Consider the following 68333-nt stretch of genomic DNA (forward strand, 5'->3'; position numbering starts at 1 on the left):
GAAGCATCAAATTGACCCTGGTGTTTGGACTTGGGTCTTCTGGGGCCGGCGAAGCCATTGCTGGTTTAGGAAGAAAAGCAGGTTTGACTGGAAGATAAGGTCAGGGCAAGTAGAACCTAGAGTGTCCATAAAGCCTTCAAGATAGGTGTCCAAAGATAATAAAGATGTGGCACTTTGGAGAGAGGCTTGGAGGGAACGGAACAAAACCCGGGAGGAATCTATGTGAGAATGAACTGTAAAGAACTGGAGAGGTCTCTTGGTTCTGGCTTTGCAGGGTGTGGTGATAAGGGAAGCTTGGGGAAGAGCCCCACGTGACGACCTACTGGCGCAGCGGCTGCACAAAAGCCACGGGTAACCCCAGGGGGTAGAGTGCAGGGTGGCCCCTCCCGGCCCCGCCCCTCTGCCTTCCTTTTGCCCTCCTCATCCATTGGGTAATCTCAATGTCCGTCAAGGGCCCGCCTCCAAGGATAAGCCAATCAGGAATGGCGGGAGGGATATTTCTTTTGGTGCTGGTTCCTCGACTGGGGGCCTCTCCAGGGAAGTAAAACCCAGTCGCAGCAACCGCGGAACTGTGCTCAGGACCAGAGTGAGCCGAGAGGATCCGCCGAGTGCCAGCGGCGCCAGCTGGGGAGGAGAGGACGAGGATACGAGGTAAGGAAGGGGACGATTCGGGGTGCGGACGCCTTCCCTAGCCTAGTTTACGGGTACCTCAGGTGATGGGGCGGAGAGGGGGATGAGGTGAGAGGGCGGGACGAGCTGGCCCCTGGTCATGGTCACCCCACTCGCGCGCACGCGCCACGTGGGCCCGCGCACTGGTGGAGGAGACGACTGCTTAGCCGGTTCTCTGCACCAGCTTCCTTAGTACTGGAGCACCGGTGAGCTGGACGTCGCAACTGGATTCTTACACCTTGGAAAGCCAAGGCTCAGCCACTAAACGGGGGCTGGGATTTCTTAGAGCCTTGCGGTCCAGCCAAGAAATCAAGAGACTTGGTTTCTTTAGGGGTGCTAAATTCTTTCTGTCCCATTGGAGGCGAATGGTTTTCATTGCGCACAGCTGCCTGTCCTTTCTGCAGGGTCAAGGGGCGTCTGAGGCCATCTGCCCCTGTCCGACCTCATCTGTCCCAAGTTCAGCGGGATGGGTATTGGCTTTGGGAAATCGGTTTGACAGTGCGTTTATACCCTTTGACCTACTGGTTTTGGAAATAAGTAAGGGAAAGGTGACTGCAAATGCCATGTAATTTGGTACCAGGTTAGTGGAAACAAGCTCCAAGTCACCAGTAGTTGTGAATGTTTATGCCAAAAACCATAAATAGTACTATCACTGAAAACATTGCCTTTAATAGGAAATCATGTTCACAGTAGTTGGCCCAATGATATAAAAATCTGTACAGAATGTATCCCAAGGACAAAAATAGTGGCTCCCTCCTTTTGTTGATTTTTGAGACAGTTTCTCTGTGTACCTGGTCTCAAATTCTGCCTGCCTTTTCCTTCTAAGTGCTGGGATTAAAGGCGTGCACCCACACTCCCAGTTTCAACCCCCCCCCCCCATTCCCATGGGCTTACTTTGTCAAGCAAAGTAACAGTCTGCAATGTAGATCAGGCTGGCTTTGAACTCACAGATCAGCTTGCCTCTTCACCTTTGCTTCCGGAATTCTGGAATTAAAGGCGTGATAGCACTGTGACGGCTCAGAAGTGTCGTATTTTATTAAGTCTTTACAGAACGTTGTGAAATCTTGACATGGTGCACACACTTTTAATCTCATGAGGTATTGAGAACGTCAGAGCAGGCAGATCTCTGATTTTGAGGACAGCTTGACCTACACAGTGAATTTCATGCTGGCCAGGGTGACAAAGTAAGACCTTGTCTCAAAACAAAACAACAATGACCAATACAAATTACACAGGAATTCTGTGAGACCAGCAACTGATGGCTAATTCTAGCTACCCTGGAATCTGAGGCAGGAGGATCTAAAGTTCAAGGCTAAGTGTGAAAGAGGGCTGGGGATGTAGCTCAGTGGTAGATCAAATAGAAGAGACCTTGTGTTCAGTCCCCAGTGATGAATAAAACAACAATAATAAAACAAAACCTAACCACGTATTGCCGGTGAGACACAGTATGCTAAGTAGCTAGAGTCAGTGGGGCTTCAAAAACACCATATCGAGATAATATTGATGATATTTATATATAATATATTAATGTAATATATATAATGTATACCAGGTACAGGCCTGGACTCAGGACAGCCGCTAGTCAGCAGCTACATGACTGGAATTCATGGGGTAGGTAGATTCCTTGGGGGAACAGATACAAAAGGGAAAACTTAAATACTGCAAGGGAGACTGAACAAAGGACGTAGATAGTAGGCTCTGGCCTGAGGAACGGTTTAGAAAGGAAAAGGAGGCACAAGTTGGCTGGCAGGAAGGCCGGAAGCTCTCTATAAAATCAGAGAGCGCATTAGCAAAAGTGATGTTCTAGCAGTTTAGTATTTTTAATAACTTGAACTTTGAAGCTTTTATAAACTCTTGAAATTTCAGGCTGAAAAAACACTCCACCTCCACCTGCCACTTGTTTCAGAATGTCAAGTACTGTGTCCTACTGGATCTTCAATTCTGCAAGGAATCGTATTGCTCTTTTACGAGGTGGGAGACGCCTATACTCAAGGGCTGCCACGAGTAGGAACCTGCTGAAGTGGAGGCCCTTTTCTCCGGCATTGGCATCATCAGCCCTCAAGTGTGGTTCTCCACCTGGTGGCTTTGCCCTGCGGAAAGCCTACAGACACACATCAACCGAGGAAGAGGATTTCCACCTACAGCTCAGCCCCGAACAGGTCAGTGACCTGCTCCGAGCTGGCGAGTCATCCCACAAGGTCCTTGATTTCAACAACGGAGTACCAAATTCAGTGTTAAGGTTCGAGAGCAACCAGCTGGCTGCCAATTCCCCTGTGGAGGACCGGCAAGGTGTGGCTACCTGCGTCCAAACGAATGGGATGATGTTCGGTATTTTTGATGGACACGGGGGCCACGCGTGTGCGCAAGCGGTGAGTGAGAGGCTTTTCTACTACATGGCGGTGTCCCTGATGTCCCATCAGACCTTGGAGCAGATGGAGGAAGCAACGGAAAACATGAAGCCTTTGCTGCCCATCCTGCGTTGGCTCAAGCACCCCGGAGATAGTATTTATAAGGACGTCACGTCCGTGCATCTGGACCACCTCCGTGTCTATTGGCAGGAGCTCCTTGACCTGCATATGGAAATGGGGCTGAGCATTGAAGAAGCATTGATGTACTCCTTCCAGAGACTGGATTCTGACATCTCGCTAGAAATCCAGGCTCCTCTGGAAGATGAGGTAACGAGAAACTTATCCCTCCAGGTTGCTTTCTCTGGGGCAACAGCCTGCATGGCCCACGTCAATGGAGTTCACCTGCATGTAGCAAATGCTGGTGACTGCCGGGCTATCCTCGGTGTCCAGGAAGAAAACGGTGCCTGGTCATGTTTACCTCTTACCTGTGACCACAACGCCTGGAATGAGGCTGAGCTGTCCCGGCTTAAGAGGGAACACCCCGAGTCCGAGGACAGGACACTCATCATAGACGACAGGCTTCTGGGTGTCCTCATGCCCTGCAGGGCCTTCGGGGATGTCCAGCTAAAGTGGAGCAAAGAGCTGCAGCGGAATGTCCTCGCAAGGGGCTTTGATACGGAGGCCCTCAACATCTACCAGTTTACCCCGCCCCACTACTACACTCCACCCTACCTGACTGCCAAACCTGAGGTTACCTACCACAGGCTAAGGCGCCAGGATAAGTTCCTGGTGCTGGCCTCAGATGGCCTGTGGGACATGCTGGGGAATGAGGACGTGGTGAGGCTGGTGGTGGGGCACCTGTCCAAGGTGGGTCGCCATAAGCCGGACCTGGACCAAAGACCAGCCAACCTAGGCCTCATGCAGAGCCTGCTGCTGCAGAGGAAAGCCAGTGGACTCCATGCGGCTGACCAGAACACAGCCACGCATCTGATCAGACACGCCATCGGGAGCAACGAGTACGGGGAGATGGAGCCGGAGCGGCTGGCTGCCATGCTGACACTGCCAGAGGATGTGGCCAGGATGTACCGGGATGATATCACTGTCATGGTGGTGTTTTTTAACTCTGATTCAATTGATACCTACTGTAAAGAGGGTTAAGAGTCTCCCTCTGGTGCCAAGGCTAACAGGAATGCCCTTTAGACACTTCACTCCTTAGTGAGCAATCCAAACCTTAGTAAAGAATAGGCAGACATAGGTTGCTGAGTAATTAACAAAGGAAGAGAGGGAAAACCAGCCTTAGTGGTGGTGATGGTGGGGGAGACGACTACGAAGACAACGATGATGACAGGACAAAGACATTAGGAGTGATTTTTTTTTTTTTTTTTTTTTTTTTTTTGTCCTGTGTGTGCTGGTCAGCTCTTCTGTGTAGCAGGCAGAATAAAGACTAAAATTGGCTTAGGCTCACGTAGCCCATGTCCTTTATAAGACTGTTAAATTGTGTCATCCCGTGCTTTTAAAGGATAAATTTAATCATGAGTCTAAGAATAAAGAACTTCAGGATCTCCTGAGACCCAGTTGCAGATTTTACAGATGCGATTATTCAGAACTCTGTTATGCCCAAAGTCTAGGCGCTAGTGTCTTGTTTTTTGTTGTTGTTGTTGTTGTTTTTTAGTTAGGGAAGCCTAGGTTTACAAAGCAATCTTCAGAATCTTCAGGGCACTTTTCTATATGTGTGTGTGTGTGTGTGTGTGTGTGTGTGTGTGTGTGTGTGTGTGTCGGAAATGACCTTGACAACATTTTGTACTGTTTGCGTTTTTTAACGCTGGTTAAGTTTATTTTAAAACTGAACCCTCCAGCTCTCAAGGAGGACTGCCAGAAGCACGTTTGGGACCTGGGTGAGGAAGAGAGGAGCTAGGCCCTGGGCCAGCTGAATTTAATTGTGCAGCTATTGTTCGCCTCCGTTGAGCCTCACCTCTGAACCTTCGAGGCATCCGTCCTGGGAGGTGATTTCTGTCTAATCCCTAACTCCTGACACTTTTGCTGAGTAAGCCGTTCCCCCCTCCCCCACCTCCCCCAGGCTTAGCCACAGGCTACTCATAATTTTAGGTTCCTTTTGATTATAGCCCCAACTCTTGTTTCCCCGTGACACAACCCTACCTCTGCTATTCTGTCTGCCTAGCCTCATCCCGACGTTACTGGAAAATCTTCCCCGTTCTATCATCCAGAGGTTGGAAGAAAGAAGGTGATATGGTTGGGTGGCAGTTGACGACATGTAGGCAGGACTTCTTCAGTGGTTTGTGGAGTTCAGCCTAGATCTAGAGAAGTGAAAGTAAGGCTTTCTCTCTGCATCTTGGAAGGGAGGAGGGAGGCTTATCAGATGGGCCACGCGCCCCTGCCTGTTGAATTGCCGTCACTCCGCCTCGGGGACCATATTTAGTGTGAGAGGTAAAAGCTAAAAATCATCTGGCCATAGTCTTCATGGGTCACTGGTGTTTGAAAACGAATCCGCACGAATCCGGTTTAGAGGATAAGTTTTCTCCTCTGTCAGGTGGCTGTGGCATTGAACTTCAGGAAATGTGTCCCTAAACACATGTGGTTCTTTTTGGGCAGTTTTAATTTCCTGCCCTTGTCAGCACTTCAGCCATCGTCGGCAAGGCTCTTGTTTCCACTGTATCATCCACACACTAGGTTTGGCCCCCTTGGCTTTGCAGGTAGACATTTTGTTGAGTTTAGATGGGGCTAGCAAAATGACTCAGTGGGTAAAGGCTGCCAGTCTCAAAACCCTGAGTTCCATCCAGGGGACCCCCGTGATGAAAGGCTTGAGTTGAAAGTTGACCTCCGACCTTCATGTGTGCACCGTGGCATGTGAACTCACACAAAATAAATAAGAAAAAAAAAAAAAAAATCAGAGCCGGGCAGTGTTGGTGCTTGCCTTTAGTGCCAGCATTCGGGAAGCTGAGGCAGGTAGATCTCTGAGTTCGAGACCAGCCTGGTCTAGAGAGTTCCAGGACAGCTGGGACTACACAGAGAAACCCTGTCTTGACCCCCACCCCCACCAAAAACAAAATCAGGATTGCTTTTGTATATTTCCTAGTGTATCTGTTTAGTGATTTTTTTTTTTAAACAAAAAGACAAGAAACAGAACTCTTGGGTCCTTTTGTTCTGAACCTGATCTCTTAGATTTTTACTCAAAAGTAAAATGTAGGCAGTCCCCCTGAGGAGCAGCCCCTCTGCCCCCACACTTGGGTGGGTTTACTCTCTGTGGCTCCTTTCTGAGAGGACCACGCTTATGCTCTCAGGTGTGGCCTACCTTCTGAGTGCCTCTTTTTCTTAACCTTCATCTTTACGCCTATCCTACATAATAACCCCCAACTCTGCCGCCTCAAAATAAAGTAGAAAATGAAAATTTTGGGTGTGGTGGCGCAGGCTTTAATTGTAGCACTTGCGTGACCGAGGGAAGAACACCAGAAGTTCAAAGAGATACGTGAGACCCTTGTACAAAAAAATAGTGTGTCCCCAGCTAGGCACTAAGGCTACACAGAGAGACCTTGCCTCAGGAAACAAAACAAAACAAAAAAACCCATAACCCCTAAACATGAGTCATTATTAGTCTAGATTTATGGCTTGTTATTTGAATGGAAGACACTATTGAACATTTTTTTTTCTTTGCTCTTTGCTTTCGGTACTAGCTAAAGCCAGGAGTATCCTTGGAGCCTTAACTGGTGTTCGGTGTCTGAGCTCTGTTTTGGAGGCTGGCACGGGTCATAAAAGGTTCTGAATCCAGTAACTAATCCTGGAGTTGATAGGACACAGACCTCCCTTCTGTGTCTCCTCACTGTCTAATAGATGTCCCTGCTCTCCAGCTGAAATATTGAGAGAGCAGAAAGGGCAATTTATAGTCTCTCTTTCTCTCTCCCTCTGAACTCAGCCCCTCTGTGCCTGCTCCAGTGCGTGTTGTCTTCTGGTCCCTTGCCAGTGTCTTGCTGGCTACGGGTCTTGGCAGCGGCTCCCTTGAAGCAAGTGAGCCTAAGCTTTGGGCCACTGAAATTAGGAAGGAGATCCATGGTCCCTGTCACTTCTTCCAAAGCGCTTCTCCTCCCTCTCATATCGAGATTCCAGTTATTAGACTTTTACATTTTAAATAATGAGACTGACCGTTTAGTATTGCAGATGTAATTTTTGAAAGAAGTATGTCTTGGTGCTTAAAGTGACGCTTATGATTTGGGGTAAGAGACAGATGGCAATGATATCATTTAGATCTTTGTTTTATGTGTAAACAGTGCCGTGCTGTTGATTTCCAAAGTTAATAAAGCTGTAGGAAAGACTAGTTTTGAATGTATATTAGATCATGTTAATAAGATTCAGTCTTCTGAGATGTTATTTGTAACATTAAAGCTAAGTTATTGTAATGTTAACTGAGATGCTGTAATATATGGACGTTTTCCCCAGAAGTACATTTGGCTTAATAAAAGCTAAAAAGCTTTTTAGGCACAAAACTTGATTGGGACACAATCAAGTTGACAACTTTTAAACACAGATGGCTTGACCTTCAGATAAAGAAGGGTATAATTATGTCGAACAGCAACATTCAAAGGGAGGCTGGTTCTGTCCTTTTGACCGTCAGTTTCTGTTCTTCCTTGGACAGTGGTAACCTCCCAGGTTAAACCAGAATATTCTGGAATGGAGCCATTGCAGTGCCGAGTCTTTGAAGTGCTGCAGCTGCTGTGGAAGCACCCTGTTAACTGAGGATCAAAGCTAGTGGTGCAGTTCATGCTGCAAATGGTCATGTGTGTAGCCTGGTGGGGGAGGCACGTTTAGGCTGCTGTGTAACTGTTTCCTGAGCCGCTGAGGTCCCCTGCTTTCTTCCTTTGGTTCCCGGTGTCTAACTTGCCTCCTGGAAAATATTTCTTACTAAGCATTTTCTTGGAACAATCATTAACCATGATCTTTAATAATTACTGGCATTTGTATTTCAAACTGTGTACCGGTGTCCCTATCTGACACTGATTTTCTAAACTTTGAAGATATTTAAGTAGAACTTTTAAATAAAAGATGCAAAATGAAATTTGGCTTCCTTTAGTTCGAACGTTCATTTTTCAAGCCCATAGGGTGTCGGGCCAACTTTTGGGTTCAGCATTTTTATCTGACCAAGGAAGAGTTTGGGCTATTTAAGAGTCTTCTCCAAAGATGAGCTTGGTGCATAAAACTTATAGTTGCTGCTAACACACATTGAGTTCTTGTTTATTTTTATTTAATATTTTATTTTTAACTAAGTGTGAGCATGTGTCTCTATGTGGGTATGTCACGTGACTGCAGATGGCCAGGGAGGGAAGATGAGGGCGTTGGCTCTCTTGGAGTTGGAGTTACAGGTAGTGTTGTGAGCTGCCCAGTATGTATTAGGAACCAAACTCAGGTCCTCTTTAGGCGCACATAACACTGAGCCATCTTTCCAGCCTCAGGAGCATTCTTTTATGCTAGCTGTGTGAGCGGAGAACTGAGAAGAAAACAGACTGAGGCCCACCGTGCACTCCAGGCCTTGGCCCTCCGGGATTTCATCCTTACTGAGAATCTACTTGTAAAAACAGTTTTTGTGTTGACAGCAGCATAAAGCCAGTCCCAGGGGAAAGTCTAGGCTGCTGTCTCCAGGGAACGCAAGACCCCCCACTCCAAGATGGCACCATGCCTCAATACACCCAAAATCATATTGTTCAGTGGGTCCTTATTAAAAACTGTAGGTGGAGTGGCTGGAGAGATGGCTTTGCAATTAATAGCACAAGTGTACCACCGTGCCTGGCAGCATCGGGAATCTGAAGTCAGGTTCAATTCCTATCACCCACATGGAGATTCACAATCATCCAAAACGTACAGTTCAAGGGGGATCGTAGGCCCTCTTCTGACCGTGGGCACTGTGTACACACCGTGTACATATATGCACCCAGGCAAAACACTCGTACATAAAATAAAACTAATTTTTTTTAGTGCATACACAGAAGTCTTAGGCTTCCCCCCCCTTCATTATTGCTAATAATAAAAAGTTCTGCTAACTCTTGATATTGTTTTGGGTATTAGGAATCAGCCTACATTGCCTCAATTTACACACTCCAATGTCCTATTTTTTTTTTTTTTAAAGATTTATTTATTTATTATATGTAAGTACACTGTAGCTGTCTTCAGACACTCCAGAAGAGGGCGTCAGATCTTGTTACAGATGGTTGTGAGCCATCATGTGGTTGCTGGGATTTGAACTCTGGACCTTCGGAAGAGCAGTCGGGTGCTCTTACCCACTGAGCCATCTCACCAGCCCCCCTTTTTTTTTTTTTTTTAGAACATAAAACTAGGACAGAGGCTGAAGAAAGCTCAGTCTGCCCAGGCATGAAGACCTGGGTTAGATCCTGCACAAGCAAACATGCCAGCAAGCACATCTAATCCCAGTGTTGGAGACAGACTGGCAAGTCCTTGGCTCAGTGGTTAAGAGCACTGACTGCTCTTCCGAAGGTTCTGAGTTCAAATCCCAGCAACCACATGGTGGCTCACAGCCATCCATAATGAGATCTGATGCGCTCTTCTGGGGTGTCTGAAGACAGCTACAGTGTACTTACATATAATAATAAATAAATTAAAAAAAAAAAGTCCTTGGGGCTCAATGGCCACCTAGCCTAATGAGTTGAATTGGCAAGCCCTAGGTCAACCAAGAGACAACTTGTCTTAAAAAACAAGGTGTGTTACTTCTGAGGAATGACATCTGGCCTTCACACAGGTGCCTGCATCCACACCCATATAAACATTATCTGCATGGGTGCACATGCATGGGTGCAGCTGTATGAGCACACCTGCATGAATGTACCTGCATGCACATGCATGCACACACACACTAGAAGACAGAGAAAAATTTAAAAAAAAACTATAAAAATGACCAGAAAGGAAAAAAAAAACCCACAAAGATAACAAACAAACAAACAAACAAAACCCTTGGCTGTTGTTTTTGAGACAGGACCTTACTATGTAGCCCTGGCTGGCCTGAAACTTGCTATGCAAACCAGGCTAGCCCCAAACTCATAGAGATCCACTTGCCTTTAAATCCCAGAAGTTGGGATTAAAAGCCATCACACCTGGCCCCTCAATCTCTCCACCCCGCAGTTTTCTCTTTGAAACAGAGATTCGCTGACAGGTCTGAACCCTAGATCCTCCAAACCATTAGGACCACCACCACCCAGTTGGAAAAATTAACTGAATAGATTTAGCCTTTCATATCTAGAATTTTTATTCTATTACTTGATGTTACTAAATACCCCTAAGTAGTCCCTAACCTTGGTGGCCCTCTGAATTGTCCGTGGTCAGATTCCCAAGTCACTGGCTCCATCTGGGACTGGTGAATTTCTATTGACTGTTTATTGGAGTGTCTTGGTCCCATTGGCCTCTGACCTTTTCTGCTCTCTGCATACATAACTTAGTCTGAGCAATGGCTTGGACGGGGCATCGGAGCATAGCAAGGATGTCAGGATTCCTCTCCTGACTTTCACTGCCAGGGGAATAAGCGGGTTGGGATCCAGGAAAGCAGTCTGTGGAGGAGCCCCCTGGAGCCCGCTGTATCTTTGCCCACAACTCTGCCTGCCTTTCCCAGACTTTATAAAGCCCTCATCTACCCCCAGCTCCCTGCGGTAGAGAAACAGGATGTTTTCCTAGGGCTGTGGTTCTGTCCACAGTGCACAAGCCTTGGGTGTCCCGGAGCTGGTCATTTAGGCTAGCTAAGGGCTAAGAAACTCATCACGGGGCAGGGAAGGGACATCCAGGGACAGGAGAACAAAAATTAAAGCCTGGAATCTGCTCCAGTCTGTTGTGTCTGGCCAGTAGATCACAACCTGGGTTCTAGCCTGGAAAGGCATTTTGGAAACCTGGAAGAGAAGAGGGGCTAGGCGGCGAGAGAAAGAAATGCAGCTAAGACAGACATTCTGATCAAAGCTCAATTTTACTGTTCCGCACGCAGTTATGAAGCAGGGGAAGGGGCCCGATTCCCGCCAATTAATCTTGGAATCCAATAGCTGGGTGACCTCGTGCACGGCTCCGAACAGCAAAGCGGCAGATTCCAGCAGTGGGCGTGGCAGAACGATTGAGCGGGAAGCTCCACCCCTGAGCAAGCAGGTTTCAGGCTGAGGGAGGGGGGACTACACCAGTCGACTCTGGAGACCAGGCTTCTGAGGCAGTGACAGTGGGATAGTCCTAGGGATGTGGAGACAGGCTTCCTAAATGTGAACATCTGGGCAAGTGACCTGTCAGGACAGAAAAGGATTGTGCAGGATAATCTGGGCATGGTGTTGTGGAGACTCAAGGATTAAGAGTTCAAGGTCATGCTCAGATGCCCGATAAGTACCTCCTGCCCCTCCCATACACTCACTCCTGTTCCACCCCAGGGATGTGAAAACTGGTTGTGAAATGAGTTAGGAAAGATGGCTGAATAGACACCCAGGAAAAGAGAAGGATCCGCAAAAAGAGGAGGTTGGAGAATAGGAGGAAAACAGCCAGCTGTGGTGGGGAAGCAAAAAAGAAGAGAGTAGTTTGTCCGTGAGGATCTGGTATCAGAACTCAGATACGGATGGACGGAAGTAGCCAATTAGCTACAAGAAGCTCCACAGCAGAAGAGGCAAGGGTTGAATTATAATCTCGCATGGGTCTAGATGGTGAGACAGGAGCAGACTTTGGTCCCGTGAGAAGAGGGCTTTCTGAAACAAAGCAACGTGGCGGGTGGGCGAGGTGGTGGGGCCGCCACCCTCACCCAGAGAAGAGGATGCAAAGTTTACTTAGGATTTTGCTGCCCCCAAATAGGGCTGGAGCATGGAAGAATGGGAGAATGGGGTGTCTTGAGCCCCACCTGGTGGCTGGATCACTAATTGATGCGGGTACTGGGATAGGAAGGGTCCTGGGGTAGGGAGCCATCAGCTTTGGTTATGAGGCGATAGCAGACACAGACACTGCCTCTAGATGTCGCCATTCAGCTGCGCTGGTGCCTGCAGAAGCTGGATTGAGGAAGGTTGTCCTGAGCTGATGAGATTCTGAGTCCTGAAACTCCAATTAGAGCGGAGTTTCCCTGGAGTGCAGCCTGGTATACCTTCAGGAAGACTCACGGGACTCTGGGCACCTTTGGGGCTGAGGTTAAGTGGGGACTAAGGTAAAGGCTCTGTCTTGTGCCGAGGCCGTCCAGGCTTGCCAGAGCAGGAGGTGGTAGGCCGTGTAAAGTGGCTGCCACTTCGGCGAGTTGTCTTCAGCGTTCTTGTTTTCCTCTGTGAACTCCGCAGTAAATCTAACAAACTCCTTTTTTATTCTGCCCTTTATGGCCAGTGCCACAGACTGCCGGCCTCTCTGCAATTTCTGCACTCCTCTTGTCCCAGCTTTAAGAATAGTACAAATCACTTCTGTGCCCCAAATGGAAGCTGCCCCTGCAGTCAGATGCAACTACCATACAGGTCAAATCTGACCTGTTGCTCCTCTGTCCCCTTCATGAGCCTTTGGTTGAGAGCTCAGAATCCTCTTTCGTAGTCGGGCCTCCCTCTCTGCCACAGTCATGAGGAGTGTTGTTAGAATGTTATAAAGGCTGTGGGCTTCTGTTCTCCCTGACTGAGACACCTGGCACTCTCTACCTTCTCTTGGCTTACCCAGATCTCTCAGCCTGATCCTGCTAGATTTACAGCTTATCTGGAAGACTCCCTGACTTTCTAGGCCTCTCTCCCAAGCAACCCCTTCTATTTTTAGCTCTGAATGGTCCTATTTCATCTCTCCAAGTGTCTCCCATCTCATCTGTCTGTCTACTTTCTTTGCAGCATCAGGATTCTGGTCTGGCTTTACCCTGGGTAACCGTGGGGTCAGCCCGGCATCTGGCATGATGTATACTGTTGTGGGGGAGGCTGGGGATGTAGCTGAGTGGTAGGGCACTTGCCTAACACTTATGAGGCCATGGGTACAATCCCCAGCATCTGTCTACCTATTATAGATAGGTAGATAGATAGGTAGATAGATAGATGAGATTGATAGCAGATAGGTGATAAATAGATAATAGATAGATGGTAGACAAGTAGATAGGTAGATAAGCAAAATGGTAGGATGAAAGAATTGAAAAAAAGAGGAAGATTTTGACCTTTCTCAATAAGATAAAATCACATTTCCTCAAAAATTGTGCTGTTCTTCTGGCCACTCTGGGGATAGAGACTAGAGTCTTCTGCCTTTTGCTTCTTATTGTGATTTATATGATAATCTCAACTTCTTTCCCATCCCCTTGTCCATTGCTGGGGTCTAATTAACCTTTTCCTCTTTTTGTTTGAGACAGGTTTTGCTATATAGCTCAGGATGGCTGTAAACTTTCCATCGTCTTTCTTTAGCCCTCCCAGTTGCTGGGCTTAGGGGTTGGCTCCATTACTGGAATTCCCCTTCTCTTGATTCTTAGGGACCATAGGGACTTACTTTGTGTGTTTTGTTGTTCTTTAAATATGTAAGTACACTGTAGCTGTTTTTTTGTTTTTTTTGTTTTTGTTTGAGACAGGGTTTCTCTGTGTAGCCCTGGCTGTCCTGGAACTTACTTTGTAGACCAGGCTGGCCTCGAACTCAGAAATCTGCCTGCCTCTGCCTCCCGATTGCTGGGATTACAAAGCCTACAAAGCATTCTCCCGTGGAGATACATTCATCAGGTCTTTTATTTTAATGCTGTTTTCTTTGTTGTTGTTGCTGCTTTGAAATAGAATCTTATGTCGCCCAAGCTGGCCCTCAAGCTTGCTATGTAGCTGAAGTTGACCTCCAACTTCTGATTCTCCTATCTATCTCAAAAGCTGAGATTAGAGCAGCATCACAGCCCCACTCGTCTGGAAATTCCTTTTATTAACAATGAAAAAGCCCTCAGAGGTATCTACCACTCTTTCCTGATTCTAAGTGAGGAAAACATCTCAGTCCCTTCCTGACCTGTGGGGCTAAGCGCAATCTGACTCCACTCACCCTTCACATCTCCTACTGCTTCAGCTGCTCTGATCTGTTTTCATTCAGGGAAGGACTATCACAGGGGCTCAATTTATGACCATTTAAAATAATAAACCTGGCTACATTTCTGTATGTTCTGATTAGATGCTGTGTGGAACACTTTACACATATAATCTTCTTTAAGCTAGGTGTGCCTCCATCCTCATCCACCTCAGCTTGTACTTGGGAGGTTGAAGCAAGAGGTTTGTGGTTTGTGAGTTCCAGGCTAGCCTGGGATATGTATTGAAACTCTCAAAAGCAAGCAAGCAAACAAACAAATAAACAAAAACAAAAAGCAATCACGGCACAGATCTATAATGCCAACACTTGGGAGACAGAAGCAGGAGGATCAGGAGTTCAAAGCCATCCTAAGCTATATATTGAGTTTGAGGCCAGCATAAGCTATCCTGAGACCCTCTCTCAAAACCAACACAGAACAACCCCCAAACTATGTGGTATCTTATTTAACCCTCACACAACCCCTGGAAGGAATGTTGCTATCCCATTTTATACTCAGAAAAACTGAAGCTGGATAGATGAATGCAGTGGCCAAGCTCACAGATGCAGTAAGGTAGAGCTGAGCTTCAAATCCTGGTGCTTGGCTCTGCAAGTTTCTTCCTCATATCCATGCAGCTGTACTGAATGCATATTCTTCTAATAGGAATGGGCCTTACCAGCTGCCCAAATGATCCACGGGAAGGTGTGAGGTGTGAGTCCACAGAAGCAACAGAAGTAAAAACTTTAAGGTAGCAAGGTGTGAACTGGAAGGAAAAGGAGAGATCTGCCTCAAGGCGAGAACCTCTGTCTGTATGTGGAGCAGGAGCTATAGAGATACAACTCTAGGCAATGGTCAGGGATCCTGTGGATGGATTTTCTCTGTATCCCCAGCCAGCTGGGCCTTTCAGTCTAGGAGAGCATGTGCAAGCCAGGGACTGTGTGCCTCCAGCAAGCAAGAGGGGCCAGGAGACCTGGGTCTGCCTCTCTTTACTGATCCCATGGTATTGCCTGGTCTCTGATTCAGTCCCCTCATCTTGTCCCTGGGTCTGGCATCTCTGACTTGGAGATGAGTCCAGAACCCCTTAGGCACACAGTGAGGCTTGCTCTTCTACCCAACACCTGTGAACATTTATTCAGAGGGAGGGAGGAAGGGAGGGATAGAGGGAGGGACAGGCAAGGGATTTGAACAAAAATGGTCATGGCATTGGTGTTTGTAAGAGAGGAACAGTGTTGACGTGGCTTCACCCAGCACAAGACACAGACCCTGAAACAGCCGTTTCAGCAGGCTTTAAATGTGACTGTGAAAAGCAACCATGACGACTGCTGAACTTTATGGAAGATATTATAAATAAGTAGCTCGATGGGAGATCAACAGAATATTCAGTGCGACCCCAAGTTGAAATCCTCCAGTCCCTCCTGCTTTCTCCTCCACCAGCTCCCTCGTGGCTTACCCCATTGGCCAGGCTAGCAGTGGGGGAGGGGAGTGAGACTATCTTGGGAAGGGGATGAGATCATTCTAAGGCTGGCTGATTTAGACCCGGGTAACTTTTTCCACCCATATGGCTCTCAGAGACTTCTGCACTGGCTCATAAACCTTGGCGCCGGCCTCAGGGATTGGCCGTGAGGCCCCTCCTCACTGTGGAGATGATGGCCAAAGCTGGAAGGGGCTGAGGCTTAAGTTGAAACAGAGTGGCAGAGGCAGGTGGAGGCATGGTCCAATGGGGACCCAGCAAGAACTTTGCAGCTATTGGAGCTAGGTGTCCTGAAGCTCTTTAGGAGCCTATGTAGGTAGATAGTGAATTTTGTGGGTGAAAAGTCACCTTGCTAAGAGCAGAGCTACAGCCCTGGCAGTTCCTCTAACACCTGTATTTGGGGATTCCACTTGTCCAGCCTGGTTCTCCCCTAAAGGATCTCTGTTTGGGCTCTAATCCTGCAAGGGGTAGATGGGGAGGGAAGAGGTCTGGGCTTGGGAGAGATCAAGGTTCAAGTCTGAGTCAGTGTATAATTAGGTTCAGTTCACTCTCTCCTGAGCCTCTCTAGCCAGGCCACCGAAGACCCAAGTTACAGCCTTGAGGAAATCGTAGTCTTAGTCTTTGAGCTTCTCTGAGACATTTCCTAGCTTGTTCACCTACCCTTCCCCCTTGCTAAGATTTGTTTATTTATTTTATGTAAGTACACTGTAGCCGTTTTCAGACACACTAGACGAGAGCATCCAATCCCATTACAGAAGGTTGTGAGCCACCATGTGGTTGCTGGGAATTGAACTCAGAACCTCTGGAAGAGCAATCAGTGCTCTTAATTGCTGAGACATCTCTCCAGCCCTCTAGTTACCTTTCTCAATACTCCAATCCTGAGCCAAGTCAAGTACCAGCTGTTCCCAAGTCTGCATCCAGCATGCCAGTTTATCAATGCTCACCCGAAGCCAGGGCTTGCATCTAGGAACAGTTCTAATACATGTTGAATGAAGGAAAAAAGGGAAGGCTGTGATGTTATAGGTTTCAGGAGAAGACCAACTGTGTGTGCTCAGTGTTGCTCTGTGCCATGCTCAGTCCTAATCTGTGCCAGGTCCTTCAGGGGCAGCCAGCAGTTTTGAGCCTCTTAGGCCCCAGCATACAAAGCTAGAGAATATGGCATGAGGCACCTTAACCTGGGCTTAGTAGACAAGGAACTGAAGCTTGTCAGAACCAGAATGGGCTGGAGGGTTTCCTTAGCCTGGGTTTAGGGCAGCAGGGTTGGGAACAGAATTCTCTGGTTGGATGGAGTTGTTCCTGGAAAATCCCCACATGCATTTTTAGTAGTGTGCTTTGTGCCTGGTTCCCACTCCTTCAGAAGTGGAGGAGTGGAGCCCTTTCTGTTGCTGGGCCACTCAGGCAAGCCCCTTGCCCTCTCTGTCTCTGAGCACTGGGCTCTGGACTGACACATCTATAGAGCGCTATCTATTGACCTCACCGATTCTTTCAGCCATTCTAAAAGCAGGGATTGGAGCTTCATATTGTTTGAGAAGGAGGTGGGAACTCTAAGATACCATATGGCTTGGCTGAAGCCATGTCTCTGCACCAGGGTTAGAGTCCCTACCTACTGATGGCACATGGCACCACTCTCCCATTCCTACTTAGAAGTCCCCAAAGGGCAGTGTGCCCACAAGCTGAGGATGCCACTTCCAGCCCAGTGCCTCTTGACCAAGGTCCTAGCCTGGCCCAGTGCCTGTCACCAAAATAGCCCTGGTGGTTCTGGGCATGGATTGCAGGCCATCACCTGGGACCTATTTTTATCCTTCGGGTAACAAGGAAGTCTCACCTTGTGCAGTAACCACTTGGGACATACTGGATCATGTGGCCTTAGCCCCAAGTGATCTTGCTGCCCTACTGGGAAATGACCCCGACTAGAAGAGAAAGGCCTGGCTCAGCCACACTCCTTTTCTTTCCCTGCCCTAGCCCCTTCCCAGAATCCTTACAGCCTATTACCCCAACACACTCTATACCTCTATGTCCAAGCACACCACGGCCAGAGATCTTAGGACATCTTATTCGTCCTTGATGTCCAATGTCTTATGCACTTGAACAGTTAGAAATTCTTCTGTGTAGCTCCCCCCCTTTAATCTAGTTATAAGATTCTGTAATCCAGAGGCCATTTGGAGAGTTAGCACTTAGAATTTGACTTTCAGAATTTAGGGTGTTGGGATGCTTTGGGGACAGTGTCTAATGGTATTAGAGGAGGCGACAGAGATTGCGAGCACACTCAAATGAACTTCTAGAGGGCAAGTGCTTCATAACCAATGAGTTATGGACCCCAGAAGTATTTATAGAGGACGGGCAGTTCATAGACATGCAGGGCACCCCATGGGTCCCCTTACTACTAATAGATGTGTACATTTCTACAGAGAAGGAAGTTATGTCCCGAGTCCCTCAAGGAAAGGTGCTCAGACAGAAAGACCAGAAGGAAGCTGGGCATGATGATAAATGGCTGGAATGATGGAATCACATCGCTGGGAGACTAAGGTGGACCAGTTAAGAGTTCAAAACCCCAGAGAAAGCAAGTCTCTCTTATCTCAAAAACAAAAACAAACAAAACACTGGAAGAAAACTTGACTCTTAGAAAGTTACCGTAACAAAAACTAGAGTGGCTGTAGCTATAGTAACAACAATATTAGTAGCTGCCCACCAGCACCTCATTTAAAGCCAACTAGGTGTCTACCCTTTTGTACCATCTCAGCGAGCATCACAGGTGTTCTCCTCTGGATGGAGAATGGGCGTGGTCCTTGGGATGAGCTCCGTAAATGTGATTGGGTTTTGCAATATCTGCAGCTTTCTGGAGGTGGATGCTGAGCCCTCTGCCCGCAAACATCTTGCTGTAGGGCAGGGTATCAACAAGCCAGGCTGGCCTCCTGGGGATACTGTCAGAAAGCCAGCCAGGGAGTGAGCCTCAGTCCACTTGGCCCTACTCCCCTAGGCGTTGGGGCTGGAAATAGCAGCTGCTCAAGAGCTGACAACCAAAGGGCGGCTAAAAAAAGCCCCCTCAGTCTGGGCACTGTCGCCCTCGGCTTGCAGGGCCTATTTTGGGGGAGAGGGTGCGGACGTGCCAATGGAAAATCCATGGGTGGGAGTTTCCAAAGGTGGGGGCCCATAGACTTCCTCTCTCCATCCCAGTCCACACACATGAGCACATATGCATGTATACACACACACACACACACACACACACACACACACACACACACACACGCACACCTATACAAGTTGCACATCTAACTTTCTTTCCCAACTGTTTGATGCTGCCATCCACATAGCAACCCAGGAAAGGGATGAGGAAGCTGAAACTCAGACTCAAAGAGAGGTATCACTCTGTTGGTGAGTGTTTGCCTGCTGTACAGAGAGTCCTGGGTTCCATCCCCAGCAGTGAATAACCTGGGCATGGTAACACAGACCTGTAATCCCACCTGTTAGAAGACAGAGGAAGGAAAATTAGAAATTTAAGGTCGTCATTCTCTGCTTCGTTGAGAATGTGAGACCAGCCCGGAATAAATGAGACCTTGTCTCAACAAATAAACAAACAACGCCCGCTCCAACCCCAAACTCAAATGCCTTTCCTAAGAAAGGTCTCACAGCTAGGAAGCAGGCAAGACCATGGCACCCAGGCCAGAGCTGTTCTCTGGAGGCAATCCCCTCACTGAGCTAGCAAACCTGTCCTCCGAAGAGGCAAAGTCTCTGTGATGGGGACCAAGGAGGCTAGCTCTGGGTAGGATGGGTATGGAACGAAGATTACATAGAAACAAATCCCATTGGAAAGTCCCAGTCAGTTCTGAGAGACTTTGCTTTGCTGTAGGAGAGGCAGCTGCTGCAGAGAACCCAGCCCCCATCCATCATGTGTGACCACCTGCTCCCCCTCCGCCTGGGCCTCCCAAGCCGGGCTGCCCCTGCCAAGTTTCCAGGGAACGTGTCAGATAAGGGACCTGTGCTCATGACTCTCTCCCACTGGTCACTATCTCTGTCCTTGCTGCCATCACCAAGTGACCAAGAATAGCATAGCTTGGTGAGGGGACACACAGGGCATCTCCTCAGTCCCTTCATCACCAGCACCAACTGCACCCAGCTGCCTGTTGCCCCATGCCCAAAGTCTCCACATGTGGTAAAGTGCCGCCAGCTTCGGTCTCAGCTCCCACGGCTCTAGAGGAGGATCAGGCAGCTGAAGCCACACTGTGTGCCTCAGCCTCCACAGGGGAGCTGTGTGCCCTAGCGCTGCATGCTGCCTCTCTCGGGACAAAGTGGCACAGCATTCGATAAGGTCGGAGTGACCGCTAGCTGGGTCATCTCCTTGGGCTAGGGTCCCTTTTAATGAAAACTCGGTTTAGCTTCTGAACGTGTTTGACAACACCCACTCTAGCCTGTGGGGATTCAGATAGTCTAGGATCCCTGTGTCTCACATGGAGGAGTTCCTCATTTATGACCACAGGGTAAAGATGTACATCACGTTTTTACCTCTGCATGAGTCTCCTGTAACACTCCTGCAAGAATGTAAGGACCACATGGCTCTGAGGGAAGAGTCTGTAGTCATGGAACACATGGTCACTATAGTTGGGACATGGAAATGGGGGAGATCCAGGAAGCCTTGTTCCCTCATTTCTGAGTTGCTGTGACACCTGATCATAATTAAGACATCCAAGTCCCTAAGTCCTCTCATCAGTAGTCTCTATAACTCTCTCAGCACAGACCAGCAACCTGTCCTACTCCACATCTCTTCCCCAGTCTCTTGCTGTGTCATCGTCTCATCCTCAGATGACCCTTCCCCCTTGACCCTCAGGCCTGCCTTCTGTCCTTCAAGTTATCCACCAACCCCCAGGGTTCCAGGGAGGCAGCTGGGGATGCTAAGGGAAGAGAAGGGATAAGATATGGGTTCCTTGCATATTTTGACACATTCTCGGACCACACCTAAAAGACCATGCCCACACTTACACACTCACAGGCTCACACGTGCCATGGGCCTTGATAGAGTGGCAGGGCCATCAAAGGCTCCCAAGCTTAGTCTCCCCTCTGAGGTTCCCACAGTACAAACTAGAAAGGTCTTCCCACAGCAGCAAGATGGTCTGGAAGTGAGACTGTGTGAAGAACTTTCTTCCCCGAGGCCCAAGCTAGAGCTCTGGGGTACGTGCAGATGTGTATGGGTCTCTGGGGTCCTAAGATTATTTCATTCTTTGGGGGTGAGATCTGGATTGACCTTGGGGCCTCTAGCTTCAAGAGCTCTATCACTGAGGCTGGAAAAAGTTTAAAAATATCTCAGTGTTTACATTCTTTTCAAGCCGGACTCCTGGGCCTCAGTGCTGGCTCCCTTTGATCTGGCCCTACACTTCTGAAAGGGGCCTGGGAGAGCTGGTAGCTTAGCCCCCTACTGCATAGACCCTCCCCTCTCCAGCTTAGTCAGACCTCTGTGACACCCCTTACATCACAGAACCAGCGATAGCTTACTCCAGTGACCCCACAACGCCAATGGGTGCTGGATCTGGTCCTCTCTCCGTACTTCTCCAAAGCTTGGGCCTCAAGTGCCTCTATAGACAGTGACTGTGGGACTGCAGACATTCATGTAGATCTGGGGAAAGCCATACATATTCCTACAGCATGCCTGGCTCTGCCAAACGTATTTTGAAATTACGTAATGTAGTTCTCTCTGAAACCTCATTTTATAAACTGGTAAACTGAGGCTCAGAGGGAGGAAGCGATGTGTCTGGAGATACACAAGCAAGGGTGAGCCAGGCATGGTGGGGTGTTCTTCAACTCATACTGATCACACAGCCCACCCCCCTCTCTCTCTCTCTCACACACACACACACACAGGAGCACAGGAGCACAGGAGCACACCTTGTCTTACTATAGTGCATCATGGACTCTGCCTGCTGTGTGATGTCACTCATAGGAATCCTTTTAGGCACTCACCGACTCTCTCCCTACATGTTTTTCTCCTGTGAGTAAGGCATGCTGTGACCCTACAGGATCCTCCCTTCTTGTCTAGAGTCAAGCTATGCATAACAGAAAAGTTTTGTGTCTACAGATGCCCAGAGAGTTTGAATCTGTTGAGACTATAGTGGTCACCCTCTACCTGATCCAGGAAGTTCTATGAAGGAGTTGTCCAGTTGGGACAGATGTCACCATTGGCTCTGAGTTCCCATCACTCATCCTTTCCTTTGTTGGTTTCCCATCTATCTACTCACCAACCCACCATCCATCTATCCAGCGATCCATTCAACTACTCATTCCTGCCTTCCCATCTTTACGCTTATCCACCCAGCTGCTCAGATCCATCCATAACAAGAAGCCAGCGAACAGGAAGATTCCAGCCTGCATGCTGCATGAACCCTCCTCTTTTCAGTCTGCCTTCCCAGTTTTACCAGAAGGATCTAGTTGAGTGATCTCTAAGGTACTGCTGGGGGATCTTGAGGAAGGACGAGGACACTTCTCAGGGGCAGCATAGGCCTCAGCCACAAAGGTGTGTCTTGCACTCTGGTTCTACCAGTTATCTGGTTCCTTAACCTCTCCGATCTTTGAGATCATTTACCTGAAGAATATGGGGACAAAAATCCAGTCCTAGCAGGCTGATAGAGAGATGAGGAGATGTTACTTCCAAAAGGACCTTTTGCATGTTGAAGACTGCTGGACAGGTGTAACTTAAGCAGAGAATGGAGCTGGGTGGGGAAGGTTCTCCTTGGGATGGCCAATGGGATCTCCAGTGCAGGTGTGAGGTGTTGGTTTCTGAGTCCATCTGCAGTCTCTCCTCCAGGCCAGCCAGGATGCCCGCCCTGTCTTCTTGCCTGGGCTTGGCTCCTATCTCATAGCAACTGCCAGCACCAGAGAGATTATATCCTAAAAATAGGGCTGGGCCCCACCGGTGCTGTTTTCCCTCCTCCCCATGATTTATCACCATCAACCCTTGGTTCCTGGGACAGCAAGTCTCTCCCTAACTCCCCAGGGATCATTAGGAAGAGGTTTGTGGACTACCTCGGATCAGTCTAGAAACGGATGTCATAGATCAGTCTGGAGGTGTTGGTTAGGCCACTGGGGACATCCCTTAATCCTGCACCTGGGGCTGAGGCAGCTCTGGGGTAAACCATTGCAGCCTCCTGCTTCACCCCAAAAGTGTCTGTGTGAGTGATACCCTCCTTCAAATTTCCATACATGTGCCCACGTGCTCCTGTGGGTGAGACCCAGAGTGGGGTGGAGCCTGCACTGGGACAGAAGGAACCATTGCCAGCTTTAGCTCTCCTGTCCCTGCCTCAAGAGGCCCTCAGCATTCTCCCTGAGGCTGAGAGACCTCTGCACATCCTGAATGTAGGTGGCTCATGCACAGAGTCTGAGTGTGTGCACCCATGAATGGAGGTCTGAGTGAGTGCACACATGAATGGAGGATACACATTCACAAGACAGTGTGCTCTCATGGCACAGAGATGTCCTGAACACACAGAATGCCTCCTGAAAAGACAGTCCCTTATCTTACCTTTGTAGTTACCCTAGGGTTTGTGGCTGGTAGCCTCTTGGAGACCCACATTACATTGACCCCAAGTTCTTACCAACACCCCAGATGTTGTGTCCTTTCTCACAAGGGAGCCTACCCATCCTGCCGATCTATTTTGTATGTCAGTAGACGGGGCAGATGTGCTCACATATGTACATGTGGATGTGAAGACACAGTCTAGACATTCTTTACAGGGTCCAGTCTAGCTCTCTGAGCCTTTATTGGACAAAGAGCTGCCATTTGGAGTGTTCCCATGGTCATCCCATAAAGTAGGTGCTCAGGCTTTGGGGACATGCCTGTGATAATGTCTTCACTCCAACAAGGTGAAGGGCTTTTACTCTGTCTTGGTCCCCAGTGCATCTTGGGTACTGGGTCCTTTCTCAGTGAGTTCAGAGGGAGCTGGGGCCAACCTCCCAGCTGGGGCTGCTTGGATCATTCACACCGCTGCCTTCAGAGGCACGCTGTCTGCTGGCTGATCCAGGTCCTTCCTTGCCAGGGCCAGGTGCGTGAACACAAGAATGAGAATGAAGCCTGAGTGTGAGAAGAGTGGGTAAGCCCTTAGAGAGGATGAGCAGAAGGGCACCTCACTAAACCTCTAGACCGTGTTGTTGGCTCTATATGACATTTTCTAGACAATGTCTCCAAGCTGTGCTGAGAACGAATCTTAGTGTCTGATAAATCTGTTCTGCTTTGACCTTACCGAGATCAAAGGATATCCCAGCCTCCCAAGTCCTCTTAAGTCCCCTTTCTCAGAAAGCTGAGGCAGAAAGATGCTAAACTCAAGGCCTGACTAGGCTACAGTGAATTTTGGGTCAGCTGGGGGCAACTTACTGATACGCTGTTAAAAAAATATGTATATACATATACATATAAAAATAACTATGTAATATGTATCATATATAATATGTATTATATTACATTATATATATATATAATATGTACATATTATATACATATTTAAAGGTCTGGTCAAAGAGGTTAAGGCCAATTGTCTCACACTCCTCTCTCCTCTCCCTCACGCACATTTTCTCTGAGGTCAGATTGGGGAGTTCATAGGAGAGCCAGTGAGTTGTTGCATGGACCCCCAAGGGAAAGACACTTTACAGCCTTAAACTAGAACCAGCAAAGAAAATAATCACCAAAGAGCAAATCTGCCAGAATAAAGACATAAAACCTCCATTACCTATCGCTGCCAGGGTGCCCAAGAGGACACCCACCGCTGACAGTTTCGTGGGCATTCCCTTCATGCGACCCACCTTGCGCATACATTGGCCTTCCACGTTGCAGCGACACACAATCACTGGGGTGGTGAAAGAAGATAAAGGTATAAGGGAAGGCTCCCAGCAGCTCGGGGCCTCCCATTTGGAAAACTGGCTGATACATATTGTAGTGGCTGGTTTTGTGTGTCAACTTGACACAAGCTGGAGTTATCACAGAGAAAGGAGCCTCCTTTAAGGAAATGCCTCCATGAGATCCAGCTGTAAGGCATTTTCTCAATTAGTGATCAAGGGGGCAGGGGGGAGGACCCCTTGTGAGTGGTGCCATCCCTGGGCTGGTAATCCTTCTTGGGTTCTATAAGAGAGCAGGCTGAGCAAGCCAGGAGAAGCAAGCCAGTAAGTAACATCCCTCCATGGCCTCTGCATCAGCTCCTGCTTGAGTTCCAGTCCTGACTTCCTTTGGTGATCAACATCAATGTGGAAATTGTAAGCTGAATAAACCCTTTCCTCCCCAACTTGCTTCTTGGTCATGATGTTTGTGCAGGGATAGAAACCCCGACTAAGACACATGTTTCTGTGCACATCTATGTAGGTGTGTGTGTGTGTGTGTGTGTGTGTGTGTGTGTGTGTGTGTATGTGAAGGTGATTACTCTGTGTGTGTGTGTGTGGCAGGATAGTTGTTCAGCCCAGGTCAGCAGGTCAGCCCAGAGGAACAAATGTGCATAGGTGTTTGCTGTCTACATGAGAGTGCATTGTCTATACCCAGGCTCTTTTCCCCATATCCCTATGGCTCCCGTAGAAATTAAAGATGCCAACTTTGGCAACACCCAAGCCCCAACCTCACCTTTGACCTGGAGTTGCCACATATGGGTATCATGGTGGACAACCACAGGTACCATGTATTCACCAGGCTCTACCCAATGCAATGCCAAGGTGAGGTAGGCGTGGGAATCTGTTGGGTTGCAGAAGATGATTAGGGTCACTAGCCTGAACAGGCTCCACCCAAGCCGCTCCCCTACTTCCAACCCTACCCCATCTCACATCCAAGTGAACTCACCCCACCCTTCACAGCCTCATTTCCACCCCCTGCCACGTACCGTTGAGAGGCTGGAGGCGCCAATCCCGCTGCACAGTGGGATTGGGACCGAGAGCAAAGCTGTAGGGACCATTCCTGTTGGCTAGGTCAGGGTCCTCACTGACCCCACTCACAACTACACCGTAGTCTTGGCGGGGTGTACAGAGGTGTCGGCTGGGCCCAGCAGACAGAGTCAATGCTGGGACAGGAGAGGCCTTCAGGAAGTGGATCACAACAGTGGCAGAAGTGCTCAGTCCTGGCTTATCTGTATTATGGGAGGTGAGGGTAAGCCTCAGAGAACCTGGGCTGGTCTCCACACGCCCTACACAGCCCATCTGTCTTACTCTACTGCTTCCCCTCATACTCCTGCACCCTGATGTACCCTTCCTCACTTGCCTTCCCAGGGCTAGCTGTTTATCCTATTGAGGTGCCCACGGTCCCCCTCACCTGGCTCCGGTGTTCCACTTGGCCCATCTCTTAGCATTCCTGCCTCAGACACAGCTCCTGGCTCTTCTTCTGCTTTACTAATCTAATGCCCATTGTCTTGTCTGTCTCTGCAGTTGATAGCCCGAGAAGCCCAAGGGACAGAGTTGGGGAATTGTGAGTGTCAACTTGAAGGATGGTTTTCATGTAAAGGTTTGCAGTGAAGTTGCCGTCCCCCGAGAAGACTCCATTGCTGTGTGATCATACCTGTGTCTTGGGCCTCCACAAGCACTGTGTATGTGTCTCCAGGCTGGGCACCCTGCAGGGACTGGGCTGTGTGTACCTCCCCAGACACCTCCTTGATACAGAGCCAGCCCTCTGAGTCATTGACCAGGGAGAACCTGAGGCCCAAAGATGAAGGTGTGTTTGGGGAGGCACTGGAACAATATACAGGGTGCTGCTCAGAAACCCCCAGGATGGTGCAGCTGATACTCAAGTCCTGTATCCTTTCTGTGACTCAGGGACAACACCAGTGCTGGTGAGCCCAGCCACCCAGTTTTAGAATTTGTTGGTGATATGGTGTTTGAACTGTAGGAGGGGGGAGGGTTATCAGAACCTATGGATGGAGGGTGGCAACTGGTTCAACTTCACTAGTTCCAGAGCATCCAGCCAAGAAGTCTGGAGGGCAAAGACTCAGGTACAGTTTCAGTCTGGATGGTGGTGCTCCCTTAAGGAGGACTAAGTAGAGCTCCTGTGGGCTCTAGACACACCTCCTCCATGTCTGCCTAGTCCATTCAGTGCTGGCCCTCCAGGAGTCAGAACCCTGACATTAGTAATCATTTGAGGAATACTTTTGGCCACATACGAAATGAGTTTCTCTGTGGGGTGTGGGGTGTGGAAGTCATCCTTGGGAATCATGGGAAGTCCAGGCTAGGCAAGTGGCAGGGCTTTTGGCTCACCTGAGGGTTCTGCTCATGGGGTCTGAGGGCTGGATGGTCAGCAGGAGGGAGCCAGCTGGGGTGCTGACTGGGATGCTGGTCTCATAGCTCTCCTGGTCCAACTTGAGGGGAGCAACCACCCTCTCCACTAGTATAGTCACTGTGGCTGTGGCTGCAGGGCCTGGGCCTGGGCCCACCAGTTCTTCTATGTTACTCACGACCACCACCACCTTGTGATCAGGAGCTGCCTCATAGCTGAGGTTCTGAAACCAGTGAGTTCGGGGTCACTGTGTGGGTCACGGTATACTTGTGACCCTTCCCCACCTATTCACATCCTAACCTTCCGGAGTCTGAGCTGGACATGGTCGGAGTCTGGCTCCCAGGACAGGTCAAAGATCCCTTCTGGGTCTCCTTCTTCAATGGCAAAGTCCATAAGGCGGAAGGCAGGTTCAAGGTCAGCATCAGTGGCCATGAGTGTTGCCACCAGAGCCCCAGGTTTTACATCCTCAGGAAGAGTTACAGGCCCAATCTGGAAAGATGGAGATGCTTGGTAAACACCACCAGCATCTTTCCCATGATCTCTGTACCTCGGTGTCAGCTTACCTGGGAATTGATGAACTCAGGGGCATGGTTGTTGACGTCTGTCACCATGACTGTCACCTCACATGTGCTGCTGAGGCCTGTTAGAGGGGAGGGATTGTTAGTGAGGTCTCAGTAGGAGCAGAGGGGCAAGGGCCAAGGTCACCCACTATCAGGGTACTTACCACTCTCTGATCCTGCTAGGTCAACAGCCAGCACCTGAAGCAGGATACTCTGGCCAGCATGGAGTGGGGCAGTTCCCAGTGTTACACTGCCTGAGGTCGGATCTAACTCGAAGGCTTTGTTTTCAGCCCCCTCCTCAGGCTCAGGGCTCAACAACTGATATACAATGTGGGAATTGGGTGACCCAGGGGCATCCAAATCCTCTGCTGAGAGCCTGGCTATTTCAGTTCCTGTAAGACAACATTGCCACCCATTTCCTGGTATGTGTGTGCACATATGGTATGTGTGTATGTGTGTGTATTTGTGTGTGTGTTTGGTGTGTGGTGTGGTGTGGTGTGTGTGTATGTGAATGTGTTTGTGTGTGTTTGGTGTGTGGTGTGTGTGTGTGTGTGTGTGTGTGTGTGTGTGTGTGTGTGTGTGTGTGGTATTTGGCTTTGGCATAGAATTCGGAAGCTAGACCTATCCCAAAGAATCAAGATGGGTGGTTTCTAGCAGCTCTGCCTTTCCCGGCTCCTGACAAGACCCATAACCCACCTGGGGGGCTGAGCTCAGGGATGTTGACTGTTGGGTCATGTGGGGAGCAGACAGGTGCATTGTCGTTTTCATCCATCACCACCACCTGCAACTCCAGGGGTTCTGCGTAGTCCTCACCATGGGAATTCTGAGCTCGGACTTGGAGCTGGTACTGTAGTGGGCAGTAGGGAGCTTCACATTAGGGCCAAGGGTGACTCCAGCCTGGAGAGCATTCAAGTCCCTTCTGGTGGCCAGCCCTATCTCTTCTGGGATGTCTTCCGTGTTTCCGCATCTGTGGGACATGTGTCAGAGCACCCTCCAGTCTGCCCTGGGTTTCCCTCTCACCTCACCTCAGCCTGGGCCTCCCGGTCCAGCTCCATGGTAACATGGAGCATCCCCTCTGTATCCACATCGAAGGGTCCTGGAGGCTGGCTCTCCAGCTGGTAGTGCACGTCTCCTCCACTCCAGTGCACCTGGGGAGGAGGTAAATTGATAGCCCTTTAGGCTGAGAGGCAGGAAGGATCTATGCCAGCCCTTATTCCCCAACAGCTTCCCAGGAAAGAAACCTGGAACCTAAGAGCATGTGGTTTGCGACTTATGACAACCTTACTCTGGTCCAAGCCTGGACCTTGCCAAAGTGCCTAAGTGACCAAGTTATTTTATTTTCTGCTTTCTGGGACTGACCCCAAGGCATTGCTAGAAAAGGCCAGAGACATTTCTGGCTTTGGTGACAATCCCCAATGGCAGTGAAAGTTGGCAGCTGTTTCCCCCGAGGAAGCCTTAGGCAAGCTGGGGATGTTAGAGCACAAACTCACACTAGCAGAGGATAGCAGGTGATGGACTGTATGCTTGCTCCCCAAGGCCTTACTGCCCACTTTGTAGTGGGACATGAAGAAAGGAATAGGGGTCAAGTTGAGTCCTGGACATTCCTCCCAAGTGTCTGTTGTGACTCAGGTCCAGCTGTACAAGCTGCAGGTTACTTCAGTTACTTCTCACCTGGGCAATGCTGTGTGGGTACACAACTTTGAGATTCTCTGCCAGGTGAACAGGCTCTAGGGGTGCCCAGCTGTTCTCTACTATGGAGATCTCTACAGTTGCAATAGCCTGGTGGCCTGAAGGCTGGTCACCCATGTCCTTGACCTGTACCAATAGCTGGTAAGTCTCTTCAAGGGCATGGTCTAGGCTGGTGCTTCCTAGAAGGGATAGAAGGTCAGTTGAGCATAGATCCAGGGAGCAAGGCCCAAAGCCTCTTCAGCCAGTACCAGACAGAAAGCCAAGCATATTACAGGTGTTTAAAAGACTTTGAGGGAAGAGAACTGGAGAGATGTTTCAGTGGCTATGAGCATTGACTGCTCTTCCAGGGGACCCACGTTATATTCTCAGCACCACATGGCAGCTAACACCTGTCTGTACAGTTCCAAGGGACCTGATGCCCTCTACTGGCATCAGGCATGCATGTGACTCCACACACACACACACACACACACACACACACACCACACACACACACACCACACACACACACAGACAAAATACACATATAATATATATCTACATATCTACATGCTCCTCTCTTTCTATCTCTCTCTATAGATATATACACAATATTTTTAAAAGACTTGCCCCCCTAAAAAACCTAAAGAGAAAAAAAAACCTCAAAAAGAAACCAGGCAGTGGAGGTGCATGCCTTTGATCCCAGCACTTGAGAGGCAGTGGCCTCTATGACTTTGAGGCCAGCCTAGTCTACAGAGCTAGTTCCAGGAGAGCCAGGGTTACAAGAATATTTGTCTGGAAAAACAACAGCAGCAGCAAAAAGACTCGAAAAGATAAAAAGAAAGAAAAATACTAAGGGATGAGATAGAATTGTTTTTTTTTTAAAGCTATATTCTATTATTTATTTATGTGTCTGTGTGTGTCTGTGTAAGTACAAGGGCCAGCAAGGGCCAGCAGAGGACATCCAATTCCCAGGGACTGGATTACAGACGGATTATGAAATGGCATGTGGGTGTTGAGAATCAAACTCAGAGTCCCCTGTAAGAGCAGCCAGTGCTCTTAACCACAGAGCTGTCTCTCTTATCACCATTGGAGCACCCGACCAGTACTTGATTGCAATTTCCCTTCCTTAGTGATTGACTGGTGAGCTAGCTGGATGACTAGGGTTGGGAGGAGGGTAGATAGGTAGGTGTTGGGCTGAGGGACTTGCTGATTGACTAGGTGGGGCGTCTATAGGATAGGATAGTATACGGATGAGCAAGTGTTGGACACATGGGCTGTGCAGACCGTTTAGGGGCTAGAGGAGTGTAAAGGTGGCTGGTTGGGTTGAGGTATGAGTCACTTTTTCTTCTATCCCTAACTTGTACCTCTGATCAAACTCCCAGAAGTAGATCTAACTTGATACCATGCCTGAGGCATCTTAACTACAGATCCTTCATCCGTTCCCATCTGGTCCCTATCCATCCCATCCCTAAGCTTGCCACGTATAACCCAGCCTCGGCCTCTGCCTAGAACTTCCTCTTCTCTTCTATCTCAGCTCCAGCCCACCCATCCCTTATAGCTCAGAGGCCCCTTTCCCAGCATTCCCTGACCCTCCCTCCTTCAAACCGAGTTCATGCTTACCACTGGGACTAAGAGCCAGAGCCCCTAGGTGAGGGTCCAGCTGGAACATGTCTGGTAAAGGCTGAGGTGGGGACTGGCTCAGAATGTGGAAGCGAAGGTCGGAGTTAGCTGTGCCTGGTGCATCCCCATCAGAAGCCTCAAGGAAGAGGAAGGGGACCCCTGGGGTGGGGATACATTGTAAGGGATGGTGGGGACAGAAGGTCTTCTGTATCTACCTCTCTCTTCTCAGAGCTTCTTCTGTGCTCATTACTGTATCAGGGTTCAGGAAGGGAGCCTGTTTTTCATCCCAATTCACAAATGAGACCCAAAGTTGACAGAACCATTAACGGAGTTGGAGGGTACAGAATGGGACAAACTCGGGGGACAGCTAGAATCTTGCAGATTTGTCATCGGCAACTGTCTCTTTACTGTCTGATGTCTTATCAATGTTTGCCTGTATTCACCACACTTCGGTTGCCTATGTCACTTACCAGGCCTGGTGCCCTGGCTCAGCTGAGCTCTGTAGATGGCCTGGGAGAATTGGGGTACCTGGTCATTCTCATCTTTCACATGCACAGTCACAAGCTGTGGACCCCACAAGATACGTCCATCCTCAGACTCCAAGGTGACCTGGTAGGAAAGGGTAATTGGTTCCCAACTCTGTCTTGCCTGCTTGCCTTGTGCCTCACTCTGTCATACCTGTAGTTGGTATTCTGCTTTCTCTTCCCGGTCCAGGGTCCTTGTCGCCACTAGAAAGCCAGAGTCTGTGTCCACAGCAAAGGTGTTTTGATCTGCCGTGTTTGAGTCTCCTGATAGGACAATGTGGCCTTCATCTCTCCCCAGGGGTAGTGGTAGCTGGTGGGAGAAAACAGACAAAAGAACTAGGAGCCAGGGTTAGACTCAGTGGTTTCTCAACCTGTGGGTTGTGACCCCCAACAGGGTTCATATCAATATCCTGCATGTCATCTATTTACCTTATGATCCCTAACAGTGGCCAAATTACAGTTATGAAGTAGCAAAATCATTTTATGGTTGGGGGAGGGTCACCACAACATGGAACTGTATGAAAGGGTTGCAGCCTTAGGAAGGTTAAGAACCACTGGGCTAGGGGATACCACTTTTAACTACAGACTCCATTTTAAATATGGGGAAACTGAGTCTCAGAAGGAGCTGGCACCTGCATTTGATCTCAAATCTGGTAGGTCTTCAAAGGAGGAAATTTCCCTCTAATACCTGACATCCCCCATGCTCCCTGACACCCTCCTTCCAAAACTGGAACATAGTGGAACAAGGTCTCACGATGTGGCCTAGGCTGGCATCAAACTCTTCATCCTCTCCAGTGCTAGGATGAGCGGCACCTGCTGCCACACCCAGTACCACCCGTTTCTGTTCTTTAACTCAAAGCTCAGCTCTTCTCTGGGACTAAAATCTTGTTAGTTGCTTACACTAATCCATGCACTGTCTAGGAAGCAAGACTCATAGGAGATTCAAATCAGGGAAGAGAACTGGACCAATTGGCAGGAGAAGCATGGTATTGGGGGGGGGATGGGAAGCCACCCCACATTCCGGCTTACCTTGAGTATGTAAAAAGGGAAATTTCCACCATAGTTTTCAGGGACTTCTGTGTGCAGGCTTTCTGCAGGCTGGGCCTCAGTGGTGAAAGCCTGTGGGGGAAGTTCTTACCGTGTTCCTTAGACACAGACTCCTTCTCCCTGACCCACCAGATCTTAGTCTGTCCGCCCCCTGGTCTTAGGCTTCCTGCTTCCATAGCAGGCCCATAGTTATGACTTTGAACTCACAACTCCCATACTACTCTTATGGCCAGTGTCAGGAGTCTAGTGGGACTGGGGACATGGGTGCTAACCCCTAAGTTTGAGATCTGAAGAAAGAGACAGGGCCCAACTCACCTGAATAACAGAGAGGTAAAGTAGCCACGGCCGGGCAGAGATCATGGTCAAGGCAGACCTGAGGGACATGGGAATGAGAATTTAGGTCAGAAGGTCAAGAAGAAGGGTTCTACCCTGTATATACAGGCAGAGGGACCTCAGTATGGACTAGTCTCCTCCCTGCATGTTGCAAATGTTCAGCTTCTCAGTCAGTCCAAGTAAGGCCCAACAATCCTGCTTCTTCGATCTTGCTCTTATAAACAGCACCATAGAGGTTTTCACTTCCAAACCCCTTTCTCCTTCTTGCCATCTCCCCCCACCCCTCATTAGCACCCAGATTCCCAAAGTGACAATTATTCAGCAGGCCACCAATCACAGAAATTAGCAACTGGACAGACAGCTATCATTTCTGAGGACAGAGTTCCGTGCTTCATGTAAGGCCTGAATGGCAGGGCCTGACCAAGGTCACAGAGGATTCCACACAAGACGATTCCTTCAGCAACAGAAGACTTGTAGCTCAGGCCTTGGGGCCTATTGAGTTTCTCAGTGCCACCCTCCAGATACCAGACTGCCCCTAATGCAGAAACTTTTGCAGATCTCAGCAGGAAGTTAAGAATGTGCAATGTTAACACACACACACACACACACACACACACACACACACACACACACACACACACGACTGCAAGATGGATCCCTGAATATTCTTACCCAGATATCTGAAGGATAGGGCAGTGCCCCTACTCCCAACCTCAGTCCTACCCACCCAAGAGCTCTCAGGCACTCACCTTCAGATGCCCAAAGCCTCTCCCTTGGTCCAGTTTCCAGGAGAAAGGAATCCTTCTTCAGGGAGCTCTGGCAAATTTGGCTTAGGTGGGGCGAGGCAAGGTGGACACTTGAGCAGGTAGGCGGTCTGGCCGTGCTTGCTCAGGAGTGGAAAATGCCACCGGGGCCCACAGGAGCAGGCCTGGCCCCGCCTAGTCCCCCCAAGTTACTTATTGACTTTGGAGAGCCAGATCTGCTCAGCATCCGTGACTGCCAGCCCTAGGAGGTGGGCAGCTCTTGGTCTGTCACTGCCCCCTTGACACAGCCCAATGAGCACTTGCTGGCCCTCTGGGCTTAGACATAACTTCTGTGTGTGTGTGTGTGTGTGTGTGTGTGTGTGTTCAGACTTGGCTCCCACTTCTCCTCTGTGCAGTGGCATCTGTAGCCAGATCTCTCCAGATATTGTTCCTTGTGCCTGGAATGCTCTTCCCACCTTTCTACAGGACAGTAAGTACCTGCTTACGCTTTAGCAACAAGCACTAATAACCCCTTCTTCAGGAAAGCCCTTACATTCACAGGCTGGATTAGGCTCCCCCACTCCATACCATGAACTGCCTCTACGGATGCCCAGAAGACACCAGCTTGTTTCTCACGTATTAGCTTCGGAGTTCCTCTGAGTAGGCTATGACCTTGTCCTGCCCCAAGTGGCCCGTGGAGCTAAGGAAAGGACTGGGAGTGTAACCCAAAGGGCAGCTGACCCCAAGTGTGTGTTCGGAGCTCTAGAACATTCATCAGTGAGACCAGTGGGTGGGACAGAAGCCTAGAGGTCCCCCTGAAGCTCTCCTAGCCTCACATGGTCTCCTGAACACAGATAAGGGTGAGGCTCTGACCTGTCTCATGTCTCTAAGCAGAAAAGAGAAGACCGAGCCAGCTCAGGTGACTTTGAGGGAGTTACAGGGCTGACCAGGGCCTCCTCACCTCCCCCTGTAAGGCCTGAAAGGCAGACCCAGCAGAAACCTTGTTTTCTGGGAATCTCAGATGAGGGTACAGAGTATGAAGACCCTGGTCTCCCTCCTCTCACTTTCCTTCCATGTTTTGGGGTCTCCCCCGAGGACTGCTCATGGTATATCTGGTCAGCATTCCAGATGGAAGCGGGACTGGGACAAGCTGAGTGTCTGTTTTAGGATCACTGAGGCACTGAGCCTAGGTTAGTGCTATATGTGGGGTTGTTGAAGGAGGTCTCACACATACTGAGTGCCTACTAACCAGCACCCAGAACTTCTGTGAGCACATATCGCTGCTATCCCACCCACTCATTCTGAAGAGGGAACTGTCCCCTTGTCATACCCCTCTGGGGTACAGAGAGGCTAAGCCGTTTGCCCAAGGCGCCTGGGTTTCTTTTTCAGGTTTGGGGACCTTCCCATGGCAGAGCAAGCTTTCCTCATCTCTCTCTCTCTCCCTCTCTCCCTCTCCCTCTCCCTCTCCCTCTCCCTCTCCCTCTCCCTCTCCCTCTCCCTCTCCCTCTCCCTCTCCCTCTCCCTCTCTCTCTCTCTCTCTCTCTCTCTCTCTCTCTCTCTCTCTCTGTGTGTGTGTGTGCGCACACACACACACAGTAGAAGCTTTGAGCAGTTACTTCCTGGGGGAGGATGTGGGGGGGTCTCCGAGGTTCCCTTGAACACACATTGAGGAACTACGATCTTCAAACATCTTTTTGATATTGAGTGAGGTGTAACAGGGTTCTAACTAGGTCTCAAGGGCTCCCAAGAGTTTGTGGAATGAAGAAACACGTGGGCCCTTGCCTCAGGCTACCTCTTGGCTTTGGAAATGAACAGACCTATATATATCAGTCCCCACTCTGCCACTTCCTCTCATCAGCAAGTGGCCATGTTAGCTTCTGAAAACATGTTCAGGAGCCTTCCTTATTCATGGAGAATACACTCTAAGACCCCCAGTGGAGGGATAATACTAAACTGTCTATATATGCTATTTCTTCCAATATATGCCTTTTCACTTAAATGAAGCCCTTTATAGCCTCTCTTTGGCATATATAAATTACCCATGCCACTACCCTGTAAAGGTTGTCAGATGACTAGCACTGCGATACTACAGAGCTGATCTGATAGCTGAGATGTCTTCTAGGTGACTAACAGGTGGGTAGCATATACACCGTGGACACTCTTGACAAGGGCTGATTCATATCCTGGGTGAGACAGAACTGGATGGCTCAGGATTAAATCATGTTACTCAGATCATCATCCGATTTAAAAGTTAGGAATTCTTGATTCCTGGCATTTTCCTTTTCAAATTTTCAGACTGTGATCAATCAAGGGTAACTAAAACCACACACACACACACACACACACACACACACACACACACACACACACACACAGGTAAACTCCTTTGCTGTCATCCATGTCAAGAAAGATGAAGGGGGCGTGAGGAGATGACTCAGTAAAGATTAAGGACCTGGGTTCAGATTCCCATGTAAAAGTCAGGTAAAGTTCTTGGAATCCCAGCCCCGGGGAAGTGGAGCTAGGAGGATCCAGGATAGCTGGTTAGCCAGTTTATCCAATTGCTAAGCTACAGATTCGATGAGAGGCCCTGTTTCAAAGAATACTGTGGGAAGTGATTGGGGAAGATGCCTGGCAGCCACCTTTAGTCTCCAAATACACACCAGTCTGTGTTCATGCAAACACAGCTGTAGCACACACAGAGAAACAGATACAGAGCAAAGGAAGGAAAGAGGGAGAGAGAAAGAGTCTCAAAGGAGAGCTGGCCTGGTGGGAAGGCCTATAATCTCAGCTACCCAGGAGGCCAAGATTTGAGGATTGCAAGTTCTAGGCCAACCTGGGCAATTTAGAGAGAGCCTATCTTAAAACAAATTGGCAAGCCGGGCGTGGTGGCGCACTCCTTTAATCCCAGCACTCGGGAGGCAGAGGCAGGTGGATTTCTGAGCTCGAGGCCAGCCTGGTCTACAAAGTGAGCTCCAGGACAGCCAGGGCTATACAGAGAAACCCTGTATCGAAAAACCAAAAAAAAAAAAAAAAAAAAAAAAAAAAAAAAAAAAAAAAATAAATAAATAAATAAATAAAAAAAAAAAAAAACGAATTGGCTGTGGCTGAGGATGTAGCTAAGTGTTAATGAGCTTGTCTACAATGGGTGAGGCTCCAGTTTCTGTTTTTTTTTTTTTTTTAAAGTAATACAGGGCAAGTCATATACTCAATTTCTAGGAGGGCCTGGGTGGGTGGGGAGGCAGTGATGGCACACAGGGACATAGTCTTACACAAGTGTGAAACAACCATTCCAAACAGGGAGAGCTGTAGAGAGCTGTCCTTGCCAAAGACAAACTAGTCAATGTGTTAGCATAGGCACTCACAGAGGCTGTAACATCATATCAGCCAGAGGGTGGAGAAGCCACCAGTGGCTGAGAGGGCCTCCCTAGCACCTACTCTTAAACACTAGTCACCTTCTCTCTGGAGGCTTCCCCTCCAGGCCCCTAACTTTGGCTGATTTCTGCCTGCCTGTTAGGAAGGGCAGGGCAGAAATACATGCTGCAGAGCTGGAGCCCACAATTTTGTCACGCTGTGGGAGCCAAAGCAAAATGTGCTTCCTTGGGCAGCCTCAGTTTCCCTTTATGTGTGTGGAGAGGCAATAGAATCTTCAGTGAGCTAGAAAATGCCAGGCAGAAGGACCTAGATAATAGCCTGGGATTGTATTTTGTCTCCCGTTTCTTGAACACTCCTCCTACCTCTCATAGGCTTCCTGTCTGTTCTGTCCATTGCACTGGGTATGTCCAGGCCAACCACCAGGGCCATAGAGACCACACACTAGGTCACGTGAGCAGGAGGGACCTTATCTCTCAATTTCAGAATCTTATTTTTATTTTTTATTTTTTTCTGATCTTGAAGCCACCATGAAAGAAACATACTCAACAGTCCTGGCTTGTCAGGAAATAGTCTTTATTACAAAAAAAAAATCTGCATGTAAACAAACAGCAACCATATTGAACAGCCTCCCTCCAGGGCACAGACACCCGCATAGAGAAAGGCAGAGTCCTGTCCACAAGCTGGGTTCAGGCTGCTTGGTATGCATGTGGGCCTGCACAATGCATCTCCATGGGCCTAGGCCTCTCTGGCCATTTGGAGTTGCCTCCCTGGTCAGCACTATCTTTCTGTCCATGACCATGAGACAAGGGTGTGTGCTGCATAGTTGACAGTTCTGAGAAACACAGAGGATGAACCAACTCTGAGACATCTAGAACAGTTGCCTGGGCCAGTCCCTCCAGCCATTTACTGGCCCATTAAGCAAGGGGGCCATTGGGCCTTAGAGAACAGAGAGGTCATGGCAGGACTTGGACTTGGCGCGGAAGGCCATCTTGCGGCTGTTGCGAGCCACGATGCGGCCCAGAAAGCGTTTGGCCTTCTTGCCAAGGCTCTCCCGTCGCCGAGTGCCAGCTTGCCGCCGGGCGTTATCTTCTTTGCTGTCCCTGCGCAGGCGTATCTGGCGCACAACCCCCTCGAATAGTGCCTGGACATTGTGATGCAGTGCTGCTGATGTCTCGATGAACTTGCAGTCGAAGACCACTGCGCAGGCCCGGCCCTCTATGTGGTGGGGACAGACATGTGTCAGTCAAGGATGGGAGAATGCAAACTCAAACCCTGGCCATATCCAGCAGCTACAACTCAAGGATAACAGAAGAAGGAACCCTAGGTCCTTCCTAGAGACATGGAGATCCTAGTTCCTGTACTGAGAACCCTAAACATTGCTGGGGTCACTTGATAGGCAGAATATGACCCCAAAGTTTATGGTGGCCCACAAAAAGGTATTCATGTATTTAAAGCCCAGCATTTAAAATGTAGCCTGTAATAGTGGACCAAGGCAAATGAAAACTGTTTGACAACTAGGTAGTTTATGACTTGCTACTATAACAAACAGCCCAGTGGACTGGGGGTCTGGCAAGATCACTGAGTTTGAAGTACTGCATGCCACAGAAGTTGATGCTAAACCAAAGCCCGATGAGGAAGGAGCAGGTTTACTCTGAGACTGGTAGGGCCTGGGATCGGATTCTGACTTCCTGATTCTCTCCATGTTCCTCCATCTCTTAAGCCTCACTCATATCTCCTGTCAGGCAGGCATGGACCCAGCGAGCAGCTGAGGAGGTGCTTGTGTGTCTCATTTCCCCTAGCAGATCTGGTTCATTCTTCTCCTTTGTTTTAGGTAGGCCTTTGGGGGCCTGATGGACCAGCAACACCTCCCCCACCCTCCAACACCAAGTTTTCTTCCTGAACATTTTTAGCCACTGATGATCCCCAGGGACTCAAGCTGAGCCAAGACCAACTGGCCCACAGCCCAGCCAGGATCTCCCTCCCTTTCCTGACCCGATGCCTGCTTACCATCCACAGAGACCTCACGAGAGCGCACCAGGTCACTCTTGTTGCCCACGAGAATGATGGGCACGTCGTCTGTCTGCCGGGCCCGCCGCAGCTGGACCCGGAGTTCTGAGGCTTTCTCAAAGCTGCCCTTGTCCGTGATGGAGTACACGATGACGTATGCATCCCCCATGGCCATGCAGTGGCCAGGCAGCCAGCAGCCCCCATCCTGGAGGGGACACAAACACACACACAACCCTGTAATTACCAGCAAGACCCTTCTCCAGCTTTGCTTCCTCTTGTGTCCTGTGACCCGGCCTGCGTCCTACCTGTTCCCAAATGTCATAGACCAATAGTGACGCTTCTTCTCCATCCACAGTGATAGAACGGTCATATGTGTGCCCTAGAAAGGAAGCCAAGAAGCCAGTTATCAGTCGGCTGTCAACGTTCCCAGTGTCTGCCTTCTTCTCCTGACCACGCCTCCTGCTGCTTCTCCCAGTCCTCTGATAATTCTCCTCTGTTAGCAGATGGTTGCTATGCCCAAACAATATGACAAGCCCGGGAGTCAGGGACTGGAGGACACGACCTCCATCTCTTTGTCCCCAAACTAGAGAAGTACTGGGTGTCTAGGGATCCTGCTGCCTGGGTCAAGGGTGGGTGTGGTCATATTGGGTGAAGTTAGTATAGTGGCTGTCACAAACCCTGGAGACTTTGGCCACCTAACTTTCCTCTCCCAGAAATGTCCTCAGAATTTGTTCCTGCCAGCCCCGGTAGGCAGGAAAGTGCTGCTACGAGCCACAGGAAAAAAATCATATCTAGCACTCTACTCTTCTATTCTGGACACTTTTTTCCTATCAACGACTGGTACGTGGGTAGGAGAGAGGTGGAGGGGGTGGAGTGAGTAGGGAGTAAGTCTCCTTCAGTTTCTCCATCTTGGACGCGGAAATAACATAATTTCGAAAACGCCTTGAAATTTCATAGTATTTGCCACTTTTAGTCCAGCTCCACCGCCCCCCAACTGTCTTTATCTAAACAGCTCAGCTCTCTCACCTGCTGCTTCTGCTTCAGGTCCGTCTTCTATACCACCAAAGATGCGCGCCAGAGCGCTTTTGCCCACACCAGGCGCCCCGAGCAGCAGCACCTTGTAAACGCCCTCCTCTGACCCACTGCCTCCAGAACTGAGCGAGTCGGAGGAGCCTTCGGGCCAGTCCAGCCTCTGGCCCTGTGTCCGAGTTCCAGCGGCAGTCGTTGCCAGGGAGCCCGGGGCTAGCGCCGCCTGAAGGTCTCGCTCGTCCACCGGCATGCTCCTGCGGTGCAGTGGGGGTGCCGGGCCCCATGGGGTGCTGCCTCGACGGCGGTCGCGCTCCCGGCCCGCACCACGGCTCCCGCTTGCTCCGCTGCCACCATTCAGGGTCATCGTGTTGGACGCCGTCTGGGGAACGAAGAATTGGGATGGCAGCTCTATCGCGGGAGCAGGTAGGACTCTGGAGTCAAGAAAGATGCTCAGGATGAAGGAACCTACTGCCAACCAGGAGGTCTCTACGTCTTAACCAGTAACCCAGCTGGACCTGCATCCACATTCAGCCCCAGATGGTGTTGTCCACCCCGCTTAGTCAGGACACTCACCAACTCTCACACAGATGTTATCAGGACTTGATCAGCGCTGCGACACAGACCACTGGGGGATCTGATAGAACCCACTCGTAGACCCCTGTTCAGACTCAGACCCTTGTCGCTGTCACGACTGCAGTCTTTTTCTCCTCTGCTGCTTTCTCAGCCCCTCAGCTGGCGCTGGGTCGCTGTTCTAGGGCCTCCTATTTAAACCTCTACCAGTCAGACTTCCGCCCTTACCCCTACCCCCGCTCCCGCCCCCGCCCCCGCCCCCGCCCCCGCCCCCGCCCCTGTCCTCCCGGGCTGCTGCAAAGGCTGACGCATCCACTCGCCCTCGGGAATCCCCCACCTCCCTTCTAGGACCGCAAACCCGCCAGGGGCGGGGCAGGTAGCTGGAAGGAGGCTCGCGCGGGATGGGGGGTAGTTTAGAGGGGTGTTGGAGGGGAGGGATGGGGAGTGTGCGTTGAGGAGGGTGCACCAGTGTGTGTGTGTGTGTGTGTGTGTGTGTGTGTGTGTGTGTGCATTGATACAGAGGCTGCCAGTAGTGGGTAAAGTGGAGTGAACTACCACTCCATCTTTAAAGATGAATTTTCCCTTCTGCTCACTCCTGGCCTATTACCCAAGTCAGTAGACGTATTATGGACACGCTCAGAACCTATGAAGCCCGTTCCTCCAGGTATGGACCTAACCAGAATTTAGAGGGTCCTAAACTGGTATTTCTAGCTTCAACACTAAGTCCTTTCTATTCCTGTCTTTGTCCTGGGACCTAAAGAGTCTCCCAACGGGACTGCCCTTCAGGTTGAAGGTTGGTGTCATCCATGAATTCTTGGGGTCCCTTAGGAGGTTCAGGGGGTGATAGAGCCTGCTGGGTGCTTGTCTGCTGGAGAGAAACTACAGGGCCAGAAAAAGGAACACACAAACTCAAATCCCAACTCTAACTCTAAGCATGCGGAACAGCTGCCAGTAACTGCTAAAAATATCTAACCCTGGCCCTAGCCACTTTGTTTTTGGGCATGAGGTTGCCCAGAGTTGGGGAGATCCGGCCTAACAGTGGGGGACTCCAGAAAGAGCCAACCCCTTTATAGTCTTCAAGTTCTTCCTGCTCCTGAGCCCCACACTGGGCCTTTTGCTTGTAAACATCTCACCGAGGAGGGGCATAAATGTAGGGTATGGGGGAGGGGTAGCTTTCAGGAACTGGTCGCAGGGCCTCTGCTCTGTTTAAGACTCACTTTTGATCCATCCCCGTGTGCCAGACTCTTTTATAAATGGCAAAAATATACCCAGTACCACCACTGCTTCAGAGCTCCCCTTTCTCAGACACTGGTTTGAAAACAGGGATAGTATCTGAGGGAAGGAGAGGTGATTGGGTGGACTGGGTGTCTAGTCCCCTGTCTGCCTCTCTCCCAGCATTCAGGTACCCAGTCCTGAATTGGATATCGTGAACTGTTCCTTCCTTGCTAGTCTCTAGGGTGACGACTGTGTGTGTGTGTGTGTGTGTGTGTGTGTGTGTGTGTGTCTATGCCTGTGTACTGGCTGTGACGTATTTCGGGACAGGGACTTGCTCTTAGACGTTTGCAATGACTGTGGCGGGGGTGGAAGGGCACCCATTTGGGGCTCAGGTGACATCATACATAGATGGACCTTAGTGGGCTGTAGCAGGTTGCCATGGAGACTTGAGCCAGACTTTCTGGTACTGCATTAGTCTCCTTGGCAACACCTAAAAAGGCCTTGAATTGAGGAAACCAGCTAAGGGATAAGGTTAGGAGGTTTATGATGCAGGGTTCTCTTGTTCTCTCTCTCTCTCTCTCTCTCTCTCTCTCTCTCTCTCTCTCTCTCTCTCTCTCTCTCTGGTTTTTTGAGACAGGGTTTCTCTGTATAGCCCTGGCTGTCCTGGAACTCACTTTGTAGACCAGGCTGGCCTCGAACTCAGAAATCTATCTGCCTCTGCCTCCGGAGTGCTGGGATTAAAGGCTTGCGCCACCAAGTCTGGCGGTTCTCTTGTTCTTAAGGCCCTCAAATAAGCAAAAGCTGATCCAAGGCACCTGCTTATGTGTCCGTTCCATGAAGGAGGGATCATGGAGGCCTAGGAAGTCCCTGCTGGCTTTTGTTTCTTAGATAAGACTCAGTGGGAAGAGGGAGTCAGGGGCTTCTGCTTCTCCTGACCGGTCAGAAGCTTCTAGAGTCAGCCCTCTGCTTCCCAGCAGGAACCCAAGTTGGCCGTTCATGACACAAACACCCCAAGGCCACACATACAGTGTGGCTGGAAAGAACCTTGAGGTGTCCAGGAGAGTGCCTGGCAGAATACAGCTAGAGGATAGCTGTAGACCTTCCCAGAAGGGGCCACACAGGGAAACTGGGCTGACTTTCCCCTCTGGTAATTTGAGCTTTTGACTGCAACAGTGTATCTTCTTTGCCGAGGCAACGCCATCCACACAGAGCCACTCAGACCCCAAGCATTCCTTGGCTACGCCAACAGGCCCTGCGATGATCATCAGGAGCCTAGGTGTTGCCAGGAGCCTCACGACCCAATATCAGGACACGACCTTAGGATCATTTCCTGCTACACTTCTGGTCCTCTCAGCTCTCTCAGCTGCCCAGAAGGAACAAACAGGTTGGAGCAGGCTCTGTACCTTGTTAGTTCTACCCTTGTTGCTCGCTTTTTCTTTCTTTCTTTCTTTCTTTCTTTCTTTCTTTCTTTCTTTCTTTCTTTCTTTCTTTCTTTCTTTCTTTCTTTCTTTCTTTCTTTCTTTTCTTTCTTTCTTTCTTTCTTTCTTTCCTCTTCCTCTCTCTCTCTCTCTCTCTCTCTCTCTCTCTCTCCCTCTCCCCTCTTTCTTTTTCTTCACTTTACTCTCTCTCTCTCTCTCCCTCTCCCCTCTTTCTTTTTCTTCACTTTACATCCCGATCACAGCCCCCTTGCACTCTCCCCTCCCACAGCCTCTTTCTCCACCTCCTCGCTTTCTCCTCTGAGTACGCCCTGGGTACCAAACCACCCTGGCACATCAAGTCACTGCAGGACTAGGGACATCTTCCACTGAGGCCAGACAAGGCAGCCCAGTTAGGGGAATAGGATCTACAGTCAGGCAACAGAGTTGAGGATAGCTCCCATTCCAGTTGTTGGGGAACCCACATGAAGACCAAGTTGCATATCTGTTGCATATGTACTGGGGGCTAGGTCCAGCCCATATATGCTCTTTGGTTGGTGGCTCAGTCTCTGGGAGCTACCAAAGGTCTAGGTTAATTGTCTCTGTTAGTTTTCTTGTGAAGTCTCTATGCCCTTGGGGGGGGGGGGTCTCTCAATCCTTCCCTGTTTCCTTAGTCCTGAGACACAAATAACATGAAACGTTATTTGTTTAGGCCATTGGCCTAAGAGTGGTATGTGTTGCTCTCTTAGCAGGCACGTGTAAATTGTCATCATCCTTGGTTGGATGGGGCAGGCTGAGTGAATCTGTGGACTCTCTCTTGCTTCTGCTTCAGTATCTTCAGGATGATGTTCTGTCCTGAGGAAGGTCAGAGAACCCAGGTACAATGCAGATAACTCTATTACCTAATCCCACCTCCTCTCTGTGGGACCGTCCCCACTCCCTCAGGTGACTAAATGTTGAAAAGAGAACCTGGCATGTCTGAGGGTTAATCTCCATTGCCAATTTGACTGTATTTAGACGTGTCATAGAGACTTCCGGCCGTGTCTGTAGGTCGAAAGGTTTAACTGAAGAGAAGACTCATTTTGAATTCGGGTAGAATCACTCATGGACTGGGGTCTAAGATAACAAGGAAAGAGTTAGCTGAGAACCAGCATCCATTTTGCTTTGCTGCCTCACGTGCCTGAAGCCATGCCTTCTTTACCATGATGTATTCCTCAAACTGTAAGCCAAATCAAACCCTTCTTCTCCAGTTGCTTCTTCTCATGCATTTTGTAACAGCAGTGAGAAAAGTAATGAATACAGTTGGGTTTCAGCATCCCCAACCCTCCTCACACTGCAGCCCTCTTCCTTCAGGGCCTCTGCTGTGTTGTGACTCAATCCATTTATTTCACTGAGCTATCCTGAGTACCCATGTGCCAGCAGACCCTTTAGTCAAGGGCAGGAATGGGGGAAGATAAATGCAGCCGAGTGTGTGCATATGTGTCATCCAATCCCCAAGGCCATCTCATCTAGCTGGGACTTGTTATTCCCATTGTGTAGATATAGCAACCGAGGCTTGAGGGATCACAGTCCAGAAATAGAGCTGGATATATGAGGTGGACTGTCTCAGGGATCTGAAACTTCATCCTTCCCCACTCTACTATGCCTTTCCAGCACAGCTGTGGTTCCAGAAAGTTCTTTGGGTGCTGGTCCAGTATTCACAGATGGTATGCTGCAGACAGCCAGTGGCCAGCCACCAAGGAGTCAAGAATGTCAAAGGGACATCATGCCAGCAGCTTGGTGTTTCTCATCCCGCTGGCCCAGCTACCAGGAAAACCAGAAGAATGACTCAAAAGCACCTGCCTATCTTGAACATGCCTGAACACAGATACCATGGTCACCTCAGACAGATGGGGCTTGCCAAGCTGAGGTTCACATATGGGGAGGCCTACAGTTTGGGAAGGATCTTTCAGCTCTTTCACTTGTGAACATGGAGGACCAGGTGGTTGGAAGATCATTTGAGATAGACCAAGGGCAAGCTTACATGTGCATAGAGCAGTCCCAAAGAGATTGTTGTGACTATCCACATGTCAATAGATGAGAATCTGACTGACACGGGCCAATGGCTTCATCTTCTTGGTCTTGGGTAGTCACAAGAGGCACTCTTCTTAGTCACCAGATTGACAAAGCTACTCCTCCTATGTAAGAACTGAGACTAGGAGCTGGGGTCTGGGACCAGCTTAGGTCTCTGGAATAGGTCTAAACCTTTCTATGGAGGCAAAAGCAACCCCTGCCAAGGGAGAAGTATTTTTATCGGTAGCTGGAAGTCTTTAGGATATTCTCCTAGTTCACTTCTCACCTGCAAAGTGTAGGTAAGGAAGAAAAGCAACCACCACTTGGAGTAAGGTGATATGCTGAGCTGGACCTGGTGGTACACGTGTATAATCCCAGTACTCAAGCCAGTTGGAGGCAGTCTGGGCTACATAGTGAGCTCAAAGCCAGCCTGGGCTACACAAATAGTTGTTACAGGATATTTGAACTTGTTTCTAGTTATGTTGTACATGGTTCAGCCCTTAGCACACACCTTTAACCCCTCTGGCTAGAATACAGACATATTTTTATGCTCACCTTTAATCCCAAACTGAAGGTAAAGTTAGTTTGCAGAAGGACACACTTGTGTTTGAAAGTGATATCTAATTGAGTGGCAGAAAAAGTGACAAATCAGAGAAAGATTTGACAGAATAGGATCTGCCCATCTCTCATGAGAAAAGAAAGAAAAGGGAAGCTATTCAAGGGAGAGAGAGAGACAATGCAAGAAGAGAGTACAGTCCAGGATACAGTAGAGTTCATGGAGACAGCACAGTAGGGTTGAGAGGAAGAGTAGAGCAGCCCAGAGAGGGAGAAGGAGGAGTGTGACCAGGAGAGGTTTACAGAGACAGACTGAAGAGAGAACAAGCTAGACGCAGGGAAGACAGAACGAGCCAGAGAATGAGAAGGAGCCAAAAGATTAGAACATAATGCCAAAGTTAGTATGAGGCCAAGCAGAATAAAAGTCAGAGGCTGAGAGAAAAGCCAGATCGAATCAGTGAGCTGGGAGAGGAGTTTCAGCCAGAACAGCTGAGTTGAACCAGGCAGCCAGGGCTCAGAAAGAACAAGAAAGGGTGAGCTTATTCAGAGCAAGTCTCAGAGGCTGAAAACATTCTAGCCTAGATCAGGTTGTACGGAGACTAGAGGCTTCCAGGGCTAGGCTTAGGTTAGCGGACAGAGACAGGAAGCCTCTGAGAGGACAACTCAATCAGGAGAATAAAAAGCTACTTTTACAAAGAGTGAGATCCTGATTCAGTGAGCCAAAACCAAACCAATGAACAGGCGATTTGACACATCTTAAAGGGCTCAGGCTATCTGAGGCTCCACGAGGACACTGCCCAGTTATGAATGGGCTCCAACAGGGATGGGCATTCCCATCAGAGAAAGAGACTGAAGCAGGAAATCACAAGGCAGAGCCCTAAAAAAGAGCTTCCAACTGGCTGAGACTAAGTCTCTCTGGATGACAAAGTACACTCTGGGCAGAGGGTCAATAAGAGGCAGAAGCCCCAGACACAACCATATCATCTTACAGAGCAGAGCTTCTCTACCCAGCACCTGGGCTGACAACCTCCCTCACCTCCCAAAGGCTGATGGTGAGGGTTCCCCAGCATCCTTTCAGCAGACAAAAGGAGTATCTCTATCTTGACCTGGGGCCTAGACTAAGCATCACCATTGTTGGGCAAACAGGCACTATACCTACAGGTTAAGTCCTAGCAGACACACCACTCCCTGGACAAACCCCCCAAACCTGAGTTCCTTTGAGCCTTTAGACTAACTTCCCGCTGACAAAGAAACGCATCAGATGGTCGGACTTCGTAATAACTTGCCTGGATTATTTTTCTTTTTCGGGGGTGGGGGGTGGGGTAGGGTGGGGTGGGGGTGGAGTGAGCAGTATTAAGATGTGCAAAGGTGGATGCTGCAGCCTAGATCTAAAAAAAATCCCTAAGGTCCTAGCATGCAAGGCTTATTCTTCCAAGTGGAGCTACAGGGAGGTGGTAAGCTTTAAAAGGCTGGGCCTAAAGAGAGGTCTTCCGGAGCGCACACTTGAAGCACAGACTGCAAGCCTGGCCCCTTCATCCTTTCTTCCCTCTGCCAAGTACTCTGCAGCAATGTGCTGCTTTACCATAGGCCCCAAAGCAGCAGTACCAAGTGCAAGTGGACTGCCACCTCTAGAGCAGTGAGCTAAAGTGAATTTCGTTTTAAAAGGAGAGATTTTGTTGTTGTTGTTGTTTTTTTTTTTTTGGTTTTGTTTTATGAATTTTGCTGGCATATATGTCTGCAAAACACGAGAGTCTGGCATCTGCAGAGGCTGTAAGAGAGCTGGAGCTACGGATGGGTGTGAGCTACCATGTGGGTTCTGGGCAAGAGGAACAAGTGCTTTAAACTGCTGAGTCATTAGTAAAACAACACCAAACTCAACTTTTAAATTTAAATCTATGGGTACGTATAGGCCACATGGTGCATTGAGTGCCCACAGAGGCAGGAAGAGGGGGTTGGGTCCTCTGGAGCTGGAGTTACAGTGGTTCTGAGCTGTCTGATATGGGTGCTGGGAACTAAACTCAGGCCGTCTATAAGAACATGTTCTCAGCTGCGACCACCTCCAGCCCCCAAACTGGTTTTCTTTGTAAATTATTTCATGTATGTAGTTAATGGAAAACGGCCTATCGGCAGGAAGGAAAAAGAAAGGAAAAAGAAAGTCTTAGAAGCTAAAGAGAGCCAAATACAACATACAACATTGGGAAAAATCTAAGTGCTATTCTTAGAAAACCTATACATGGCTGGATAGCGTATATTAGTTTTGTTTTGGGACAAAGTCCATAGCCCAGGCTGATTCATTATGTAACTGAGGAGGACTTTCAACTTCTGATCCTTCTGCCTCTACCTCCCAAGAGCTGGAACTACAGGCAGGCATTGCCATTCTCAGATCAGAATGCCGCTATGCTGGTCAGATAAACACCGTGGCTATGTAGTTGTTGTGGTTTGAATGAGCACGGCCCCTACTGGCTCATATATTTGAATATGTTTTCCAGCCAGTGGGACCAGGAAGAATTAGGAGGTGTGTCCTTGATGGAGGAGGTGTGTCCCTGGGCGTGGGATCTGAGGTTTCAAAAGACAATATTAGCAGTGCCCCACTCTTTGCCTCTAGCTTGTAGATTAAGATGTGAGCTCTCAGCTGTTCCTGCTACCATGCCATTGCCCTGCCATCATGGACACTAGCCCTCTGAAACTGTAAGCCCTAAACCATTTTCTTTTATAAGTTGCCTTTGTCATGGTGTCTTACCACAGCAATAGCAGAGAAACAAAGACAACAGACTTACATCAATTTAGGACACGGTTCCTTAAAGTGAAGGAAGGGTCACATTTTTACAGACTCCTCTAGAAGCAGTTCTTAAATACATACACATCAATAAGGCCCAACAGGTCAGCTGAATCTATTGAGTTCCATTCATTGGTGGCTTGGCTATCCATATATATGTATATATTTCTTCAAATTTTAATTTTTATCATTTGCAACCTTTGGTATCTGAAACATTGGAAAGGCTAAACAAATTTTTAAAAATTATTATTATTTTTTGAGACAGGGTCTCCCTATAACTGCCTTGGCTGTCCTGGAACTCTCTATGTAGACCAAGCTGTTGTCAAAATCATAGATGTGCTTGCCTCAGTCTCCTGAGTGCTGGGACTAAAAAGTTTGTACCACTATATACAGCTTGCTGATTTACTTTATATGTATGAGTATTTGCCTATACATGTGTGTATCACATGTGTTCCTGGTGCCTTTGGAGGCAAGAAGAGAATGTAAGATCCTCTGGAACTGAAGTTACAGATGGTTGTAACTTGGGCGCTGGGAACCTAACCCAGATCTTAAGAGCAGTAAGTGTTTTTAACTGTTGAGCCATTTTTCCAGCCCCACTGGGAGTTATCAGAAGCAATGAGGGCACCTCATGGACCCACCCTTCATAGGTCCCCACCCCACTCTACTACAACCGAAAATGAGTCCACTATGAGAGACGCTAAGGCATACTGGGAAATGAATATAAATTAAGGGTTTATTACAAAATAAAAAGTGTTAAGTTTCTCCTTGTCAGTGATTCAAGAAAACAAAGCCATGAGCCCTTGGTGGAGCTGAGGCCAGGACAACCTGAGTGCAGGCTGGGGGTCCAAAGCCAGGCTCACGAGCGGGCGGATAAACACTGATTAACAACCTCAAGCAGGTGTGTATTCTCCAGGGCAGCTGCCACTCGCTCCTTATCTGCAAGTTGTTTGTTCACTGGGTAGGAAAAGAAGGGTGGAAAAACAGGATTAAAGCAAACTTGGGCCAGGTTGCTAGCCTCAGTATACATTATATTTCTACCAATAAAGTTCTTTTCTGATAGTCTCAGGACTCCAAGCCTGGATCAGGCTATATGCATCACCTGTACCCATAACTAGCTTCATCATTTGGAATGCCCGTCACCACCAGGGACTGCTTATGTCTGCCTCCCTCCAGTGTTTCCTGAAGCCCGACCCAATGTCCCTGTGTACTTGAGGACCACAGGAGGGTGGGTCATGGGAAGCAGGAGATTTCAGTCAGGCCAGCTTTGGTCTAAGCTGTAGTATGGCCATTTTATTCACTTAGTCCCCTGGTCCTAATCTTGCCCCCACAGATGACTGTGGCAAAGGGGAAGCCTCACCTAGTTTGGGGCCCAGCAGTCCACACTAACCTGCATGCTCGGAGGCGTGGGTCCCGGGTGTAATGTGTACATCCATCTGCAGGAAAGACAATGTGGGCCCGAGCATTTACCCGCCTGTCCTTTTCTTTTGGACACTACCTCCCAACCATCTGAACTCCCAGTCACCCCTCTTGATTCTGGCTCTTCCAAGCCACCCCAAACCCACCTGCAGTCAGTCAATCCACTTTTACCCTAGGACCTAGTCAGCGACTATTGACTTTAAAAGCCTTCCAGTGCCTCGATCGATCACGCCCATTCACAGCTCCCAGCTGCCCTTTCCACCACACTCCTATTTTCTGGAGTTTTTTCCCCCCAATATTCTTGTCACATCAACTTGGGGGTTCAACTCTGCGAGTTCGGATCCTTCCGATCTCCGCCCGATGTCCCCTCGCCCGCCCCAGTAGTTTGTTTCACCCTCGGGGGCTTGACTCCAACTGACCTTGAACCGCTGGGGAAGGGATCGCAGCAGCTTGACTTTGATGGAGAGGCCAATAAGCGTGGCCATGCTGCAGTGTGGGATGGTGGGTGTGAAGGCCACTGCTACTGTGCTCTCTGGGTCGCTAACCTGCGATGACAAGGGAGATCAGATCGCAGTGATCGCACGGCGGCCCCTAGCCCAAAGACACTCTTTAGTTTATCGATTTGGGCAAGTCACCCAACTTTTTATCGGCTCCATAAACATTAACACACCTCCCACAGATCCTCTTGGGGGCTTGTGAACGGAGAACACCAGCCTCTGAGGTACAACGGTACCTTTTTGATTACTCGAGTAAACTACTCACCTGAATCCGAACTTGCTCTACTACGTTCAATTCCTCCAGTGTCAGTGGATGCTCCGGGTCATTAATGGAGCGGATAAGATGTGCCAAGTGAAGGAAAAGGGACTCTAAGTTTTGGCCCACTCAAAATCTCCGCAGGCAACGCCTAACCGGGACACCCCTCCACCAGCGGGCTGCGCATCACTTCTTGCCGACACCCCAAGCCCCCACCGTCCCGCCAGCGCCCTGCAGCGACGGATATCGAAGATCTCCCGGGCGTCGATGCTGTCCGGCACTTCCTCATCTTCCTCGCCCGCCGTCACTGGCCGCTCCCCGGAACGCTCATAGATGAGGGGGTTAGCGTTCTCTAAGAGCCCGCCGCCGCTACCGCCGCCGCCCACCATCCCGGAACCGCGGTTCCCACAATCCCCCGGTGGTGTGTACTTCCGCTCCTTCCGCGCACTTCCTGGGAACGAGGAGAGGGCGTGGTGTGGCTACGGGGTCGTGCAAGGGACACGCCACACTCCAGGGATTCGGCGAGTAGTTTGCTAGAAGCGGTGTATTTGTCGTGCGGGCTACTCCGAAAGCGGGAAAAATGTTGGTAGCTCTCGCCGGGGCGTCCCTTCGGTTCTTAGCCGTGGGATCCTGTTGGGAGCTGGATCGCAGGAAGCCAACACCGTCTGACAAGGGCACTAAAGGCTCCTTGTGATTGGGCCTTGGGACGCTCCAGCTCGCTGTCACGCTATCGTAGAACCGTAGATCTAATGACACGCTGGTTTCCTCTAGTAGGAATCGGCAGCACTAGTTACATGCTTGTTAAGTAGATACGCGATCCTAAACTCTCACCTCAGAGCATCCTAATGTAGACCGTGGTGACCTCTAGGCCACTTGAATCTGATCTGCCCTGAGAAGGCAGCACTTAATTTATCCTATAACCCCTCCCTACCAGACTGTCTCCTTTGCTGTCAGCCAGGCTATGGAGGCCACGAATGCCTTAGCAGGCAGAAATATCATTCTTGGCATGGGTGATGTCATGTCCAGCTTGTCTAAAGAATGGGAAATTGCACATATAATTCCCACAGTCTTTTTCGTAACTCAGGAGAGGCAGGGTTGGTGGAAGACAGACTTGTGCCATTGGGACCAGCACACGTGGCCCATGGCTGACTGCTCGCAGGACTGAATGATGGCAGCAGGTCCAGAGGTCCCTCAGTGAGCCTGGATGGATAAGCTGGGGTCTTGTAGTGGGTAAAAACAGTGTTTGAAAACAAAGAGTACTTTGACAAGGCTGACCTAAAGGTCACAAGGAGGTAGCAACACCCACAGTGCGGCGCCCGCTGATAGAACAGACTCAACTTTGATGCCATCTGTACATTTCCAGTCCCATCATGACCAGTCACATGGGGAAATCTCTTTCATTTGAGTGGTATTGATGTGGGTGTCCACGCCTTCCTGCTAGTTCCCTTCGCCAAGCTGCCTCTAGGGATGCTGTGGTTTATACCCCTGGGCCACCTAAACTGTGTAAAGGATGGGACCTCTGATCCAGCAATGTAAGTTCTCCTGGGGCCAAGGGGACTTAAGGGACCTCTGAGCTCTGGGTCAGGCTGCAGCAGTTTTTCCATCTCAACCCCACTGGGATTTCCAGCACTGTCGGGAAGATTCTCACATTCATTAAAATTTTAACTACATTTGAGAAGAGGGCACATGCCACAATGTGTTAAGTGGAGGTCAGAGGACAAGTTTCAGGAGGGGTTCTCTCTTCTAGTGTATGGTTTCCAGGGATAGAACGCAGGTCATCTTCAGTCATTGCAGTAAATGCCTTTATCCAACGAGTCATCCTGTGTTTCCTCCACCATATATCTGTGCTGCTCTTCATTACTCGGTACCAAGTTTGCCAGTGTCCTGTCTTGCTTCACATGCTCAATAATTTCCCTCGTGATGTTATATATGTCTGAGTTCAGTGAATGGCAACTTTGCTTCACACCCCAGTGACCTGGGTCCCTTTCTCTCTTCTTTACCTTATCTTCTCTCCATCCTTTCCTTCTTCTTCTTCTCCAAGTCCCAGACGTCTTTAATGAATCTGAAGCTTTGGAGGAGACAGAGGTGAGTGGGTACCACAAACTTATGTCCACCTCTTAGCAAGTCTCAAGTTTTTTTCGGTCTGTAAATGGATTATAAATAACCCAAATAGTAGCAGCTTGGTATGTCCTAGGAAATCCAAGCAGCCATAACAAAATCATTGTAAGCTGTAAGCTGAGTGCTATGGTAAATATGTGTGTCTGAACTACTGGGAAGGCTGAGGCTGGAGGACTGATGAGCTCAGGAGTTCAGAGATAACCTGTTCAATAATAGACTCTATCTATCTATCTATCTATCTATCTATCTATCTATCTATCCATCCATCCATCTAAAGATATGAATATGTTTCACATGTATGTGTGTATATATCATGAGCTGTGTGGTTTCTAAGTCAAGATTCAGATATCAGCAGATTTGCTGTGTGGTGTGGGTTAACTATCTGGTTTAAAGATTTCCCTTTTTGTCTTTCCAGGTAGAAGAGATACACAGTAGTACTCATAACCCAGACCTGACAGGCCTGAATCTTAATATCATCACATTGGACATTGGTTTTCAACAAATATGAGCCATAGAAACTTTCAGAACTTAGTATCTAAAGGCCTCTGTTTCAGCCAGCAAGGTTGCCAACAACTGGAAATGCCTCCAACAGCTTCTGTAGCTTAAAGGTCACTTATGACAGATATTTTAAAACAATTTATTCATTCATCTATCCTTGTTTCAAAGCAGTGAGTGGCATTTTTAAAAAAAGATCACCAGTCCACTATTACTTCTAGCCGGGGATAGTGTGCATTTGGCCAGAAATGATTCTGGTTTCTGGTTTCCCCTTCCTTCCTTCCTTCCTTCCTTCCTTCCTTCCTTCCTTCCTTCCTTCCTTCCTCTCTCTCTTTCTATCTTTTTTCTATCTTCCTTCCTTTCTTCTTTTTTTTTCAAGCTTTATTTATTTTTTATTTATATGAGTACACTGCAGCTGTGTTCACACACACTAGAAGAGTGCATCAGATCCCATTACAGATGGTTGTGAGCCACCTTGTGGTTGCTGGGGATTGAACTCAGGACCTCTGGAAGAGCAGTCAGTGCTCTTAATCGATGAGCCATCTCTCCAGCCCCACTCTGCTTTCTTGATGTCCGTTGATATTTGTTCGTATTCTAAAGGTTCTGTAGACATGGTGAGGCTCACACTTGCATGACCACACTACACTGTGAAGATGTTTAACAGTGCACATCAGAAAGGAGGTTGGGGTGTTAGGAGGCCCAGACATAGCCATTACAAAGGATTGCTGTCCCCTGTCTCCCTGAGCACCTATTCCATGTATGGAGGCTTTGTCTGCCTTTTACAGCTCCCTGCATACCTGTGGATCCTGTGACACCCCTATTCTTCTTGGTCCTCCATGTCATTAATTTCCATCCTTACCTTATTGTCATCCCTAAAAACAAAACAAAACAAAACAAAACAAAACAAAACAAAACAAAACAAAACAGAAACCCTGTAAAGGGTGCCAAATTGTGTTGTCTGCATGTTTTCCTAACACATCTCTGTCATCAAGAAGCTAGATCCTGGGCTGACGAGATGGTTCAGAGGATAAGAGCACTGACTGCTCTTCTGAAGGTCCTGAGTTCAAATCCCAGCAACCACATGGTGGCTCACAACCACCCGTAATGAGATCTGATGCCCTCTTCTGGTGTGTCAGAAGACAGTTACAGTGTACTTATGTATAATAATAAATAAATCTTTGGACCAGAGCGAACAGGGACTGAGTGAGCGGGATTGACTGGAGCGAGCAGAGGTCCTAAAATTCAATTCCCAACAAACCAGATGAAGGCACACAACCATCTGTAGAGCTACAGTGTACTCACATACATAAAATAAATAATTTTTTAAAAAAGAAGCTAGATCCTTCTTCCTATTGACCTGAGATGGTCACAACTTCTTGACACTGAGAAAGTGCCTTCTGGAGTTCCAGTTTTTTCAGGTTCTCCAAGTTCCCTCTTTTTTTTTTTTCATGGTAATAATTTTTTATTAGTTATTTTATTTATTTACATTTCAAATATTTTCCGTTCTCAGTCTCCCCTCCTCAAACCTTTCCCCTTCTCCCCTTCTTCTATACCTCTAAGAGGGTGCTCCCTCACCCACTCCTGCTTCACCCCTCTAGCATCCCCCTTTGCTGAGACAACAAGCCTCTACAGGACCAAGCACCTCCCCACTACTGATGCCAGATATGGCAGTCCTCTGCTACATATGCAGCGGGAGCCATGGGCCCATCCATGTGTACCCTTTGGTTAGTGGTTTAGTCCCTGGGAGATCTGAAGGGTCTGGTTAGGTGATACTGTTGTTCTTCCTATGGGGTTGCAAACCCCTTCAGCTCCTTCAGTCCTTCTCTATCTCTTCCATTGGGGTGCTTGGGCTCAGTCCAATGGCTGTGAGTGTGTGCATCCGTCTTAGTCAGATGCTGGTAGAGCCTCTCAGAGGACACCTAGATCAGGTTCCTGCCCACAAGCACTTATTGGCATCAGCAATAGTGTCAGGGTTTGGTGTCTGTAGATGGGATGGATACCAAGGTGGGACGGCCTCTGGATAGCCTTTCCTTCAGTCTCTGTTCCATTTGTAATCCCTGCATTTAGACAGAAACAATTCTGGGTTAAAATTTTTGAGATGGGTGGGTGGCTCCATCCCTCACCTGGCGGCCATGTCTATTTACTGGAGGTGGTCTCTTCAGGTTCTGTCTTCCTGCTATTGGGTATTTTGGCTAATGCCATCCACATTGGGTCCTGGGAGCCTCTCGAATCCCTGGACTTTCTAGTGGTTCCCCGCACTGTTCCTCTTCCCCCAACATCCACCGCTACATATTTCTATTCATTCTCCTGGTCCTCTGGACTTCTGTCTCTTCCCATACCTGATCTTGTCCTCCCCCCCCCCCCATCCTCGTCTCTCTCACACAGGTCCTTCCTCTTTGCCTTCTGTGATTACTTTGTTCCCCCTTCTAAGTGGGATTGAAGCATCCACACTTGGGCCTCACTTCTTGTTAAGCTTCATATGGTTCTGTGAGTTGCATCATGGGTATTCTGAGCTTTTGGGCTAAAATCCACTTATTGCTGAGTACATACCATGCATGTCTTTTTGGGTCTGGGTTACTTCACTCAGGATATTTTCTTTCTTTCTTTTTTTTTTTCCCCTTTTATTTATTTATTTATTTATTTATTTATTTATTTATTTATTTTTTAATTAGGTATTTTCCTCGTTTACATTTTCAATGCTATCCCAAAGGTCCCCCATACCCACCCCCCCAAACCCCTACCCACCCACTCCCCCTTTTTGGCCCTGGCGTTCCCCTGTACTGGGGCATATAAAGTTTGTAAGTCCAATGGGCCTCTCTTTGCAGTGATGGCCGACTAGGCCATCTTTTGATACATATGCAGCTAAAGACAAGAGCTCCCAGGTACTGGTTAGTTCATATTGTTGTTCCACCTATAGGGTTGCAGTTCCCTTTAGCTCCTTGGGTAAATTCTCTAGCTCCTCCATTGGGGGCCGTGTGACCCATCCAATAGCTGACTGTGATCATCTACTTCTGTGTTTGCTAGGCCCCGGCATAGTCTCACAAGAGAGAGCTATATCTGGGTCCTTTCAGCAAAATCTTGCTAGTGTATGCAATGGTGTCAGCATTTGGAAGCTGATTATGGGATGGATCCCTGCATATGGCAATCACTAGGTGGTCCATCCTTTCGTCACAGCTCCAAATTTTGTCTCTGTAACTCCTTCCATGGGTGTTTTGTTCCCATTTCTAAGAAAGGGTAAAGTGTCCACACTTTGGTCTTCGTTCTTCTTGGATTTCATGCGTTTGGCAATTTGTATCTTATATCTTGGGTACCCTAAGTTTCTGGGCTAATATCCACTTATCAGTGAGTACATATTGTGCGAGTTCCTTTGTGATTGGGTTACTTCACTCAGGATGATACCCTCCAGGTCCATCCATTTGCCTAGGAATTTCATAAATTCATTTTTTTTAATAGCTGAGTAGTATTCCATTGTGTAAATGTACCACATTTTCTGTATCCATTCCTCTGTTGGGGGGCATCTGGGTTCTTTCCAGCTTCTGGCTATTATAAACAAAGCTGCTATGAACATAGTGGAGCATGTGTCCTTCTTACTGGTTGGGACATCTGGATATACGCCCAGGAGAGGTATTGCGGGGTAGTACTATGTCCAATTTTCTGAGGAACCGCCAGACTGATTTCCAGAGTGGTTGTACAAGCTTGCAATCCCACCAACAATGGAGGAGTGTTCCCCTTTCTCCACATCCTCGCCAGCATCTGCTGTCACCTGAGTTTTTGATCTTAGCCATTCTGACTGGAGTGAAGTGGAATCTCAGTGTTGTTTTGATTTGCATTTCCCTGATGATTAAGGATGTTGAACATTTTTTCAGGTGCTTCTCTGCCATTTGGTATTCCTCAGGTGAGAATTCTTTGTTCAGCTCTGAGCCCCATTTTTTAATGGGGTTATTTGATTTTCTGGAGTCCACCTTCTTGAGTTCTTTATATATATTGGATATTAGTCCCCTATCCGATTTGGGATAGATAAAGATCCTTTCCCAATCTGTTGGTGGCCTTTTTGTCTTATTGACGGTGTCTTTTGCTTTGCAGAAGCTTTGCAATTTTATGAGGTCCCATTTATCGATTCTTGATCTTACAGCACAAGCCATTGCTGTTCTATTCAGGAATTTTTCCCCTGTACCCATATCTTCGAGGCTTTTCCCTACTTTCTCCTCTATAAGTTTCAGTGTCTCTGGTTTTATGTGGAGTTCCTTAATCCACTTAGATTTGACCTTAGTACAAGGAGATAGAAATGGATCAATTCGCATTCTTCTACATGATAACCGCCAGTTGTGCCAGCACCATTTGTTGAAAATGCTGTCTTTTTTCCACTGGATAGTTTTTGCTCCCTTGTCAAAGATCAAGTGACCATAGGTGTGTGGATTCATCTCTGGGTCTTCAATTCTGTTCCATTGGTCTACTTGTCTGTCACTATACCAGTACCATGCAGTTTTGATCACAATTGCTCTGTAGTACAGTTTTAGGTTCGGCATGGTCATTCCACCAGAGGTTCTTTTATCCTTGAGAAGAGTTTTTGCTATCCTCAGTTTTTGTTATTCCAGATGAATCTGCCGATTGCCCCTTCTAATTCGTTGAAGAATTGAGTTGGAATTTTGATGGGGATTGCATTGAATCTGGAGATTGCTTTTGGCAAGATAGCCATTTTTACAATGTTGATCCTGCCAATCCATAAGCATGGGAGATCTTTCCATCTTCTGAGATCTTCTTTAATTTCTTTCTTTAGAGACTTGAAGTTCTTATCATACAGATCTTTCACTTCCTTAGTTAGAGTCACGCCAAGGTATTTTATATTATTTTTGACTATTGAGAAGGGTGTTGTTTCCCTAATTTCTTTCTCAGCCTGTTTATCCTTTGTGTACAGAAAGGCCATTGACTTGTTTGAGTTAATTTTATATCCATCTACTTCATTGAAGCTGTTTATCAGGCTTAGGAGTTCTCTGGTGGAATTTTTTAGGGTCACTTATATATACTATCATATCATCTGCAAAAAGTGATATTTTGACTTCTTCCTTTCCAATTTGAATCCCCTTGATCTCCTTTTGTTGTCTAATTGCTCTGGCTAGGACTTCAAGTACAATGTTGAATAGGTAGGGCGAGAGTGGACAGCCTTGTCTAGTCCCTGATTTTAGTGGGGTTGCTTCCAGCTTCTCACCATTTACTTTAATGTTGGCTATTGGTTTGCTGTAGATTGCTTTTATCATGTTTAGGTATGGGCCTTGTATTCCTGATCTTTCCAAGACTTTTATCATGAATGGGTGTTGGATTTTGTCAAATGCTTTCTCAGCATCTAACGAGATGATCATGTGGTTTTTGTCTTTGAGTTTGTTTATATACTGGATTACGTTGATGGATTTCCATATATTGAATCATCCCTGCATCCCTGGGATAAAACCTACTTGGTCAGGATGGATGATTGTTTTGATGTGTTCTTGGATTCGGTTAGCAAGAACTTTATTGAGGATTTTTGCATCGATATTCATAAGGGAAATTGGTCTGAAGTTCTCTATCTTTGTTGGGTCTTTTTGTGGTTTAGGTATCAGAGTAATTGTGGCTTTATAGAATGAGTTGGGTAGAGTACCTGCCGTTTCTATTTTGTGGAATAGTTTGTGAAGAACTGGAATTAGGTCTTCTTTGAAGGTCTGATAGAACTCTGCACTAAACCCGTCTGGTCCTGGGCTTTTTTTTGGCTGAGAGACTATTAATGACTGCTTCTATTTCTTTAGGGGATATAGGACTGTTGAGATCATTAACCTGATCTTGATTTAGCTTTGGTACCTGGTATCTGTCTAGAAACTTGTCCATTTCATCCAGGTTTTCCAGTTTTGTTGAGTATAGCCTTTTGTAGAAGGATTTGATGGTGTTTTGGATTTCTTCAGGATCTGTTGTTATGTCTCCCTTTTCATTTCTGATTTTGTTAATTAGGATGCTTTCCCTGTGCCCTCTAGTGAGTCTGGCTAAGGGTTTATCTATCTTGTTGATTTTCTCAAAGAACCAGCTCCTTGATTGGTTGATTCTTTGAATAGTTCTTCTTGTTTCCACTTGGTTGATTTCGCCCCTGAGTTTGATTATTTCCTGCCTTCTACTCCTCTTGGGTGAATTTGCTTCCTTTTCTTCTAGACCTTTTAGGTGTGTTGTCAAGCTGCTAATGTGTGCTCTCTCTAGTTTCTTTTTGGAGGCACTCAGAGCTATGAGTTTTCCTCTTAGGAATGCTTTCATTGTGTCCCATAAGTTTGGGAATGTTGTGGCTTCATTTTCATTAAACTTCAAAAAGTCCTTAATTTCTTTCTTTATTCCTTCCTTGACCAAGGTATCATTGAAAAGAGTGTTGTTCAGTTTCCACGTGAATGTTGGCTTTCTATTGTTTATTTTGTTATTGAAGATCAGCCTTAGTCCATGGTGATCTGATAGGATGCATGGGACAATTTCAATATTTTTGTATATGTTGAGGCTTGTTTTGTGACCAATTATGTGGTCAATTTTAGAGAAGGTACCATGAGGTGCTGAGAAGAAGGTATATCCTTTTGTTTTAGGATAAAATGTTCTGTAGATATCTGTCAGGTCCATTTGTTTCATAACTTCTGTTAGTTTCACTGTGTCCCTGTTTAGTTTCTGTTTCCATGATCTGTCCATTGGTGAAAGTGGTGTGTTGAAGTCTCCCACTATTATTGTGTGAGGTGCAATGTGTGCTTTGAGCTTTACTAAAGTTTCTTTAATGAATGTGGCTGCTCTTGTATTTGGAGCATAAATATTCAGAATTGAGAGTTCCTCTTGGAGGATTTTACCTTTGATGAGTATGAAGTACCCCTTCTTGTCTTTTTTGATTATTTTGGGTTGGAAGTCGATTTTGTTAGATATTAGAATGACTACTCCAGCTTGTTTCTTCATACCATTTGCTTGGAAAATTGTTTTCCAGCCTTTCATTCTGAGGTAGTATCTATTTTTTTCTCTGAGATGAGTTTCCTTTAAGCAGCAAAATGTTGGGTCTTGTTTGTGTAGCCAGTTTGTTAGTCTATGTCTTTTTATTGGGGAGTTGAGTCCATTGATATTAAGAATATATTAAGGAAAAGTAATTGTTGCTTCCTTTTATTTTTGTTGTTAAAGTTGGCATTCTGTTCTTGTGGCTGTCTTCTTTTAGTTTTGTTGAGGGATTATCTTCTTGTTTTTTCTAGGTTTGGTTCCCGTCCTTGTATTGTTTTTTTTTTTTTTTTTTCTGTTATTATCCTTTGAAGGGCTGGATTCCTGGAGAGATAATGGGTGAATTTAGTTTTGTCGTGGAATACTTTGGTTTCTCCATTTATGGTAATTGAGAGTTTGGCTGGGTATAGTATCCTGGGCTGGAATTTGTGTTCTCTTAGTGTCTGTATAACATCTGTCCAGGCTCTTCTGGCTTTCATAGTCTCTGGTGAAAAATCTGGTGTAATTCTGATAGGCTTGCCTTTATATGTTACTTGACCTTTTTCCCTTACTGCTTTTAGTATTCTATCTTTATTTAGTGCATTTGATGTTCTGATTATTATGTGTTGGGAGGAATTTCTTTTCTGGTCCAGTCTATTTGGAGTTCTGTAGGCTTCTTGTATGTTCATGGGCATCTCTTTCTTTAGATTTGGGAAGTTTTCTTCAAAATTTTGTTGAAGATGTTTGCTGGTCCTTTGAGTTGAAAATCTTCATTCTCATCCACTCCTATTATCTATAGGTTTGGTCTTCTCATTGTGTCCTGGATTTCCGGGATGTTTTGAGTTAGGATCTTTTTGCATTTTCCATTTTCTTTGATTGTTGTGCCGATGTTCTCTATGGAATCTTCTGCACCTGAGATTCTCTCTTCCATCTCTTGTATTCTGTTGCTGATGCTGGCATCCAGATTTCTTTCCTAGGGTTTCTATCTCCAGCGTTGCCTCACTTTGGGTTTTCTTTATTGTGTCTACTTCCCTTTTTAGGTCTAGTATGGTTTTGTTCATTTCTATCACCTGTTTGGATGTGTTTTCCTGTTTTTCTATAAGGACTTCTACCTGTTTGGTTTTGTTTTCCTGTTTTTCTTTAAGGACTTGTAACTCTTTAGCAGTGTTCTCCTGTATTTCTTTAAGTGAGTTATTAAATTCCTTCTTTATGTCCTCTACCATCATCATGAGATATGCTTTTAAATCCAGGTCTACCTTTTCAGGTGTGTTAGGGTGCCCTGGACTGGGCGACGTGGGCGTTCTGGGTTCTGATGATGGTGAGTGGTCCTGGTTTCTGTTAGTAGGATTCTTACGTTTACCTTTTGCCATCTGGCAATCTCTGGAGTTAGTTGTTATAGTTGTCTTTGTTTAGAGATTGTTCCTCTGGTGATTTTGTTACTTTCTATCAGCAGACATGGGAGACTAGCTTTATGTGGGAGACTAGCTTTCTCCTCTGAGTTTCAGTGGTCAGAGCAGTCTCTGCAGGCAAGCTCTCCTCTTTCAGGGAAGGTGCACAGTTATCTGGTGTTTGGACCTCCTCCTGGCTGAAGATGAAGGCCCAAAACAGGATCTTTCCCAGAAGCTGTGTTGCTTTGGCCAGGAAGGTGGCCGGTTGTTTGGATCCGAAGATGGCGCTGCCTCAGAAGCTCCGTGGCTCTCGTTTTTTCCCAGAAACTGCTGGCCTCTGTATTCCACACCCTCACCCGTGCAGCCTGCCCTCCGCGGAGTCCCGGAACCAAGGTGGCTTCAGTGGAGCCTGAGGCAGAAACCTCTCGGGCCGGGCGGACCCCTGTGCTCTCACCAGGAAGGTGGCCGGTTGTCTCCACTCAGGATATTTTCTAGTTCCATCCATTTGCCTGCAAAACTCGTGAAGTCATTGTTTTTAATGGCTGAATAGTAGTATTCCATTGTGTAAATGTACCACATTTTCTGTATCCATTCTTCAGTTGAGGGACATCTGGGTTGTTTCCAGCTTCTGGATATCATAAATAAAGCTGCTATGAACATAGTGGAGCACATGTCCTTGTTATATGTTGGAGCATCTTTTGGGTATATGCCCAGTAAAGGTATAGCTCTGTCTTCAGGTAGATCTATTTCCAATTTTCTGAGGAACCTTCAGCTTGATTTCCAAAGTGCTTATACCAGCTCGCAATCCCACCAGGAATGGAGGAGTGTTCCTCTTTCTCCACATCCTCTCCAGCACCTGCTGTCACCTGAGTTTTAGATCTTAGCCATTCTGATTGGTGTGAGGTGGAATCTCAGGATCACTTTGATTTGCATTTTTCTGATGACTAAAGATGTTGAACATTTCTTTAGTCATTTTTTTTCTTCTCAGCCACTCAAGATTCCTCAATTGAGAATTCCTTGTTTAGCTCTGCATCCCATTTTTAATTAGGTTATTTGGTTTTCTAGAGTCTAACTTCTTGAGTTCTTTGTATATATTGGATATTAGCACTCTATTGGATGTAGGGTTGGTAAAGATCTTTTCTCAATCTGTAGGTTGCCGTTTTGTCCTATTGGCAGTGCCTTTTGCCTTACAGAAGCTTTTCAGTTTCATGAGGTCCCATTTGCCAATTGTTGATCTTAGAGCCTGATTCATTGGTGTTCTGTTGAGGAAAATTTCCTCTGTGCTGATGTGTTCGAGGCTCTTAATCGCTTTCTCTTCTATTAGATTCCGTGTATCTGGTTTTATGTTGAGGTCCTTGATCCACTTGCTTTGTGCAAGGTGACAAATATGGATCTATTTTCATAGTTCTACATACAGGCAACCAGTTAGACCAGCACTGCTTATTGAAGATACTTTCTTTTTTCCATTGTATATTTTTGGCTTATTTGTCAAAGATCAAGTGTGTGGTTTTATTTCTGTGTCTTCAATTCTATTCCATTGATCAATGTGTTTGTCTCTGTACCAATATCATGCAGTTTTTATCACAGTTGCTCTGTAGTACAGCTTGAGGTCAGGGATGGTGATTCCCCCAGAAGATCTTTTATTGTTGAGAATTGGTTTCCCTATCCTGGGTTTTTTGTTACTCCAGACGAATTTGAGAATTGCTCTTTCTATTTCTGTGATGAATTGAGTTGGAATTTTGATGGGGATTGCATTGAATCTGTAGATTGCTTTTGGTAAGATTTTTTACTATGTTAATCCTACCAATCCATGAACATGGCAGATCTTTCCATCTCCTGAAGTCATCTTTGATTTCTTTCTTCAGAGACTTAAAGTTCTTGCTATACAGATCTTTCACTTGTTTGGTTAGAGTCACACCAAGATATTTTATATTATTTGTGACTATTGAGAAGGGTGTTGTTTCCCTATATTCTTCTCAGTCCATTTATCCTTTGTGTAGAGGAAGGCTACTGATATGTTTGAGTTAATTTTATATCCAGCCACTTTGCTGAAGTTGTTTATCATGAGTAAGAGTTCTCTGGTAAAATTTTTGGGGTTGCTTATGTATACTATCATATCATCCACAAATAGTGATACTTTGATGTCTCAGTCTGGGTTTGTATTCCTTCACACAAAACATCATGACAAAGAAGCAAGTTGGGGAGGAAAGGGTTTATTCAGCTTACACTTACACACTGCTGTTCATCACCAATGTAAGTCAGGACACAAACTCACACAGGGCAGGAACTCTCAGGTAGGAGCTGATGCAGAGGCCATGAAGGGGGTGCTGCTTAATGGATTGCTTCCCCTGGCTTGCTCAGCTTGCTTTCTTATAGAACCCAAGACTACCAGCCCAGAGATGGCACCACCCACAATGGGCCCTTCCCCAGGGACCACTAACTGAGAAAAAGCCTTACAGCTGGATCTCATGGAGGCATTTCCTTAAAGGAGACTCCTTTCCCTGTGATGATAACTCCAGCTTGTGTCAAGTTGACACACAAAACCAGCCAGTACACTTGACTTTTTCCTTTCCAGTTTGTATCGCTTTGACTTCCTCTTGTTGTCTAATTGGTCTAGCTAGAACTTTGAGCACTATATTGAATAACTAGGGAGAAAGTGGCAGCCTTGTCTTATCCCTGATTTTAGTGGGATTGCTTCAAGTTTCTCACCATTTAATTTGATGTTGGCCGTTGGTTTGCTGTATATTGCTTTTGTTATGCTTAGGTATTTGCCTTGAATTCCTGATCTTTCCAAGACTTTTAATACAAAGGGTTTTTCATTCACGGAGTTGAAGACTAACCATAGGACATCATGAAGCAAGGATTCTTGCATTACTCACCTTGGACACTAGAGGGCAGACAAAGATAAAGTTCCACAAGGGTTTAGGTGCTAGCCAACCTTTGAGCACAGGGAGATGACGATCACCTGATGCCCCTGCTGGAGCCTGAATGCGTTGCTGGTTGCAAGCACATTTCAGCAGATGAACAGGACACTTCATCAAGAGTTTCAGCAGGCACCCTTTAGATCTCAGTAATTGGCTTATTTTTGTAGATCTTTAATGTCAAATGATAAGTATGCATTCAAATTCACCCACTTACCTTCATAGCTTAGTAGATTGGAATAAAAAATGATGCCTGAAACCACATCCACTCCAAATAGAGAGAACATTTGTTATTTTCTGCATAAAAAAAGTTGTTTCTCTGTGCTCTTTTCCATTAAGCATTGACCTGAGCCCTGTTCCCAGGCAACCAACTAACTACTTTCTGGAGCTAAAGTTTAGAAATGGAATATAGTTCAGAAACACCAGAGCTTTGACTCCTCTATCACAGAAAAGAATCACATGTGGAAGGTTCTGTCCCTGAGCACAATGCCTTTGAGATTCAAATGTCATTGCCCTTTGGTTTCGAGTGAACACACTGCCCTGTTACCCACTCATCTGTTGGTATGCATCTGAGCGACTTCTGGTTTGGGCTATTTCAGACAAGACATGGAGCTGGGAGAGGTGGTGCAGGCCTTTAATCCCAGCACTGAGGAGGCAGAGGCAGTCAGATCTGTGAGTCTGGGCTAGCCTGATCTACATAGTGAGTTCCCAGACAGCCAGGGCTATGTTAAAGAGACTCTGCCTCAAAACAAAATAAAACAAAACAAACATAAACAGGTAAACAGGATCCCTAACGGTGTAATCACATTCACTTGTTTCTTCAGGTTAACGTCCAGAGAGTAGAACTGTTAAGTCATAGGGCACACATCTTTAACTTTCAGAGAAAATGCCAGTTTGCCTCCTACCCCATGCACCACGTGATTATTTTAGCTCTCCTCTAGCCATTGTGTGTCTGTATCAGTTGTTCCAAGTCTTTGCCAAAGCTTTTGGTTATGGGTCTTAAATCTGATTATATCGAATGGGAGTGTAGTAGTTATGCCATTTCAGATGCTTCCCTGATCTACACACACACACACACACACACACACACACACACACACACACATTCTCACACACACAACATACACATTCACACACACACACACACACACACACATTCTCACACACACAACATACACATTCACACACATATACTCACACACATGTACTCACACACATATATACACACATATACAGATTCACACACACTCACATAAATATACTTACACACATACACTCGCACAACAACACACACACATGCATACAACACACACTCATACACATACACACAATACATGCATACACTCATACACACATACAAGACATACCCACACACATATACACACACATATACTCACACACACTCATACACTCATACCACAACACACACATACATATTTCCTCCAACACACATACACACTCTCACATATACACACTCACAATTTTCTCATATACAGAAAAATACCAGTGGGACTCTATTCCACATTTTCTGTGGTCTTTGCCATCATTAGTCAGCGCCTCTGAACAGCAATGCAGTAAGTAGCAGAGTGCAAGGGGACCTTCCTACAGCTGGTGGAGCAGCCCAGGGTGAGGAACATTACCAAGGTGTCCAATTAACTAAAGACACTGGCTCTCTGACTCTGAGCTTGGAGCTGTTGAGGGCCTCTGTACTGGCTGGTTTTGTGTGTCGACTTGACACAAGTTGGAGTTATCACAGAGGAAGGAGCCTCCCTTGAGGAAATAGGAAAATACCACCCCAAAACTGGTGGTATGCTGTAGCTTCTTGTCACGTCCGAGTACCCGGGCTGATTAGCAGAGTCATGTTAGCTGAGACAGACACGGATGCTGAGGCAAGACCTGTGGAGGACACATGATATTTGGAGGGAGTATAAATAGGACCCAGCAGACTGGGAGAGGAGGGCAAGGCGTGGCTGGGCTTGGTTTGCTTATGGAGTTAGCTGTACATTGCTTGTTGGTCTTGCATCCTGGCTGAGTTTTGCTTGTTGAGTCAGGTGCATCTCCTAACACCTCTGCTGGTCTAAATCCCTCCTGCCTGGCTGTTTCTGCTAGGCTGTGCTGTGTGCTGCTATCCTCACACTACTGAGTTGGACTGCTGATATATCTGTGAAGTGTCTGCAAGTGGATCGAGCTGCTGCTGCTGACCTGTGAACTGAGCTACTGATTTCTTGACAATGCAGATGGGATTTGCACCAAAGAACCATTTCTAAACAGGTCCACTTCCCCTCATATCCTTTCTTTCCTACTACCTCTGGTGGATGGTGGGCTAGAAGGGAGGTCAAAGCATTTAAGAACAATCATTAAAAGTAGGCTTTGAAAAAAAATTAAAGTTAGTTTTCAAAATTAAGCAGATAGTTAATAACTAGGCACAAGCAACATTTGCCTATTCAGATATACTTTAGATAGAAGGTCTTCAAACACTTCAGAGATCTACAGAATATGGCATTTAATTTTTTTTTTTACCATTTCCAAACTACTTTATTAATGAGCTGATGTTTTCCTTTTGAGCATACTCTTGCAAACTCCTTAGGAAATTTCTGCCTGACAGTGTGAGAAGTTAATGGACTTAAATTGCTATTCAGCTAGGTGTAAACTTTTACAATCACCTGGTAGCCATAGTGATGACTTACATTATGTTTATAAAATTATATTTCCCATAAACAAAACATGTAAGAGTGTTAATAACATTATCTGTTCAATGAGCCTAGAAATTGTGTCCCATTGAATCCTTCCACACGTCATTTTCATATTTTTCTCCTATGGAAGAGAACACGCCCCTGTGAACATCCAGGCCTGGTGTAAGTAGCACCTACAAAGCTAAATCCACAGAAACTTATTCATCTTTCTCCTGAGACTCTAAAATTGTCAGATGACAGAGTTTAATGAATCTTTTTATCTGATTTCTTGCTTTTCCTATCATGGAACTACTAGGGGTTGTTATAGATAGGACACTTTCCAAGGGCTGTTCAGTAGATAACAAATCAGAATATACTTTTTTTTTTCATCCCAGAGTTTCCTTTATTGGTTAATGATTTAATATTTATTTTCATTCTTTTTCAGGTTTGACTTTCTAATGTTGCATCATATTCTGTCAACCTACATTGTATGCAATTACTAAAATTGCAGGGAAAGGATGTTCTAGAAACTTGGAAATGAGGAGAAGATGAGCCATTACTCTTATTCACTTAGAGATGTTATAGCATTTAATACGTTTTTAATAACAAAAGGCTTCCGTGACTGTGAGACATGTCAGCTCCTGGCAGCACCCCCATACGACTTCAGACAAGATGATGGGCATCAAAGAACCTCCACATAGAGTTTGATTCAAATGTGGCAAAGCTAGGCACTGGGCAAAAAAACTGTCCTTGTATTGACTGTTGACAGCATGTTGTCCAAGCTGTGGACAAACAGGACACTGGGAAGTCAATTGATTAACTTTGCAGAGTCAAGGTAGGCCAGTGCTCACAGTGCTTCACAGATAAGTCTGTCAGGTACTCTGGGGCTTGCAGGCCAAAGAAAGATGGATGCCCCAGTGTTGCAGCGGAACCTTGGCTGACTGTCCAGGCAGCCAGCAGTCTTGGTCATTTCTGGAGTTTTAGATGTGGCTTGCTCTGTACTTCCTGTTTACTCTGGTAACATTTATCCTTCTCAAGTCTCTGAAGGGGTGGAAAGTTAGATAGTTAGAATCTCACATTAAGCTGAAGTTGTTTAGGATTTAAGAAAATGGCTTAAGGTCTAAAAAAAGATATTTTTAGCTTGGTAATGTAACTTATAATAGAAAGTGATTAGGTCTAGAACTTTGAACTCACCAAGATAAGATATAGATTAAGTACATTCTCCAAGGTTGCCAAATACAAATGAACTAGACATTGTAAATGTAATCTTACCAGATAGTTTTTATAATTGTCCTTATTATACATAGTTTATTTATGTTAGAAAAAGTCTTTTCCTGGACAGAAACGGGGAGATGTTGGGAAAATCTTTTTGTGCACTGTGTAAAGGTTTCCTTTGTATTATTCAAATGTTGATTTCTGTGCCAGCAGAGAGCT

General features: G+C 47.3%; 4 protein-coding genes and 3 long non-coding RNA genes across 16 annotated transcripts in view, besides 1 other annotated feature; 4 read left to right on the plus strand and 3 right to left on the minus strand.

Annotated features, from left to right (window-relative positions):
* The first annotated feature begins 527 nt into the window (after positions 1 to 527).
* Positions 528 to 8082, plus strand: Pdp2 (pyruvate dehyrogenase phosphatase catalytic subunit 2). 2 transcript variants are annotated; one of them, NM_001024606.2, is made up of 2 exons: positions 528 to 651; positions 2536 to 8082. In NM_001024606.2, exon 2 carries the CDS (start codon positions 2577 to 2579, stop codon positions 4173 to 4175), a length of 1599 nt encoding a protein of 532 aa, NP_001019777.1. In that variant the 5' UTR covers positions 528 to 651; positions 2536 to 2576; the 3' UTR covers positions 4176 to 8082. The 2 variants fall into 2 exon arrangements, with proteins under 2 accessions (NP_001019777.1, XP_006531223.1); XM_006531160.3 differs by lacking the exon at positions 528 to 651 and adding an exon at positions 803 to 875.
* Positions 8083 to 10970: 2888 nt separating this feature from the next.
* On the minus strand, positions 10971 to 33452 carry Cdh16 (cadherin 16). 4 transcript variants are annotated; one of them, NM_001252628.1, is made up of 18 exons: positions 33204 to 33452; positions 32437 to 32494; positions 32104 to 32193; positions 31229 to 31384; positions 31021 to 31159; positions 30551 to 30709; positions 28931 to 29127; positions 28285 to 28407; positions 27956 to 28106; positions 27424 to 27651; positions 27263 to 27339; positions 27000 to 27188; positions 26681 to 26922; positions 25989 to 26122; positions 25321 to 25563; positions 25068 to 25175; positions 24190 to 24306; positions 10971 to 11284 (listed from the first exon to the last, which is right to left on the minus strand). In NM_001252628.1, exons 2-18 carry the CDS (start codon positions 32479 to 32481, stop codon positions 11235 to 11237), a joined length of 2448 nt encoding a protein of 815 aa, NP_001239557.1. In that variant the 5' UTR covers positions 32482 to 32494; positions 33204 to 33452; the 3' UTR covers positions 10971 to 11234. The 4 variants fall into 4 exon arrangements, with proteins under 4 accessions (NP_001239557.1, NP_031689.1, XP_006530692.1 ...); NM_007663.3 differs by lacking the exon at positions 10971 to 11284 and adding an exon at positions 23194 to 23537; XM_006530629.1 differs by lacking the exon at positions 10971 to 11284 and adding an exon at positions 23194 to 23537 and having other exon boundaries at positions 24263 to 24306; positions 33204 to 33396.
* Positions 17493 to 21670: an enhancer, noted in NCBI's record as "VISTA enhancer mm1666". NCBI's record gives its function as "enhancer in: heart[7/9]" and the evidence as "EXISTENCE:transgenic organism evidence [ECO:0001131][PMID:17130149]".
* Gm51588 lies at positions 33425 to 39245 on the plus strand. The gene is made up of 2 exons (XR_003947593.1): positions 33425 to 33687; positions 38401 to 39245. It is a non-coding gene; the product is annotated as a predicted gene, 51588 (long non-coding RNA).
* On the minus strand, positions 37126 to 40406 carry Rrad (Ras-related associated with diabetes). Of its 2 annotated transcripts, none has more exons than NM_019662.3 (5): positions 40179 to 40345; positions 39603 to 40036; positions 38882 to 38955; positions 38577 to 38781; positions 37126 to 37784 (listed from the first exon to the last, which is right to left on the minus strand). In NM_019662.3, the coding sequence occupies exons 2-5, from the start codon at positions 39967 to 39969 to the stop codon at positions 37507 to 37509; spliced, it is 924 nt and encodes a 307-aa protein (NP_062636.2). In that variant the 5' UTR covers positions 39970 to 40036; positions 40179 to 40345; the 3' UTR covers positions 37126 to 37506. The 2 variants fall into 2 exon arrangements, with proteins under 2 accessions (NP_062636.2, XP_006531269.1); XM_006531206.2 differs by having other exon boundaries at positions 37132 to 37784; positions 39603 to 39984; positions 40179 to 40406.
* A 51-nt stretch (positions 40407 to 40457) lies between these two features.
* Gm33023 lies at positions 40458 to 44897 on the plus strand. 4 transcript variants are annotated; one of them, XR_387973.3, is made up of 4 exons: positions 40458 to 40551; positions 42582 to 42774; positions 43555 to 43683; positions 44459 to 44897. It is a non-coding gene; the product is annotated as a predicted gene, 33023 (long non-coding RNA). The 4 variants fall into 4 exon arrangements; XR_879143.3 differs by lacking the exon at positions 42582 to 42774; XR_001778640.2 differs by lacking the exons at positions 40458 to 40551; positions 42582 to 42774 and adding an exon at positions 40602 to 40839.
* A 3997-nt stretch (positions 44898 to 48894) lies between these two features.
* On the minus strand, positions 48895 to 50784 carry Ciao2b (cytosolic iron-sulfur assembly component 2B). Its single transcript, NM_026753.2, has 5 exons — positions 50605 to 50784; positions 50367 to 50446; positions 50024 to 50149; positions 49576 to 49621; positions 48895 to 49142 (listed from the first exon to the last, which is right to left on the minus strand). Exons 1-5 carry the CDS (start codon positions 50744 to 50746, stop codon positions 49045 to 49047), a joined length of 492 nt encoding a protein of 163 aa, NP_081029.1. The 5' UTR covers positions 50747 to 50784; the 3' UTR covers positions 48895 to 49044.
* A 21-nt stretch (positions 50785 to 50805) lies between these two features.
* Positions 50806 to 68333, plus strand: part of 1700082M22Rik — a 19743-nt gene continuing 2215 nt past the window's right edge. The window contains exons 1-3 of one of the 2 annotated variants that reach the window (XR_003947594.1): positions 50806 to 50939; positions 66337 to 66498; positions 67345 to 68333. The exon at positions 67345 to 68333 is cut by the window's right edge and continues 2215 nt beyond it. This is a non-coding gene — a long non-coding RNA (RIKEN cDNA 1700082M22 gene). Of the gene's footprint in view, positions 50940 to 51655; positions 51890 to 66336; positions 66499 to 67344 lie in introns of those variants that run through there. The other variant, XR_879144.3, reaches the window with a different exon arrangement.

The sequence above is a fragment of the Mus musculus genome, chromosome 8, assembly GCF_000001635.26.
Source record: "Mus musculus strain C57BL/6J chromosome 8, GRCm38.p6 C57BL/6J".
In the NCBI taxonomy this organism is placed as follows: Eukaryota; Metazoa; Chordata; class Mammalia; order Rodentia; family Muridae; genus Mus; species Mus musculus.

Excerpts from the sequence above, each read along its gene's own strand:
- Cdh16 (NM_007663.3), bottom strand. The coding sequence starts at position 32,481 with ATGATCTCTGCCCGGCCGTGGCTACTTTACCTCTCTGTTATTCAG. Across the intron at positions 32,194-32,436 it reads TTTACCTCTCTGTTATTCAG|GCTTTCACCACTGAGGCCCA; the intron begins GTGAGTTGGGCC and ends CTTCCCCCACAG. Across the intron at positions 28,408-28,930 it reads ACCCACACAGCATTGCCCAG|GTGCACTGGAGTGGAGGAGA; the intron begins GTGAGAAGTAAC and ends CCTCCTCCCCAG.
- Ciao2b (NM_026753.2), bottom strand. The coding sequence starts at position 50,746 with ATGGTGGGCGGCGGCGGTAGCGGCGGCGGGCTCTTAGAGAACGCTAAC. Across the intron at positions 50,447-50,604 it reads CGACGCCCGGGAGATCTTCG|ATCTTATCCGCTCCATTAAT; the intron begins ATATCCGTCGCT and ends TTCACTTGGCAC. Across the intron at positions 49,143-49,575 it reads CCACGCCTCCGAGCATGCAG|TGAACAAACAACTTGCAGAT; the intron begins GTTAGTGTGGAC and ends TTTCCTACCCAG.
- Pdp2 (NM_001024606.2), top strand. The coding sequence starts at position 2,577 with ATGTCAAGTACTGTGTCCTACTGGATCTTCAATTCTGCAAGGAATCGT.
- Rrad (NM_019662.3), bottom strand. The coding sequence starts at position 39,969 with ATGACCCTGAATGGTGGCAGCGGAGCAAGCGGGAGCCGTGGTGCGGGC. Across the intron at positions 38,782-38,881 it reads TCTATGACATTTGGGAACAG|GATGGGGGCTGCTGGCTGCC; the intron begins GTAGGACGCAGG and ends TGTCCCCTCCAG. Across the intron at positions 37,785-38,576 it reads TCGTGAGGTCTCTGTGGATG|AGGGCCGGGCCTGCGCAGTG; the intron begins GTAAGCAGGCAT and ends CCCACCACATAG.